Here is a 70,754-nt window from a genome sequence, read left to right on the forward strand (position 1 = left end):
ATAAAATACATCTGTTTTGTTTTCTGCCACTTCTTTCTTACCTGTGTAATTTGTTGAAGGTGTTGGGTAGGAAAGTTTGGCACAATCCACATTAGCGTAAATCTCCTCCATCGTTCTGTCAGCTCTGCTGCACTGGTCATGTAAATTGTGAAAGTAATACTGGTTTCAATCACTTGTTTTTCATCATTAGAGGAACTGAAATGTTTCAGATGTTATTAATATTTTTACCACACCATTGAAACTAGATTTTTTTTGTTCTAAAGCTGTGCTGTGACCTCCAAAAGAAAAACACAAGGAATTTAAACTTTCTTTCTGTTCATAGCTCTCTGAAAAACTTCTTTCATTAAAGAAATCACATAAAAGATCTGAACCTCAGTCAAAGACCTTTCACTTCTCGAAAGTATCCATACTAATAGAATTTGTCGGGATATTTTAGAGGTTACTGACTCAAAATGATTTATAGACATTCATTTTGTATACTGAAATTGTTCAACTGTTGTTTTTGCAACAGTAACTCGAACCTCTCTTTCTCTATAGATATAATGACAAGGCATGAACACATGCACACAATAAAAAAAACGACAGCTCAACATTAAAAGTGCTCCTAGGAAAAGGTCAGGACCACTAGATGGAGCCACTGGAACTTGTAATCCTGTTAACTGTGTGTCCATTGCAAAGAATAGGAAAGGTTTGTTTAATCAGCAGTGTCCTATGTCCCCCTATATCTTGCTTGTGTCACATTAGGTTTTTTGTGCTTTCTTGTTGCTTTAAATATCTCTGCTTAGTTGTGTGTTCTCGTTGTCTGTTCAGATCAGATCAGGCTCTTTTTGTACCCTGTTTTATTTGTATTTGTGTTTTTCTACTTTCTTTTGTGTGTGTGGTGTTTGTGAGGCTGTGTGTGTGCAGACAGGTGTATTTCGTGGCCCTTGTGGACCCTTGACATGATTAGGTGTCCAGCAGGAGTCTTGGAGCAGGGAGCAGCAGCACAGAGGAGCTGATGGAGTCCCGAGCCCAGAGCTGGTTTCTATTGTCCCCAGTAATTGGATTTGGTCTGGGAGGAGAGATGGCAACCAGTGAGAGGCTGCGATCATTAGGTGTGAATGAGACATGTGGTTCGAGGGCTGAACACACAACCCCACGCAAATATGCGTACACACACAGACACACATTGGTATTGTATGTGTGTGATACACGTGTCCGCTAATCCAGATTAGTCAGAAATCGTCTGCCCTCATGTGTTTTAAGATCATTTTGCAAAAGATCTCCACAGCAGTGAAATGTAAAGAACAAATAGGAGAACAGCATTTCTATATTACATTGCTGCCATCTTCCATCATAATATTGCTGTCAGTACACAGAGAAGATGGTTGTTTCATGGTCACCAGATAGGACAGGCCTCACTCTAGAAAATCAGTTTTTGTGGCAGCAAACTCAGATAAATCCCTCCTGTGCTGCGAAGAAGGTATTCACATAAAACATCCTGGTTAGTTTTCAGGCTTAGCTTCACCAGGACAACCAGTCGACATACAGGGATATACACTCACCTGTTGCTCACCCACTGTGACAGCTCTGTTTATGGGTGTCTTTGTCCTCTTATGGGGAAAATGTAATTAGTAAACTAAATTTGAATAAATGTATCTGAGAGGTTCCTCTGTAGTTAATCTCTGCTTCAGCCTAACTACTCAAAGCACTAGTATTATGCATAACCACATCTCTGACTAAACCACCAGATACCCTGTTGCATTATGGTTAATGTGGTTGTTTGAGTTTGACAAGTGAATGGTAAATAGACTGGTACTTCTATAGCGCTTTTCTGCTCTAACAGAGCACTTATTAACCCAGTTACACATACTTTCACAAACATTCACACACACACACACACACACACACACACACACACACACACACACACACACACACACACACACACACACACACACACGGATGCACATCAAGGGCACCTGTGGTTCACTATCTTGCCCAAGGATACTTCAGCATACAGACAGAGTAACCACTAACCGTCCAACAGACAACCCACTCTACCTCCTGAGCAACTAAGAGAAAAAAATTATTGTTACTTTAAAAAAAAAAGTTCTTTTTTTAAAAAACATTTTTAAGCTCCCCATTTGCTTAGTTTAATATAAAAATAATTATTCAGTTGGTTTCTGAAAAAATTGTGGTTGGCTCAAAATATAAGCAAGTAAAAATAAATACAAGCAGACATTCTTCAGTTTGACAACAGGCATCGGTGTCAAAGTGTCCAGCTTCTCATGCAAAAATACACATTTAACGAAGAGCTTATTTTAAAATATTTAAGATAAAGATATTTCAAAGAAAAGGTTGAAAGGCTGAAAGGTTCATTTTTCCTTTAAATACTTCCTATAATTACCTTTCTTTATTTTTTAATATGCCATTTTTATTAGGATGCTGTTGAAGCTGTTTCCAATGCAAAGACAGTGAGTGAGTTTTATTCCAAAACACAGGACACTTTGCACATTTGCTGCTTTGATCTCATTCTACTTTGCTACTTGAATTATTCTTGAGATTGATCTTCCTTTTTTTTGCCGCTAAAACATACAGTTGTTGCTCTTTGTTACAGACCAGCACGTGTGCAGCATATCGCTCAACTCTGCTGAAGTCTTTCAGGTGATCTCACCAACAAACCTCTCACTAAAATGAGACCAGCGCAGTGTGCTGCTTATGGATTATTTGCATAGAAAATTTGTCCTATGTTTGTTGAGAGTGCATGTTCAGCTTACTCTCAACGAGGGAAAAACATTACCTCAAAACACACACGCACACAGTGTTTCCATGGGGACCAAGCAGCCACTCTTCTTTTCAATAGCGCGCGAGTGAGTCGAGGTAGACGTCTATTGTGTTGTGTGTGTTTGGGGGGTCAGGGTGGTGGTTCGAGAGGGGTTAGGGGGAGCAGTATTAAACAACACACTAGACAGATGAAAGCGCTGCACATCCTTAAATCTAATCATAATTTAGTCATCAGCACAAGATGGTATGCTCGAAAGAAAGAAGAAAATAGGCAAGACTGACAGGATGGCGAGAGACCAGAGTCCATAAGTCAAGGGAAGGGAGACGCGAGATTGCTCTCAGATGGAAAATGATGGACAGAGACGGTCTTATTCCTAAAGATGATGCTTAATTGTTGCTTCAGTCCACATATTCAGCAACAAACACTTAGCCTAAAAGAATTTCTGATGCTCAGATACACTGCAGCAAACACAGACGACTTAGGTGTGAATAACAATACATAATCATCCATTTAGGAAATGCAAAATTATTACTATTATCTTATTACTATAATTATATTACTATTATTGGTATTACAAATGGAATTACAGCTGCTCAGTTGAAATATAGCAAAAGCAGAAGTGTGTCATATTCACATCTGAATTATTAGTGTTGACATTTAAAGCAGAAAACGATCTGTCCATGAAGAGGCTTCTACACCAGAACGTCAAACACTTTAATTAAAACTTGAGATGAAGGTTTTTTGTTTGTTTGTTTGTTTTGTTTTTGCAATAATTTCTAGAATAGACTATTCCTAATCCCGATCCCCTTCATAACTTTTTAAAACAACTTATACAGGAAGCATTTTGGAGCAAAAATGAAGAAAAGCAGTCTGACTGGGGTTTTTTCTCAAATGGGAAATTTGAAATCTTGCCTTATGTTCATAATAGTGTTTAACACAACTACAGCTGTATTAAATATTTACATCCTATTTTCATCATTTTACATTTTGCACAGAGCTCAGTATGAGCTCAGAAAGAGTATCTAAGATAAAGTACTTGCATTAGAAGGGCTTTACTAAACCTGCTGACCACTCAAAGAACTTTAGAGTGCAAGTCTCATTTCAGCAATAATTGTTTATTCCATGCACATCAATCACTTTATCGACCTCACATCCACGGTCAGTATAGAATCACCATTTAACCCTGCATGTCTTTGGACTGTGTGAGGAAGCCAGAGTACCCTGAGTGAACCTTCAACCCCCCTGCCCTCCCCCATCTAGAACCAAATAACTTCCTTTTATGAGTTTTTAATAAAAGTGTGTCTACTGACTATTTTGAAGGGGAAGAAAGACTTTAGAAAGATTGTGACTGTTTCTGCGAAATAATTATTTAAGTTCCAGAGTTACCTATAAACATTCATGATGAAATTCAAAACAATTTTGAACACTAGAACCTTTAGTTTATTTATCTGATGGGGCCATAATTTGAAGAATATATTCCTGAAACAAATCAGAAATTCTGCAAAACGTTTTGGTGTAAACTTGTTGAGATGTTGATGTTACACAAGCAGAAACATGGCTGATAAAAGTAAATATTTGGTTGATAGAATCCTTTGGTTACTGATGTAAATTTAAATAAATGTGTTATAGGTTTAACTATTGGTGCTGCCCAAGTGTGACTGGGTTTTGCAATGTATTAGAAACAGCTTTCCATCTAACAGCTGAATATATGATTGAAACATGCTTAAAAAAACCCAACACAATTTCTTTTTAGGATGTATGTTTTTCCCCTTCCCTTCGGATGTTATCATCCAGTGGATGTTATTAGAGGTAATAAAGTCCATTGAGTGGACTGATAACATCCGAAGAGGGTGGTTCCTTCCACATTCTAAACAAACAGAAGTAGGAAAATGGCATAATAAAAACATGATATCAGTTTTTTATGCAGCTAAACTTATTATGCACCAGCATTAGGATACGCTGTATGTAATATTCATTGGTAATAATTTTTTTTTTCAACAGATATCAAAGTAACACTGTGAAGAAAGTAACCAATGAAAATGCAGAAACACACTGAGCTGAGTCAATTGCCCCAGAGCATGCTGGGTTCTTTCCTTATGACAACCAGTATTAAACCAGTCATACGGATACTAAACATAGTTTATTAACTCCACATATTTCATACTGTTCGCCTTTATTTCAAAATAAGAGCCCAAACTTATTCAAGGTAATTTAATTTAGGTTAACAAACAAATCATCAACCAGCAGTGAAAAAACAAAATTAACACATTTTTCACCTGCATAACCCAAAGGTCCCTGAATCCTTGTACAGTTATAATTCTGTCTGTCGCTCTGTAAGCATTTATTTGCACCTCTTACCTATCTTTGTGTTTTACACACCATTAGTCAAAGTATTCATATAGCCAGAGTGTCAGTTATTCCCCCAAACAATATACATGAAACTACATGTCAATGGTTTTGGAAAGGGACAATATTGATTCAATGTGTCTGTAATAAAGCATCTTGTGTTGGCCCCATACATCAATTCAGCCCCTGTGAAACATGGGTTGGAGGAGAATTACTGTGCTTCTCTCTGTTGGACTGACACTTTGGGTGCTGGGTCAGCTTCAAGCACCCCATTAGCTGGAAACCATTCTCCACCTCTTCTTTGTCCTGTTCTCTTTGGTCCTCTCCCCATCTTGGTCAGATTTGTGTGTGTAGACGCATGTCATGAACTTTTCTTTGTAAGACTAAGTAAATGCACTACCTTCTGCTACTAAGTGTGGTATTGATCACAACTATTATGGATTTTTATCCCATTTCATGATAATGAAAATAATGGAAGTGCCCTGTGTGCAACAGAATTGGTTTAATGCAGAACACGTCACTGAGAGATGGAGAATGGCTGCTGGGGAAATCTCAAAAACCTACAAATAGCAACGAAATGAGGAAAAGAGGGTTTTTTGATTTTTTTTTAAAGAAATATTATGAAACTTTTATGTTAGAAAATGCAAAGTAAGAAAAGCAACTCTAGTGTTTTAATGATGATGATGATCGTGATTATTATGGTTTTAGTCTTCAGCATTGTCTTCTTCTTCTGGACGCTCCTTTTAGGGGTCACCATACAGGATCATCAGCCTCCGTCTGACCTTCTTCCAATCATCCTCCTCTGTCACACCAGCACTTTGCATGTCCTTCTTCACTACATCTTCTCTGAGGTCTTCCTCTTTTCCACCATCCCTCCTCTGCACATGGCCAAACCATCTCAGCCTTTCCTCTCAAACTTTGTCTCCAAACTGCTTAATCAGAGCTGTCCCTCTGATGAACTCCTTTCTGATCTTGTGCATCTTGGTCACTCCCAATGAAAAGCTTAACATCTTCAGCTCTGTTACCTCCAGCTCCACTTCCTGTCTTCTTGTCAGTGCCACCATCATCATACATCACAGCAGGTCTCACTACCATCTTGTAAACCTTCAATTTGATGTTATCTTTATATGTTATCTTTCATATGTTATCTTTCACCCCTGCCACTCGTCTCCACCCACTCCATCCTGCCTCCGTTCTCTTCTTCACCTCTCTTGTGCACTGTCCAAATTTTGGAAGGTTGACCTCAGATACTTAAACTCATCTGTGTTCACTGTCACTGCTCCTTGCAGTTTCAGTGTTACACCTGTTCTCTCCAGAGCATACCTCCACCTCTCTGGGCTCTCTTCTTCTCCTTTCCTCTTCCTTTGCCCTCAGCCAACAGTAGCGTAGATTCCACTTGCAACCTGTTAGCCAATGGCACTAACGCATGCCCACATTTTTTTTCCTGTTTATTATCTGCATGCTCTGTTTAGCAAAGATTGTATACCTTTTGCTTTTCCTGACACAATCCTACTCATTTATCCGGGCTTGGGACGAACGGGAGTACACTGCCTTGTGGATTCTTCTTTTTTTTAGCACATCTTTGTAATATATTTCTGTGCTTTTTCTACTTTCTTTGTTCTGTGGATGGTGTTATCTGGTTAAATAAATGTCAAAATAATGGGAAAAAGGAAAAATATGTCCGTGAAGGTTCTCATTCATCCAGGTCATCGTAGTCTAAGGAGCTTGGAAAGAAAAGCGTCTGGACTTCTTTAAGGTGCTTGAAGACTTTTCACCTCTCGTCCGAGAAGTTTCTTCAGTTCTAAGGTCAAATGGTGGAGTGTCCCCCCAAGAGGGACATGGACCCCCTATTGATCCTCTACCCAATCACGCGAGCCAAGGTATGAAAAAGTAAAAAGGAAAGCATTTGGAAATATTGTTCATATTGCGCGGTTTGAAATTGCTGCTCAGAGCCTTTTGTAATTCATAGCACTTATCATTGTTGTTGCTGAAGTTGTACGTGTATATTTTTTCAGGGAAATGTTTTTAAAATATGTATTTGCTTTTTTATTCTACTTACTATGAAGAAGTTTCTGTTTATTGGTTTGTTTGTTTGTTTTTCAGGGGTTAAATAAATGTTGAACAAAAGAGACACTTACCTGGTTTTGCATATAACTTATAACTTAATAGTAAGAGGTTGGATTTAAATTTGTTGCTGATTTCACTATGTAATAAATTCTTCAAATTCTTTCAATACATTTTTTTTTCATATTATATTTTCACTAGTGTTTACATTGTGTATCTGTATGTGTGCATTTGTGGCGCATGCTGTGTACAATAGTCAAACATTACACGGAACCTTTATCCCGCTAACCCGAGTTGCACCCAGAGGAGTGTTTCGTTGACGGACTGTCAGATGACATAATGGTAAACACAGTAAGGTGAGTCAAGAATTATGTGATACAGCTTGTGCACGGCACCAGTTCCACCATCTGAAAACACCAGTAAAGCACTAGCGCCATGCGATGGTGCACATTTGAAAAAGTGAGCCGTTTTATCTCGTTTTTAAATGACATTGATCAAGGATGGAGAGAGGCTAGCGTTAGCTGGCAGCTAACTAGCCCCGGCTCACATCACTTTAGCTGGGGATGAGCACGGGCCTTTTTCAGTCAGCTTTAGGAGTGTTCCATCGACTTTCTGCATACATTTATTTCGAAATAATTTAGATGATGAACTAGACGCGTTAGGGGAGCTGACATGGGCAGCAAATTCATGTAAGTGTCGGAATGGCTAACTGTGGCTTCACCTTTGTCAGTGTTTCCAGCTGAGTGATGCTGACTGTGTGTTTGTGAACTGAAGTGCACAGGGCTGAGGCTGATAGTTTTTCATCTGTACCTGCTATCCCAGTTAAATGTCAGCATAATTATTGTCGAAAGCTGCTTAAAACGAGGAGCTAATATCCTTATAGATGTGATGCATTCAAGCATCTATGAAATGTTTTGCGTTTTTTTTAATTAAAAAGTTAAATATGCTGGTGTGTTCAAGTCCGTTGGTCTAACTTATGGATATGGGAGTTCTATATAAAATTATTTAGAACTCGTATATGAAATCTTGAGAGGAAGGATTGACAACAAATAAAGTTTAACTCAGCAATAAAGCAGTCATTCACACAGTGCTCATGTTTTTTGTGTAACTGGATCCCTAGGTTGGTTCTACAGTTGTGAATGTTTAAATCTGCAGCCTCAATCTAAATAAAAGCTCAGTATAACATTAAACATGTTGAAAAGTATGTTGTGACAAAAGTGAGCCCAGTGGAACCTGATGTGCACCTCATCTCTGGCAGATATGAAAATGTAACCGCTTGCCAGTTTTAAAAAGTACGATTTTCATTTTTGTTTCTGTGCAAACGGCTTTGCACACTCATGGCTGTTTCTGCGTCAGGTTCATGATGTTTTCATCTGGAAACGATCCAACTGTCTTAAAGGAGGTGCCACAGAGAGTGCTTTTTTCACACTCTGCAGTGTAACATATCCCAAACTGCCTCAGCTGGGTTGAGGTCAGGTGATTGTTGATGTGAGGCCATGTGCTGCAGCACTCCATCAGTTTGCATCTCGGTGAGACAACTCTTACAGAGCCTGGAGGTGTGTTTTTAGATTTTTATCCTCCTGTAAAGCAGATGGTGTTCCCCCAACTGAACTCGAACCTGAAGGCATGTTGGGTCGCTGAAGAATTATGTTACTCTGCTAGTTAGAATTCATCATACATCTCTAACAGTGTCACTACCAAAGTCCGTCCACCATTAAAGAAAGGTTGGTTTTTACTTTTTGCTTTCTTGGCATTGTACTGAGCTGATTGTAGGGCTACGTCAGCATGTGTGAGTCAACAGGAGTTCAGTGGGAAGCTCGATGAGTAATCAACCTTGATGACGATGCAGTATTAGCTCACAGCTATATCTGCAAGCAGATGATGTCATGGTAAATATGTTCATAAGAGATGATGCATAGTGTTGCCATTTAAATGGATTACAAGGTGGTCAGTGCTCGCTAGATGTACACAGCAGTGAATTCTTGGTGCAATCCAACTTCAATTATTAAATTCTATCTATCCATTTTTTGTTGTTGTTGTTTTTTTATAGCTTTTTTTCTTTCAAAAACACAACCTAAACAGATTTTCATAGCATTTGCTATGGGTAGTTCTTTATTTACTGTGCTTGGGTTTGCTTGAATCAACTGGGTGTTGTGTTTGTGGCATTTCAAACGTTGCAGAGAGCCCTCTGATGGACAAAATAGGCAAAGCCAACACTTGTAAGATGTAGGAAGGCTGTTTCTCCCATTTCTTTTTAAATTGTTACTTATTTGCAGTTATAAATGCCAACACTGATAAATCAGCAAATAGCTAAGATCGCCCCACCAATAAATCAGTGAGACTCATTTTTTGAGCTTCTCTGATTAGATTTTTGACCACCTTTTTCTTCCAGTGAAATTGTTCACTGAAAGTTGGTTAACTGTGTTCACCTTGCCACCCATAGTCTTAAAATTATGATGATTTCAAATGTGTTGGAGAATTGGTTTAGAGCGCCTACATGTTTTATTACAAATATGAATGTTTGATCCCAGTGTGTTTATCACTGCATCGCAAGGAATATAATATATGGTCATTTTGACATTACCTCACCTAAAGGCAAAATGTCATCAACTTATTAATGTAGTTTTTTAAAGCATTTTCTCTTTCTTGTGAGAAAATGTGTATCTTGTGATAGAAGCACATGGAGGATGGATTTGAAATGGTAACTTTTAAGTCAGATTAGATGGTTAATAATAATTTTTAAAAGAAATCAAGAAAATCCAGGGCTCAGTCATTTCTGTGCGATGTAGTGTTTACCAGCAGCAAATGTTCTAGGACTTTGTGACAGTCAACTGTATAGTCTCGCTTACATGTGCTACATATAATAAATCTTACATAAAAATGCAAAGCTAAGAAAATCCCTGACATTTTCCCTCCCATGATAATGTTCTGGGTTTTTTTTATTTTCAACAAATTATCACCGGCAAATTGCTCCACGAAAATGAGTTTCAATGATGCAATGGCCATTAAATAATTCATAAGTGGACAAAAGTAAAAGAGGCTGAGCTGTGGAGGAGGGGAAAATCAATGAGAGTGAGAGAGCACAAACGAGAAAGAAAGAAGTGTGTATATATCGAGAGAGAGGGAGCGAGAGACAGAGGAGTGGAGACAATCAGAAGAGACAGGCAGTCAAGCAGATGGATGGGAACCCCACCCAGGCCTGTTTCCTCTCTGTCCGCTCAGTCCAGAGATAATCTGCTGAGGAGGAAGTCAAGTATTATTCCAGTACGAGGAATGATGATTGTTTCTGTTTGCTGAGACGGACTCTGAAGTTGGGGTTTTTTTGGTCTAAGTGTGATGAAGATCCTGTAGGTGGGTAGGTGGTTTGATGTTTAAACTTTAACTAGATGCTTTATTACCCTCTTTCATAATTTTAGTCTTGACAGAGACTCTATTTAAATTTCACAAAAGCACCTGGAATGAGCAGCAAGTTTTCTTACTGTCAGCTGTCTTTCCAGTCTTCGTGCTTATTTTGCATGCTTCCTCTTTTACAAGTTCCTCTTTCTTTCTTCCCTTCTGTTACAGTCAAGCCACAAACACCATCCAGCTGATGCCCCAGCCGTCACCCGATTGGCCGGAAGAGTGTAAATCAGCTGATGTATGATTTTGACTCTAGTCACTCAGCAATTGAGACAGAGGAGAAGGACTTCACTGCTTTTTGCTCCCAAATGTGAGTGTATCTGGCTGCATAAGGTAGTTTGCCACCCAGATTGGATTGGAAAGTCCCAGCTCCTGCCAGTCCTGGCATGAAACCGCAGTAGCTCCCCGGAGAATATACTGACTCACCTAGCAGAGCTAGTGGAGCATCATTAAAAAATAGAAGACTGTAGCCCTGGATGAGGGTACTGTCTTCATGCAGAGGGCAGATCGCAGCTTAAGGCAGCAGTTTTTGAAGTTTGTGAACTGCTTGGGTTTTGTTTTGTTACTAGCTTGTCAGCATACCTAAAACACCTGCGTTTGTCCAACTGACAGCTGATTTTTGTTTATTGGCCATGCAGATTCTGCTAACAGGGATTTTAAACCCTTTTTGGATAGCTGTCTAGTTGTAAGATTTCCAGCTCAGGGAAAGCCTGTCCTGGTACAGCCATGGAGGGTCTTGAGCAGCTGGACATGGTGGGTGATATCAGCCCAGCTTTGGAGGCCACAGAGGATTTCATCCACTGCATGGATAGGATACAAGGCCAAGGTACAAGCCAGGCTCAAACAGGGAACCTTCAGCCTGCCAGGCAGTCGAAGCAGCTGCAGGAGGTATCTAATGCAGCGCTGGGCAAGCTGAGCTCCAGTGGCGTGTGGAACCTGCTAGCTGGAGAGCAGCCAGAGGTCGGGCCTCTAGGCCTAGCTTGGGCTGATAACGTCAGTGTTTTGGGGCTAGGAGTGGGTTTGAGGCACGGCAAGAGAAGCCGAGCGCGTTCCACCAATGACTTGGCTGCCCATACCAAGGAGTGCACCAACAACACCACCAACTCCTCATCTAACTCGGCGTTTAAGAAGGGACACAGCCGGTCCAGGTCAGATGTCCACTACCGCCCGTCTGCCTGCACCGACAATGGTCTGCCCACAGTGGACTGCAACACCCTGAAGAACATGATCCTCAACCACCAGCAGGAGGGTGAGTTCATGTTCACACTGTATACTTCTGTGGATAATATGATATATATGCTTATGTGAACAGGTTAGTCCAGCTCCATGGCAGAGCTGAAAAGGTGAGTCACTGATCATAAGTTAATATAGAGTTAATTGACAGAATGGATTTTGAACAGCAATTTAAAAAAATATTTGCTACATATTAAATAATATTACATAAAATAATATTATAACAAGTAAACTTTTTAAAAGTGCCTTTCATGTGCAAATGAAGTTTATTTATAATCTGGTACATATTGATATGTATGATCTGATATCATGATTGTTCAGGGGTTGGTGCTTTCTTTAAGTATGTGGTGGATTAGTGGAAAAGTTACAAGTGAACCCAAACTTTAAACTGTATTTCTACAATTCAGTGTGACGTACTTGTACATGAAAAGTGTTGGAACCAACAGGTATATGCTTTCCTATTAAATCAGCAGTAGTTTTTACATCACCAACCAATGTAAGATTTATGCCACAGCTGACCTAAAATAGCTAAAATATAATATAAAATATAATTAGTGTTATCCATCTATGAATTTTTAAACGTACTGTTTAAAAAAAAAAAAAGCAGAAAAAGTAGTAAAATACATTTTTATTTTTGGATTAAGATGCCAAATTACAGTTATTTACTAGCATTCCTAAACAGAAATTCCACTGTGATGGTTCAATAATATTTAGTTTTAAACAACTTTTTTGACAGATTTCTAAATACATGTTTTCTTGTTTTTATGAAACCTAATAAATTTAATACGCAAAGTCATTTATTTCGCTTCATGTGTTACCAAGGTCACAGATTTTCAAAAGCATTTTTCCTGTGGTGGATATAACTTAACCACGTCTTTAGAAACAAGAATATGTTTTGACAAAGACTTGAGACCGTACTCATCAAGAGTAAACATGGACACAAGTTGGAAGAGCATTAGGAGTTGTGCAGAATAACAAGGACATTCTTTCTGGAAAGACTATAGTTCAGATTTCTAAATGTACATTTTACTGATTTTCAGCAGCGTAAATGAATAGATTCCCTTTTACTGTGTTGAGGAGATCATCTGAAAAGTCATACCATCACTTACATCCAAACCTTAAGAAATTAACTTCATACTGTTGAGTCAAGCTGAGGTAAGTGAGGAGATGTGTAGCTGTAAGTGAAAACGTTACAAACACTCTTGCCTAATACAGTGTTGACCCTTTGCGTGCCTCGCCCTGCTGAGGAGTAGCTTCTAAACCACCTCGTGTCAGAGAGGTTAGCAGAAATAATAAAGTTGTGAGTTGAAACTGTCGCAGGTACCTGAAAACCCAGCTTTCGTTATTTATCTGTGCTCGTGCCACTCGCCATGAAACTCTAGCTGTCAGATTCTCTGACCCAGACGTCTGCCCATAATTGTTACGAGGTAATCAATATTATTCACTGCAGTCAGTGGTTACACCGTTTTTCTCATCTGTATATGTTTTCTAATTTGAGTTAACTGATCCTTTAATCAGATTGAATTTGCCTAATTGGGCGTTTGTGGCATGGAGAGTTGCTTTGACTCATTGAAGATGATGTCATGGCCTCTGGTGACCAACTCATTGAACCTGCCAGAAATATGCACACCTCCTCCTCCTCCTCTGCTCCTATCGACCGTCCATTCACTGAAAAGCTTTCTCAGCCTTTGAGAGGCTTTCGGAGGACAGAAGTCCTGGACTATTTGTGCTGCGGATCGGGGCGTGTGCTGTACTTAGGCTGAAGCATCCTCAGAGAAAGCAATAATGACAGAAGATGATGATAACTTGAAATGACACAGCTGTGCTATGACAGTCCTTACTCAGGCAGAGAGCCCAACACACACACACACACACACACACACACACACACACACACACACACACACACACACACACACACACACACACACACACACACACAGCATTTGTTTGTGTGTTTTGGCTATCTAAAGGACTAAGGAGATCCTAAGGGATCCTGAGGGATAATAGCCTGTAATCCTGTCAGCAAATGGACTCAAATGAGGCAAGAGAAGAGGCAACCCAATTACCCAGCCCCTGATACTGGCAGGATTATTTAGTATTAGCATATGTGTGAAAAGACATCAGGCTATTTAGTTTGGCTCGATGTGTATTGAAAAGAGAGAAGGAGGAAAAGGACGGTAATAAGCACAAGGCACAGTGATTTAGCTCGCCTTGCTATGTGTCTTCATTCACATTAAAAAAGAAAAGTAGCCTGTTGGCTTTTCCATTAGTGACAGCTGTGGATGTTTAGGTGCTAAATGGATATGATTATCGCCTTTTTATGTACACAATATACATGCATATGTAACCACATAGGCTTTGCTATTATTTAAGTTCTATTGTGTTTAACTAGAAAAGCTGCATTGATTAAAAAAAACAAACAATGGCAATAGGTGTATTTTTTTTAATGTTGTATGCTTTTTAAAATAATAAACACATTCATACTAAGTCACCAATATTTAACAGGAAATGCAGCAGTAATAGTAAAAAACCAACCACGCAAAAGAGCTTTAAAAAATGGGTAAGACCTCAAGACCCCGGCCTGCACACCTAACATGTCAGGGGTACTTAAGGTTACTTGGTGTTACGGTGCAGCACGCCTAGGCCGCTGGGAGCTTTCCACTGAGTGTTTCTTCTTCACTCACCTCTTTTCACTAACTCTGTGTTAATACATTGCTCTGCATTTAATCATTAGTTATTATTCATCCCTGGCTTTCTTCCACAGCGTGTCTTTGTCCTGACTTTCTCCCCTCTTCCTATTAAAAGGGAGTTTTTCTTTCCCACTATTGCCAATTGCTTGCTCATATGGGGTCATCTAATTTTTGGTGTTTTCTCTCTAACAGGGTCTTAAACTTAGAATATAATATACATATGTGAGGTGACTGTTGTTGTGATTTGGTGCTAAATAAATAAAACTGAACTTTCCCTGTTTATGGCAGCTTACTATGAGTGCACTTCTATATACACACACACACACACACAGTGGAGCTGACAGGACACAAGCACTGAAACAACAGAGACTGTATTGTCTTAGGAGCCCCTTTTGGTCGTGTTAGTTTCTTTGGAAACGGGTCAAAAACTGTTGAAAAAATGCAAAGAGAATCTATCGGTGTAAAATGCATGAAATACCATCAAGATGCTAAATATTTGCTATCGGATTCCTCCATGCTATGTTGACTCTCCCCCCTAGCAGCCTGTGCAGTGCTTCTGACGTGTGGCATTGTAAAAACAGATCAACATAGAATTGAGTTAAATAGACTGGCTGATTGTTGCTGATACCTGATCCAGCTTTTAGAGTCGACACTGGACTGTTATCCGTTATCTGTTATTATGGATTGGTTCATCTCTAGTGGTAACTCATTGGCACAAACAAATGACTCACACTCAAATGTCTGCACAAAGTCATGGCAGACTTGTGACATGCTAGGTTTACCCTGCAGAGCTTGCAGCAGATCTCATTTTTGTTTGTTTTTTAATTCTTTCTACTTTAAGGACTATTAGAGTACTGAGAAATTATGACAATCCCTACAGATTACAAGATTGGCCATTTGAGCCACAGCCTTTGGTTTCCTACTTGTGTTTACTTTTAGTTGGGCCTTCTGCTGACTGTGTACATTCATGCTTTCTGTGTTTCAGTTCCTGTTATAAATGTCACCATATTAGTTTTGACACACGAGTGAAATTCTGCCCTTTCTCAATCTAGGGAGTTTGAACTTGAACGTCCCAGAAAAGCGTTAAATCCAGGTTAAAGGAAGAGGCTAACGATAGCTGAAGTGCTCTCCAGGCTACTACTGGCTCAATGAGGATAAGCTCTGATGATCTAGAAAATAGGTTAAGGGTATACCTTTGTACATTTGTAGGATAGGTCTTCACTTATAGCCGGAAACTTGGAAACAGCATGTAGTTTTAAGCAGGAGTTTGTACCTCGATGAACATGAAGGCAGTAGTGTTACTTAACAACAGAGTGAAATGTTAATTATGGTTGAAGGCTTGAATGTGTACGCTAGACTATTATTGTGTGTGATGTCAAAACCCACCAGGTAGAGATGAAGGCTAATTGAACAGAGCAGCTTTCCTCACCACAATGCCTAATTCTCATCTCGAGCCTCCCAAGCGTGAAGACTGCCAATCAGCCAGACCTGATTTCATTTGCATATTCATTTGTTCCCTTAGCAAAAAAGGTTTGTTAACATGCAAAGTCAGAGACCTAGAGTGACACTGTCAGCTGCTGTTTTGATAAGATTGATGAGGCACTGGACTTGCCACCCTTAAGTTAACAGGGGCTCTAAGAGAATTAGCTTTTTTCAACTAAAATGCAGTATGCACCAATTAGACTGCTTGTGGTGGGGGTTAGCAATTTGTCAGATTGATTTAGAAAACTTGTCTTTCTAGTAAATACCGAGTTAAAGTGTGTCAGGTCAAAAAGCATGAGTACATCAATGTTTAAATTGAGTTTTCAGCATGTTCCACTTGGAAAATAGTCAGTTTTAACGTGTGTAAGTAACCATTGTTGCAGGAGTCTAATTAATTTTGATGTGAAGCGGGTCCCGACCACATCTTAATGGATAAGGACAAGATTTATTTTAAAAGTACTTTCTATGCAAATTTAACCAAGGTAAATGGACTGGTTTTCATATAGCACTTTTGTATTCCACTTGAGCACTCAAAACACTTTATACAACATGACTTATTCACACAAGCACTTTTTCTACATTTATACTGCAATGAACGCATTGGGAGCAACTTGGAGTTCAGTATCTTGCCCAATCACACTTTGACATGCAGACTGGAGCACTCAGGGATCAAACCACGAACCTTCTGATTAGTGGATAACCTGCTTCAGTTCCTGAGGCACAGCCAGTATGGATTTTGTAATAATATATCAAATAATCACAGGTGCAGTATAAAATCATTGTTTTTTCAGTCCTCAATCTTTTCTGCCTCATTGAAAGTTCACCTCTTTGTCACCAGTTTCGGTATAGCAAGTGGTTCTTTCTGTTCCTCTTTTAGTGGAGGACAAGTGGGTGTAGGTTTTAAAAAAACTAAATATATATGCTTTTTTTCACCTTGATGTTGGCTTCTTTTAATGATGTGAAAGGATTGTTTTCTTTATAGTGTAGATGCCAGATTGCAGCACTTTGCTTAAAGTCTAGTTTAGTTTTAACACTGGGTTATAAACAGTTAGAGAAATGAAATTGGATATAAGGGCAAAGTCTGGACAAGAACATTATTGTCACTACAGCGCTCCATATATCTGCTGTAAGTCCCTACAATTGTGGTCAAGTGCATTTTCCAAGCAGAGGTTGTGGTCACTGAAATCTGCCTTAATCTGAACCCTCCTTAATCAATGAGAAAGTTAACGATAATCACAGGGCAAGACTGAAAGAGAAAAAAGAGAAAAGGAAAACGAGTGTGAAACTAACTTTCTGAGAAACAGACAGTGGATTATCTGAGAGAAAATGTGGGCTCCAGCCTTCAGATTAGGAAAGTGGGGCAGACTGCCCACTGGCCTCTTTAACAATACTGTTTCTTCCTGCCTTCGTTACAAGAAACGTTTCCAGAGGAGCACCCGTGGATAGCTATCTCTGACCAAAATACAAAAGCTTAGGTCTGAGCAGTCAGGCTATGATAAGCGACCTCCTTCAGGAAACTGACCGGCCCTGATTATATGTCCAGTGGTCAATTAGACTTGTAACAAATGTGGCAGGAAAAAGCTGCATAAGCAAGTCAAGGTAGGAGGTAAAGGAGGTAGGTCATTGGCTTGGAATTAGGCTTGGAGTTTTCACGTCTTTTTAAATGCTTTGAAGACTCCGGGGTCTTTTATCAGTATGAGTTCACACTATAGATGCTGTCCATTAAAGGAAAACACCACCAAAATCCACTTTCAGTATCTCTCCCAACCTTTAGTCTTTAAAGTGTGCATGTAGCTGACTTCATAGCAGTTACAGTGGACTCAATCGCCTCCTCTGGCGTTGATCCATATGTTCCCGCCACTCACTTTCTCAACAGCACGCCTCAACACACCATTTCTGTGATCACCTTGTCATGCTGTGTTAGAGATAGCATTGTTGAGCACTGTTTTGATTAATTAGTCCTAAACATGATCAAATGTCAGTGGTAAAAGATTATCAAATGGTATTGAAACACACATTACAGAATTTTATTTGCAAAACTTTATTGTAGTTTAAGTAGCTTATTGCGTGAGATGTTTCCCATGTAAATAATTTTTACTTGACTGGTTTTAACCAGTGTCGAATTGGGTGGTTAAAAAGTAACTAAGGAACATAAATTGAACATAAAAGAAAATATTAGAAACTAAATTACTGATCTTGAAGGAGGGCATGAAAAATGTTAACTTTTTATGTGCATGAAAGGCTAAACTTGAACCATGCAAACAATACTGCTGCCAACACCCACAAAAGGAACTCTTGACAGCCAGATGTTAAGTATAGAGGTTGATGTTTACTTCTTAAAGTCGCATGCCTCAGATGGTGAGGGAACACAGGATTGTTAAAAACACACATTTTTGATCCCCATTTAAAACTTGGATGGTTAATTGCTAATGGAAAGGCCCTTGTTAAAACAACTGCTTGTTCTGAACATATATATTATTCATTTGTTTCATTTCTACCTTTTTCCCCCTGCTCTTCTTCTGTGCCTGTCCAGCTGATAAAAGCAGCAGTAGCAGTGTGGTGAAGCAGGGTGAGATGGAGCAGCGTGAGGGGCCCCGAGGCCGCTGGACACCCTGCCATGTCGAGCTGACGCCTTGCGAGCTCCGCCTGTACACTCTGGACAGCAGTGCCAACCGCCAGCTGGGCACTGCCTACTCACTGTCACACTGCCAGAGCGTCATCTCTCCAGCACCCTGCAGCCAGCCCGGCCAGATCACCCAGCCCGCAGACCAACGCACGATCCAGGCTGTCTTCTTCAACAGCACACGTCTTCAGCTGAGGGCGGCCAGCCAATGGGAAGCCATGGAGTGGAGACGGCTGATTTGGGAGAAGGTGCAGGCAGCCAGACCCATGAGGCAGGAGAATCGTCAGCATAAAAGCGGAGTAGAAAATCATCATGTCGTGAAGTTTCCTGCACCCATGTCACCTTCGTCTTCGCCTTCTCCTTCTGGGCTCGACACCAGGCCTGATGGCGAAAGCGACACCCCGACTTCAGCAGAGGCATCGCTCTCTCTTCCGCCTAATTCTGCTGTCCTGAGCAGACCCACCACCCTGCCTTTGTTCACGCAGTCGTGCCAGGACGCTCTCAGAGTCGGTCTACTGTACCAGCTGACGGATCAGAACAACTGGCGGGCCTTCACTTTTGTCCTCACCAGATCTGTTCTCCAGGCCTTCCCTACAGAAGGCCGTGGGTCTGTGTCCCAACCTGTTCTCCAGTACTCGCTGGCGTCCTGCATTGCTGTTCAGCATGATCATGAGTCAGAGAATGGAGAGCCATGGACAGGGAAAGGGGAATTTTTTCAGGCTGTTTTCCCAACAGAGGTACTCAAACTTCGTGCTGATGGTCACCTCAAGGCCCAGGAGTGGGTGGAGACCTTGCGGGAGGCAGTCAGAACACAGAGGCCTGCACAAGAAGGGACAGAACCAGGAGTAGGACCTCCTGGTCTCCAAGGGGTGCTATTGAGATCAAATCCATCCAGGGACAGGAGGCAAAGGGACGCACAGAGAGCAAAGCGACAGTCGGTCACCACCAGTTTCCTCAGTATTCTCACCTGTCTGGCTGTGGAGAAGGGGCTCACTGCTCAGAGCTTCAGGTGTGCAGGTGAGTGGTTTTTACAAACACAGACAAGTTGAAGAAAATTACCATCCTGAAGGCTGAGTTTTCTGTGTCTTAAAAGTGGCTCTTTATTTTACCTGGTTAAACCACTGTGGCAACTTAGGCTAAACACATAACCTGGTCTGGAGCAGGTTATGTGCAGAGTTTTGGTGTTAAGTCATCTGCAAGTGCCACATTTTGACCATTTTTGTATTGATGGCATGTGTTTTAAGTATGAATTCTTTTCTGGGGAACATATGAGCCAGCTCTTAAGCTGGATCTTCCTAAAACCACTGAATGAAGCGAAAACTGTGCTTTGCATCATCACAGGAAAGTGTATATTAATTTGGTGATTTCACCTGTAATTACGATACAGGAAATAAAAATTTTATGTATCCAGTTTAAAGTTTTAGCGCTCTGATATTCAGCCATGTTGGAAATGCACAGCAGCACTGAGAACACACTCAGAGTTAAAACAATTAACTTAAATTAAAATAGTATGTATAGTCTGCCAGTCTCATTAATCTTAGTTCATAAACATTTTCTTGCAACTATGCGCACACACACACACACACAAACACACGTACGTTCAAATTGCTGGATAAGTTGATTTAGTGACGATGTTCTTCGTAACTGTTAGTTGTGATTTTCTTTATTTTTCACTTGTTTAATTAGGCTTTTTGCACATTTTCCTCTTCAGTCCCAACAACAATCCCTACAATTACAAATAACTTTGCCTAATTGGCTCCCAAGACATTATTGTAGGTATACAGAAATATCTTCCCTTCACCCTTTCACCCCCATTGGCCTGCTTTCAGCCTTGTTCTTATTCACGGTCTGCTTGTTTAGTCTTCTCATCAACAAAGTGTGACTGATTATTGCAGTTCTCAGGAAACTCGACTGGACCCGGCTTTAATGTAAACAGAAGAGGCAAGAAGGGTACACGGTCAGCTGGGGCTCTTGAAGTTGAAAATGCATATGATGACCACTGACCCAATATATGCTCATTAGAGAATAAAATGATATAATACAGTGACGTAATTAATTTTAAATGGCACACTTATTACTGAATAAAATATGAACAGTGGGTCAGGTAGAAAAGGGCTTGTTGTTACGTTATTTGCAGGACGTTCATATGAGAAAGATCCATTAGGATGGCTCGAAAAACTTTTTGGTCATGTTTTTGATTGTTTTGTATTAATATTTTAACACTGTTGTAGATGTATGTTAGCACTATCTTCTAGGTATCTGTATGGATGCCTATAAATGCACCTTATTATGCCAGCTGGTATTAGCTGATGGTTTCAAAACTACAAAATGCGATTTTTTATTTTTTTTTTAAGTGGCTTAAAACTGCATGTTCATCATGTAGGCTGCGAGCTGCAGATGTCCGGCTCGGATTAACTGTTTGCTTGTAGCTATCTGCTGTGAACTTCATATAGCTACATGTTCATCATTCATTCTTATTTTTTCCCAATCTGGTGTTCATAGTAATTTATTTTCTTTAGCTGCACATACTGTAGATGACGTCTTCTGTGATGATTCTAACTCTTCTGTCAGGATCACAGGATGTTTTTCAGTATTTAGCAGGAATGCTTTTTCATTTCCAGGTCTATCGCAGCCTTCTTCTCCTTTATTGTTATTTTTTGTCACTCTTCATACCAATTCATATAAATTGCATTTACTCACCCTAGGTGTAAAACATGGGCTCTCGTTCTCTCTCTCTTTCTTTCTGTCTCTTAGCAGGGCTTTGAATAATCACCGCTCACCTCCCTTTTTATTTGTAACAACTGGCTTATTAATGCAGAGCTGTTTGAAAAGCCAGCTGAAACAGGAACAAGGACAGAGGCCGTCTGGGGGCAACTGATGATAATTGGTAGGCTTAAAGCACCGGAGGAGAGGAAAAATGGATGAATGAATGAATGAATGAGAGGGAATAAAGGCAGCCTGGGGATGCTACAGTGGTCAGCCCTGATCGTAGTTGTTTGTTTGAAGGGTTTTTGGGTAGGACGGGACAGCTGGATACGTCCATTTTTCTATACAGAGCACACCTCTGCTCTCTCGATCCATTCACTTCCCTCCTGTCCTCCCTTTCTTTACTTTTCCGCTCACCAGTTCTTTCACACTCGTAGCCTTTCCCTCTTTTTGTCTCCCTTTTCTCCTGCTGTCACCGCCTCATTTATTTGACTGTATCCCTTCTTGGTCTCCTACAGTGTTAGAAGCCCTGAAGTCTTTTACAACCATTGAATTCAAGGCCTTGTTATAGAGGTCTTATGTCTTCTCACAGGTTTTTAGCTTTCATTTTCAAGATATTCTTTTGTGGAAATTGGTCTTAAAATTTCCCTCTCGCACCATTAAAGTGGGAATCCTGATTTCTATGGACGTAAATGTTTTCAGTCTTCACTACTACTACTTCTTCTTCTTCTTCCTCTTCTTCTTCTTCTTCCTCTTCCTCCTCTTCCTCCTCCTCTTCCCTATACAGTCAATTATCGAAGTAGGTTTTGGGATGTTATACAGGTTTCAGTTTGACATTTTCTCTGTTCATACCATACCACCTTTATTTATAAGGCACTTTAAAATAAACCAGGGTTCACACTAGAGCAGGGCGATATGACCAAAAATATTTATCACGATATACATTTGAAAATTTGCGATAACGGTATAACTGACGATATAATTGACACTAGACAAAATACTTTACAACTCCACAACTTTATTAGTGCAAAAAAGAAAAAACATCAATGTATTTTCACTTAAACAAGCAGCTGTTTTTTATGTGCATTAAAGTTATATAAAAATTTAAAAGTGCAAATGCAAATTCCTTGCTGACAGTTTAACCAAAAGGCATTTTCAGTGGAAATTGGCCGACATATCCTCAGCATAACCATGTATAATATCCACAAAACTTAAAAAGAGGTTATACACACATAATACGGTAATATTATGTCCACGAGGCTCCTGCCTACGATAGCCGTAATGCTCCGACAATCCATCAAGTGGTGCGGCTTCGTAGCTTAGCAAAGTCGTACTAAAACATTTGACACATTTCCGAGCGCCGTGTACCACATAAAATCATTTCGAGGTCAGTAAACACAACCAGAATTCATACATAAGGCACACGGGATTATAAGGGGCACTGTCGATTTTCAGAAAAACCAAAGGATTGATTTTAAGTGTGCCGTATTTTCCAAACAACACGGTAATAATGACGGCCCGCTAGCATGCTCTACCAAAAATAGTACTTTGTTGTGTATCTGAGGGACGAGAGCTAAACCAGTTCCACACCACTGAAGTTGCAGCATTTTTACAAACCAGTTCTGGTTCATCCGTTTAATTCAACGATCCACTTTCGCCCTTCTCATTCTCTGTTGCTGCCATGCTTTTTCCGGCACTGCGCATGCACGTTTTACCCATATTCTATCGCGATATTTCATTTTCTTATCGTTGCCCAACATTATACCGGTATTACCGTGAATGGTGTGATATGGCCCAGCCCTAGTTCACACAGTGCTGTACATATACAAATACCATAAACAGAAAATAAAATCAAACATGTTAAAAATAGAGAATTAGGAAAAAATAGAGTCATTAAGAGATTTAAAAACAAATAAAATAACGTCAAAATTATCCTAAAATGTACAGGTAGCCGGTGGAGTGAAATAAAATGGGGATAATGTGCGCAGACTTTTTTGTGCCAGTTAAAGGACGCGCTGCAGCATTTTGCACAACCTGCAGATGCCTAATGGACACATCACTAACACCACAATAAAGTGCGTTACAGTAATCCAGCCTAGATGTAACAAAGGCATGGATTACCGTGTCAAAAAGCAGCCTTGATAAAATAGGTTTTATTTTGGCGAACTGCCTCAAATGAAAAAGATTTTAACTCCCAGATTAGTAATGTTCAGTTTAACATACTGCGCCAAAGAAACAAGATCCATAGTAGTGTCTCAGAAGTGTCACCAAAAATCCTCACTTCTGTTTTTTGCTCATTAAAATGTAAAAAGTTCAAAGCCACCCAGACCTTTATTTCACCAAGACATCTGAACAGGGAGTCTGCTGGTAAACCATTTATCTTTTTAAGAGGAAAATAAATCTGGGACTCATTGGCATAACAATGGAAAGAAATCCCATGTTTCCTGAAGATGGATCCAAGGGGTAGCAGGTATAGGGAGAAAAGAAGGGGGCCTAAAACTGAACCCTGTGGACGCCACATTCAAGAGAAGCAGCAGAGGATAGAAAGTTTCACAGAGAAGGTTACAAATCAACAAACGTTGGTGTGAGCTGGATAGACATGATTTCCAACACTCTCCATCACCATCAAACTCCAAATAGTGGTATAGCTTTGAGAAGAAAGCTGCTCACTGCTCCAGCAGACATCCAGCGAAGTTGTTCCCCTGGCACATGATCAGACGTCACCAAAGATCTTATACTCTGGGCCTCTTTTGTTTACATTTTAAGTTTGACTTGTTTTATTAGATATGACGCTGTCAAGGGAAAACAAGGAAAGAGATAAGACAATAACAAGGAACACAGTTCATCAGCTGGTGGTTTCAAGTTGAAGGTATGTAGTGTGGGTCCTCATTATCAAGCTTCTTCCTGGCAGCGTCACTCTTTAACTCAAAACAGTATTTGTCCATTCATTCGTCCATCCATCTTCTGTCAAACATCCTGTTAGCAAGTTCTTCCCTTTCACTGTGGCTAAGCACTTGCTCATAGTATCTTCAGATGATACTTGTATATATGGATTAAAAGCAGACAACAATTGGATGCATGCATTTGCACTTTAGGTCCAAATAGAAAATTAATTTATTAATGAATCCAGCCATCCGCTGTGCAAATGTGCATCAAACCTCCATCTTTTCAAAAGACATTGACCTTCACATTTTTAGCTGAAAGTAGGTTTGGAGAATCGTTTAGCGTGCGACTACAAGACGGTAATAAGTACCTCATGTTCGGTATGCTACCTCAGCTTTCACCATTTTCCCTTTGAACTTGTTTCAAGTCTTCTCTTTGCATATGCAGGCTGCTTCCTTACAAACATATCGAGTGAATCGTTGTTTAAAATGTAAAATATATTCAGCTAATTACATATGGGAACTGCTGCATTTTAGATTCCTTTTGAAGGAAATGGTTAGTGTTCGTTTGAAGGCTGTGACTCTCCGTCACCCCATAACCCCTCGCCGCACACGCATGAGCGTGCAGACGCACACACACATTGTGCAGAGTGTGCTCTCAGGTTAGATGACCCCTGTTTTTGCGCTGGAGCACATTCTCAGGCCCCCACAGACCATGTGAATCTGTGGGACAGGGGGGCTTTGGGTGAAGTGGGAATCAGTAGATATGAGAGAAGTGAGGAAGTAGGAGGTGGGTTCACATCAAAAGACAAACAGTTTCTCTCTCTTGCGCTCTCTCTCTCTCTCTCTCTCTCTCTCTCTCTCTCATACACGCACACACACACACGCCATCTTACTCATAGTACTCTCCATTTGTCCACATTTTCATTGGAGTGTTTGGTTGGTGTGAATGGGACACATCAAAGCTCAGGCTTCTCTCGTCTTTTGAGTTTTAATTCACACATGTACATAAACACACACACGCACACACACACACACACACACACACACACACACACACACACGGGTGTCCTGTCAGAGGTGTGGTTGTTTGAACCACTGGCGGGCAGATGAAAGCATGAGCCCCCTTTTTTCCCTGATGTCATCGCTCTCCCTCTCTCTCCCTCTCTCTCGCTCTCTCTCTCTCTGTATCTCTGTGTCTCTTCCTCTCTCTCTCTCTCTCACTGCTGGCAGGTCAAAGTGACCCTCTCTCACTACAGAGAGCCGCAGTACAATCGGTAGACCTTTGAGCTATGTTTGAATTCCCATTCATCTTTCCCTCTGTCTCTCATTCTCTGCATCCCAAAAAGACGCATAAAAGATCAGAGACGCGAATAAAACACGGTTGTTGCTCTGCTGATAATGAAGGAAGTAGTTAGCAGCTGAAACTATTAATAGTTACTCTGGACATTTTTTTAAAAGTAGCCTTTGAGATGATTACGGTATTTCTGCTATTATGGAAAAGAAATAGGCTAAACAACTGAGAAATGTAACGTCTAGCATAATATGCTTAATAATATTAGTAGTAGTAGCAGCAATGTTTTTCTCAGTCACTGTTTTCCCTTTGCTAGCTTGCCTGACAAGATGCTTGTGTAAGCTAACATCATATTACTTTGGGATGCATTTATTTCTTTTGTCAGTGTCAGGAACCACGAACATCTGTAATACAGTCATGTGAAGTTTTCATAGATTCTGTGCAGTCCTGTGAAAAACTATGTTCTTTCTGAAGAACCACGCTTAGCAGCAATAACTTTAAGTAATAGTTTTTTGTATGATTTTATCAGTTTCTCACATTATTGTGGAGGGACTTTTGAATTGCTTTTAGATTTGCTAATGCGCATGGGATCATTGGCCTTTTTCATGACCCAGTTTGGGCCAGGCTGTAGCTGTCAGGCAGATGACCTCACATCTGTCCAATGAGGTTTTTGTGATGCTATGCTTTGTTTGGTTTTTACCAAATATTGCGCTGTGCATTATGGTCAAACTTCTCCACTTTGGTCTCATCTTTCCAAAGGGCATTGTTCCAGAAGTGGTTTGTTCAGATGTAACTTTGCAAGCCTAAGCGGTGCTGCCATGCTCTTTTTTTTAGAGAGAAGAGGCTTCCTCCTGGCAACTCTTCCAAACAAGCCATACTTGTTTGGTCTTTTGGTCTTATTATGCTGTCATGAACTTTAACATACTAACTGAGGCCTGTAGAGTCTGAGATGTATCTGTTGGGTTTTTTTCCAGTTTCTGTGAGCATTGCACGGTCTGAACATGGGGTGAATTTGCCTCTACTCCTGGGAAAATTGTGGGTTAACACACACCTGTATGCCTGAATGCCAAATCAGCAAACTAATAAAACCTCTGCTTTTATTAGAGGTGCGCACAATTTCTACTTCCATGGGAATTAAGTGGGTAAGTAAATGTAAATCATCAGCAACAGCCTTTTTTTCACAGGACTGCATAGAGTCCTGTGAAAACTTTCTTTTTCGCATGATTGTAATTTTTTCTTGTACCTTCAAATAATAAAATATTGAATATTTGCCAAAGTCATTTTTTTTGTTTATTTTTAATAGACCTATAAGATAAATTCAGTATAAATGGGTGGTTGTGATGTTAAATGCGTCTGAAACAACAGTATTTGTTGAACTTATAAAAGTTAGAGGATGCAACTCTGTTTCTGTGGGTATAGGTTGTGCGGGGTGGGTCGGAGGGGGCCACTAATTGGCTACACCCCTGCTATGAGCCCAGACTGTTGTCTCGCAATTGCCTATTCTGTTCAACAGCACCTATAAATGGATTAAATTTGTAATAATACAAGAGAGGAAAGATGCAAATCCTCATGCTAGAGAGGCTAATTAAAACCTCAAATCAATATGAATTTTATTTTTTACTAAGTAATCAGTTATTCCACCAGAGATTTTGTTTTTTAATACTTCAGTTAGAATAAGCATAATTAGTGTCTTTTCATCTGCCACCTGCTAGCTACACCACCTGGTTCTCAAACTGTGAGCCGGACCCGCCTGGTGGGCATAGAGCCACTGCCAGAGGAAAAATATAGAGTGAAACTAAGCTGGATGAACGCTATTAATGTAGAGAAAGTAAACAAGTTTGCAGATGGAGTCGTGCGGACCTTTATTTCACTAAATGCTTTTTTCCATTAAGGATTGATAAAATGGTTTGGGTGTGGTGGGGTTGAACTTTTTCTTGTGTCCTACAGGCAACAAAAGTTGCAGGTTTTTAACACATACACTCGCTGCAGGTATTTTAACAAATTTCTGTTTCTAAGTAAAATAGAAATTGGATGGTTGTAAAGTCTTTCAAACTCTTATCGCTCTGGTCTACATGAAACTCTTCCAAATAACCATCCTAGGTGGACAGTTTGTTTGGGATCACCCTTCTTTCTTCTTCATAATAACCAAAAAGTATAAATGTACTTTGTAGTTTGGGTGGAAATTAGCTGAGATTTTTATCTAATGAGCAACTGCAAGATTTTGCAGCTTTGTAATGTACAAACACTTCAAACACACACAAACAGCAGCTATAAAAAGAAACTGCAGAAGCTGCAGTTGTGCCGCTGGGTGGTATTGGTTCGGCCTGGATTTAGATGCTTCACAGTGATGAAAATATGCATCCTTGTTAAAGATATTGACCACAATCATGCTCCAATCTGCCCACTGAAACTGCTGACAAAAGTGCCTCATGAGAGAATGAGTTGACTGTCAAGGATGAAATAGTACTGCTATTTCCTGTGTATTGAAATTGTAATTTATATAATTACTTTTATAAAGTCCTTACATATTTATGTATAGTCACTAGTGTGTTATTACAGTTTATTTACATGATATATACTTCTAAACCCACAGTGTCTATACTTTACATTCGCTAAGTGTCCACTTTGTATTGGCTTGGATAAGAATTGCAGGTATATCTATATATAAATACTTGCTTAGACTTGATTTACTTTTTATGACAGTAAATATTCTTAAAAACACAACTTCCTAAAAGTCCAACCTTAGTTTGAGTAAGTAATGTGACGTAAAGCATACATATTTCGCATTGCAAAAAGAACAAAGAAGTGCCACCTGTCCTTACTTTGATCTCTCTGCTCTTTGGTAAGAATTCCTGCAGTGTGTATGTTTTGCAGTTGTCTTACTGCAGTATCGAGGTTTGGAAGAGGCACAGATCAGCATCAGATTTATACGGATGGTGTTATTTGATATTTGTCATCTTGTGTAGTCCACCTTGCCTTTGCTGTTTGTTTTATTGAGCAAAGGACACTACAGAGTGCCCCCGCTGCTGCAGAGGTCCTTTCGCCACCGTGTGACCAGTCAGCGTGGGTGTGTTCTCTTCTTTTACTCATGATATAGAATTTGAGGTTAGGTTAAAGGTTGTTATTCGGTTTGCAAATGTTTTCAGGCTACATACATATCTGTCTTTGTTCCTCTGGTCCCAACAGCAGCACACCAAATTTGAGACCACAGTTGGCCAGAAAGCTGATCTGGTGGTCAGCCGTTTCCTCGAAGTGACATAGTGTTTCTCTGATTGTTAACCATCCCCTCAGCCTGCTGGCTGCCAACCAGCGGATTGTGGTTTTTTGGAAAGAGCATTGACCAAAACAGCAGCATGAGCTCATTGCTGTAATAAGCCTAACTAGAAGTGAGTTACACATATGTATTCAATTGTTGGCCCTTTAGTGAGATAAGACTTTATTGTTGTCTTTTGTCGAGGATTGTATCCTTGCACAGTGGTTTTGATTAAAGAAAAACAAATGCACATTGTTTAAACTTTATAAATTCTTAAAAATGGATTCTGATAATGTTTAAATTAGAGACACAGCGGACAGGAAGTAAGACAGGCAAATCACATCTGACGGTGCTTTGACTCACGTTGAGGTCATACATGTGACAGATGGAAAATCACTTTGTAAGGTTTACTCACATTTTTAATTAAAGGCAAAAGGATTGACATCCAGGGACTGCACTGGCCACTCGCTTATAGGCTCACTTATAGGAAGCTTTTCTTCCGTAGTTCAGATCTTTGTGAGCTTTGGTCCATCGTCCTGTTGCATCCACAGGATACAGCGTGTCACAGAAAACTGGAGAGTTGTTCACGATTCCCTTTTATCCGTTACTAATCTCTTTGATTCACAGTGACATAGTTTAGCATTTCATCACATTCACCAAGAAAGCATAAAAAAATGAAGAATTTGAAAATGTTAGAACTTTCCACCTACCGTCAGGGCCCATTTATCTTCTTATCTGTCATATATACACTTACATATTACATATGGCAAGAATTTTAAATACTGAGGTCGACATATGTGTAATTAATCCCACTGAATAACCCAGGCCTCAGACTTGCTCTAAACACTGGGTTTCAGACGGTTTTGTTTTTTTATTTTTGGCTCTGTGTGATGTCAGAGAGAGTGGATATCCTCTTCTCTGACTTGCTCTTTAAATAACAGCCAATCAGAAGAAAGCTGGCTTAAAGGTAGGGAGAAGAAAGCTTAAGCAATAAATGAACTGAATAGTAAAATATATTTTAAAGAAAGATTATTTTGATCTCAGAATCAAAGCTTCTAGTGGAGTACTAGCTGGGCCTGGTTTTCCATTCTTTTTGTGAGTGAAGCTCCCAAATTAATATGTTTTTTATTTTGGTTAGATAAAGAAGGAACTCCGCTCTGAATGCTGATTAGACCATTGTCCGCCTTTTTTCAGATTATTGTCTGTGATAGTTGTCTTTATTGTCTGCCATCATCTGCGCTTGTTTGATCTTACTCTTCTTCTCTTTCATGCAGTCCCTTCTTTCCTCTCATCTCTCAATAGCTTTTTACTTATTATGTCTTTGTTTTCCTGTTTTCCTCTCATTCAGCCTGCGCTTCTTGCGTTAAAGCAGAGCTGACAAACACGCTGACACATGTCCCTCTTCCACTGTTTTTCCTTTTCTTTTTTCCATAGCTTCCTAAGCCTGTTTTTTCCTAGATAACAATCTTCAGGATCTTTTCTTCTGTGCCTCTCCTCATTTGCTGTTTTCCTCCAGGCTCTGTGTCCGCTAAGATGGTGCGATAAGAGACACCTGTTGAACTGCTTCAGCGCTCAACTGTTTGGGTGCGCGTGATCAGAGAGCAGGGCCGGGTGTTTGGGTGAAGAATGAACTTTAAAGAGCCTGCAAGACAAAGCAGAGTGTGGAAGCTATCAGGCTGAATAGAGCAGAGAATCTGTTGGTCTTTTAGGTCTGCAGAGCTCTTTGTAAATGGAGTCTGCTGTGTTGTGGCTACTGGGAGAACCAGGATTCTGTTATCTAGGGATTACCTCAAATCAGTGAGGTGAAGATTTTGGATAGAAGATGCACTAAATGGGAACTATCAGGATCATCTTTCTGAAGAATGCATATGTGGTTTCAGGAGTTTCTGTGTTGCAGTGGAGATCAGCACAGGCTCCCTCAGCCAAAAACAAGAGGGATATTGTTGCTGTAGTGCATACTACATTAGGCTCTGTGGATACGCTTAAAGATATTTCACTACAACGTAAATATAGTTTAAACTACCAAATGTATTAAACGTTTCAAGATGAAATTCTTCTATTAAAAGCAGTAAAGGGCGCAGGGTGCTTGGACCAAACTAGTGTGTATGAAGTTTTTACAAAGCTGAGCACGCACAAACATACAGAGAGGAAGTTTTCATCATCATTCCACACACATTTGTGAACACCATCAGTGGCTTTATACTTGTTTTGAAAAGTCACTGGAAAGCATGAAAAAAAGCACCCATTATACCCACTGTGGCATAAATATGGAGATTGCACACTTTTTTTTCAGGCAGTCTCTCTGGAAGCTGCTCGCAGTGTTTATTCAAAATGTGACAAACGGTTGTGTAATGAGTGAAAGAGTGAAAGTCTGGCTTAAGAGCTTGTTTATTTGCGTACCTCCAAACACAGGCACTGCATGAACTTTGCATGAACAACTATTTCAGTTTTGCTAGCCCCACCCTACAATGTCTGTCCACACACACAGCTACACACACACACCCACTTTGTTATGCTCTAGTCACACTAAGGAAAACGGTGGTTGTGAACCACAGCACGACCCAAGTTATAATGACGGTGTGCAATCAGCTTCTGATCTGGATGCCTTTTGAACGATGGGTTTGAAGCTGAGGGCCAGGTCTGCGATCACTCGCAGGCAGCTGTTGTCTTCAGAGTGGCTTTGGTTTGTCAAGATAACACAACCTAACATCAAAATGTCAGAATAAAAACATAAAAAAGGAACGACAAGTTCATGAACTGTGTCTAAGGTCCACTTCACTGTGACATCATATTATTTATTATTTTGCAAGCAAAACATTTGGCCATTATGTAACCATAATTCAGGGATGGATAAGAGATTGTGACCATATTTCACATTTGGTTAAACCTAGTGACACTGATCTTTGGTCCTCACCCATTAATTGCTTTCAAGGTATTCACTACATATACTATGAGTGAACAGGCATGGATATAAGCCTGCCTGGTTGTCAGAGGTATAAAACCTGCAAGGTGATAATTTAAGTTTGATTATCTGTGTTTCCTGATCCAATGGATTACCTTATCGGGGTCAGAGCATCTTGTCAAATAGAGGCTATCTTGTTTATTATCTACAGGTTTACTTGGCTGGATTAGCATGGCATTTAGTGTGGGGCAATAAACCGATACATATTAACACCAACCAATTTGCATTACAGCCTTTGTGCTCTCTCTCAGGGCTCGTCTTTGTCTGCTTCAGTGCACTTTTAACACCAAGTGTGTGCAATACTAATTAGCCCATGATAACAAATACAGCTACAGTTATGGATCTCTTTAGTGAAGCTGCAATTTGATGATATGTGAGTCAGAGACAATAAAAAACCACTTTTGAATTAAAATGTTTTGGGACTGAAAAGCAAATTGTGTGACTTTGAGTTGTCCTGATAGCATTCAGACACACTAAAGTACCAAATCTGAAGGCACACACATACTCATCAATGACTTCCTCCTCAGGTTGTCAGCGTCCCATTGGTCTGTCCAGAGGAAAGGCGAAGGTTTGTTACTACAGTGGCTGGTACTACTGCCAAAGCTGCCATCAGGACAACTCTTTCCTCATCCCAGCACGCCTGCTGCACAACTGGGACACCAGCAAGCACAAGGTATGAAAGCATACACACAGAAATATGAAAGAAAAAACAAATTTTTAATGCAGAATCATTAGAGGAGGGTCTTTGGGGCTTAAAAAGCCTTGTCATGTTTTAGCTTATAGTATACTGTAAGAGTACTGTTAAAGATCTGCAGGTTTCCAGTAAGTACTGGAGAAAAATTGATCCTATCACATCTGTACGCTAAATATTAAGCTACTGCCAGAAAGCGTGGTCTTAGATTTGTGTTCAATATGGGATTCTTTTTCAACTAGCCAATCATACTTCTTTTACTGACTCCAGCCCCCCACATTATTAGCAGTGAATAGAAAAAGCAGAAAATGGCTACTGTAGCTCTGGGCGGGGGGTAAATAAAATTAGCCACCCAGGTTTTATCTTGTTCTATCATGTCAAGCATTAAAGTCTGAGCTCAGGATTATCCCTCATATTTCAGTGGTCTTTGATGCAGTCATTTTAATGTAAACTTTTCCAGGTGTCCAAACAGGCCAAGGAGTTCCTGGAGTTTGTGTATGAAGAACCACTGCTGGACATCCAGCAGCTTAACCCCTGTCTGTACGAACACTGTGAGCCTCTGAGCACAGTCCTGCGTCTCCGTCAGCAGCTCCAGTCACTGCGGGCCTACCTGTTCAGCTGCCGAGCAACCGTTGCTGAGGACCTCAGACGAAGGTATGAACACTGTGGGACTGAGATGCATTTCTATAGCCCAGCAGTTATTTACTTTATGTGAGCAGTAATGAGGAGGTACGCAAATATTTTACAAATTGAAATGTCTCGTGCTGATTGACCTGAAGAAGTTTGCAAGAAAATTTAATTCATGTAATGTCTCTTAAATGCAAGTACTGTATAAGCCGATACCCCGACCCAGTCTTAACTCTTCACCCCTTGAAAGCCGACTAAGAGAAAGCCTTGAAGCCTTTTTCTGAACTGAGTGGTTTCTGTCATTTTTAAGGCCAGCTTATAGAAAAAAATGACTGGCTGTGAATCAGAAGTTAGTGAGGGTGGTCTCTCCCCGGAAAAGCCTGGAAACTACTCTAATGTAATATATCCTGAGTTGTCAAAACTCATCATTATGAGAACTGGGGAGGTGGTCAAATGTCATGTTTATGGAGGAAAGAGCTAAGTTGTTTGAACTAACCGAGAAGCTTATCAAGTTATATGGCTAAATGTAAAGGAAGGAGGAAAAAAAATAAGATAAAACACGAAAAAAAAAAGCTACAACTGACAGATTTTTTTAGGTACAAAGATGTTGTTGGTACAAAGCAGAGCAATAAATTTTGCTAAACTGATCCTATAAGGAAGCTCTGCTCAGATGAATATGCAGAGATTATTTAAAAATAAATGTTCCACATCAGAAACCTTAATAATGCTTTATGACTGTCTGTTATTTTCTCCTTGCGTGACGTGCACGTGCTCATATGTGTGTGTCTGAGTCCATATGTATATATTACCATAACTTTTATCTGCATGCATTCCTTTGTGTGTGTATAGACTGTTTATACATTAAAGACATGTGTCTGTATGTGTATATGTCGATGTGTGTGATGGTCAGGGGGGATGACTGTTTATGTGAGTGGGATCACACACTGAAAGCCTTGTCTGTGCAGTGATGGATGCTCCTTGCTCCGGTCTGGTTCACTAACAGAGCATTCCTAATGGAGAAGCAGCACATAGATTTGTCATATTTTAATGTTGGCAACAAGTAAGATGAAAGTCTATAAAAATATTTACATGTGGAGATGAAATGCATGATTCATCAGTTGGTTAGTGGGCAGAAAAATACCAAAATATGCATTCTGATCACTGATTAAGTGAGCTATAAATAGTTTTGCATTTAAAATCAAGAAGAAATTGTAATATCACTTATATTTTAATAGGGCAATTTAAATAGTGATCAACCCAAGTCTGCGTTTTCTTATAGTTTCCTAGCTGATTATTTACAACAGAAACTAGATTTGATGGATGCTACAGTCACCATAATGCAATGTAAGCCTAACATTCATATAAATCTGTTTCTAACATTTTAAAATAGGAAATCAGATCACAAACTCAACTTTAAAAAAAAAAAAAAAGCATTTCAGTCATGCCGTAGTAGTCAAGCCGAGCAGCATCGTGGCGCTCTGTGTTTACTTCTGTCCCATTAGCTTGTGCCGGCCAGTGCCCCGTCACTTCCAAACACTGCAGGATTGATGAGGGCCATGGCGCTAAAACCTTTCCGTAGTCATTAGTTTACTTCAGGGGATCTGAAGAGATATGCCTGTTGCATGCAGCTAGACAGCTACGGAAACACAATCACACAAGGAACCACACGGGGCCCTCAAAGCTGTGTTTGTGGCCCTGTGCAGTGGTTCTCGGACACTATGAGAGGTTTGCACAGGAATCTTTGGCCCACTTAATTTCCTCTTTATAGCGTTGCCTTGAGTTTATTGAGGTGTAGGTCCATTTGTTTATGCACAATCCTCTTAAGAGCCCAACACGGCATTTAACTCAGGTAAAGATCTAACTAAGGACTTTGACTGGACCACTGGGACTCTTCAATTTTTTATTTTTTTTTTTAATTTCTGAGATTCTGTTGAAGATTTGCGTCTGTGCTTTGGATTATTGTCTTGTTGTAGGACCCAGTTTGGCCAAGCTTTAACTGTCAGACAGATGGCCTCACATTTGACTCTAGACTACGTTGGTATACAGAGGCATTCATGGTGGACTCCGTGACTGCAAGGTGTCCAGGTCCTGTGGCTTCAAAACAAGCCCAAATCATCACCCCTTCACCACAGTATTTGACAGTTGGTATGAGTTGTTTGTGCTCATATGCTGTGTTTGATTTTCACTAAATGTGGCACTGTGCATTATGAGCAAACATCTCCACTTTGCTTTCATCTCTTCAGATGTAAGTTTGCGATCCAAAGCAAAGCTTTTACAGAGCAGCTCTCTTCTGGCAACCCTCCCAAACAGTCTTTTTAGTCTTTTTTTTTAATTGTTGGTCATGTCTGCCCCTCCCTAAAGCTTGTTCTGCCAGAAGTTTCTTCCTATTAAAAGGGGTTTTGTTCCTTACCACTGTCGCCATGTACTTGCTCATGGGGGGAATCTGATTGTTGGGTTTTGCTGTATTGTTATAAGGTCTGTGGTTTACTAACATAAAGTGACTTGAGACTGCTGTTATGATTTGGCACAGTATATTAATAAAATTGAATAGAATTAATTTTATTAATTCTGAGATGTAGCTTGCTTTTGTGTTTTCACTGAGCATTGCCTGATCTTACCCTGGGGTGAATTTGTTAGGACGTCCACTCCTGAGAAGATTGTGGGATTGAACACACTTGAATGCTCCAGACCGGCAAACTGCCAAAACTACTTTTATAGAGATCATCACACTTTCTGATGATCAGTTAATGAAATGCATTTGATTAGCACCACTTGGCTGCTACGTATTCTTTTGATTCCTTTGCAAGCAGCAAGGGTGTGCTTAGTTTTTCCACAGGACTGCACGTGGACAGGACAGTGTGTTCTTTTTCCAATGTCTGTACATGATTAGGAAAACTAATGGTATTGCTTGCTCTTAAAATATGTTAATCATTGAAATAAACTCAAAATGGCGGAACACGTATAGATTTTTAACAGATTTGATGCTCCAGTCACTATTTCATGATTCCTTGTGCTGGCACTTATCAGTGAAGAGTGATGTAAAGTTAAATAAGTTGTGGTGAAGAGGAAGAAACTCACAGGGGTAAAATGCAGACCACAGGTGAAAGCTTATGCTTATCTTTGGTTACACAGATAATTTTCCTTCATTGTATCAAGTAACATAGAATCTCTGTATCCTAATGCCTGGCATTATCGTATCAACATATCAATAGTACGCTTGTCTGAGAAGTGCTTTAATTCCCGCCTGTACATACAACATTGTGATGTCCTTCCTGACTTCAGTGGGGATGTCACGGAGTTACGTGCAGGTTGCTGTTCTTGCGTTAGTAACTCAGGAGGCTGTGTGATGGAAATTGCACCAAAAATGTAAAGCTTCACGTAAGTTGTATCAGCACTTCCCTGACACTTTGTCAACATAAAAAGACATCCAGAGGTTTAAAAGATAAGCTTGTTTTTGCCTCGAGATGCTGCTTTGTTTGCTCCATGTTGCAATTTGTTGGTTTGTCCACTACTTACACATAGGAACATACTCGTTTGCACAACTTCTTCCTACATCTGTACACAGACCTACTCAGGTCAGACCCACCTTCAGTACACAATAATAATCACTGAGGGATAACAGAATTTAATAAAAGGTGTGTCAGTCGGAGTGGAAATAGCCCAGAGGATAATGAAATAAAATATAGAATTAAATCCTATCAGGTCTTGCACAAATACTGTCAGTTGTTGGCATGTGTGTACATATGTGTACATGAATTTGTGTGTGCTCTTGCTAATCTAAAACATATTAGTTCTCAAGTGTTTTTATCAAGATCGGCACACACTTTGAGGGTGTGTTCATCCGCACATGGACGACACAATCAGAGTGTGTGTGTGTGTGTGGCTGTGTGTGTGTGTGTGTGTGAGAGAGAGAGAGAGAGAGTTTCTATGAATGCTGATGTGGTAACCATTGGTAACGTTCCAAACAGAGCAGTTTATCAGTGGTACCTATCACCATGAGGCGTCTACTTCACCCATGCACACAACCTTGTGTTTTAATGACACTCAGCACAGCTTTAGACAGGATTTAAGGTGGTGCCATCCTTCTTAGAGGTCTGAGAGGAGACCTCATAGCACACTCGTGTGTTTTTCCTGATTTGTGAGGACATTTGTTGGCATAATCCCTCTGTAGCCCCTCACAGTAACCTTGAACATTGCAGCTAAATGTCTTATGTTCTCACTAAACACAACCTAATTCTAATCTTAACCCATAAAGATTTCACATTTCCTCATCCAGCAATTTTAAACTAAAACAAACCAAAAGAAATTGTTGGACCAAACACACACACACACACCTCACCACACCTCTGCCGTCTGTTTCGTCAAACACTACTGAAGGAAATGAGAAAGCTTTTGCCTCTAGATTAATATTATTACTTTGTTTAGCAATCACTGGACTGAATGGCTGGTGGTTAAACATTAAATGTGCTCATAATGGGCCCACAGATCTTGATCATTCTGTTCTTATTTATACACTTAGATGACTGAGTGTATTGCAGTAAAACTCCCTCGCATGGTTTTATTAGAAGCCAGTTTAAGATTTAACTTGAATTCAGTTTGTGTGCAGTAATGCTAGTAATTGTTGCCATGACATAAACAATAGTTGGTTAATGTCATGGCAGTGGCTTTTTTATGATGCTGCAGGATTCTAAGTGTCTCCAGTGCAATGCATACTGCGTGTTGTATTTATGCATCTTATAATTCATCAAAAGGACTAATATTAAATACTTTGAAGGGTCAGCAGTATAATCGCCGGTACCCCGTCTCAGTTTTGTATATTGTAGCATGTAAGTATCATAAATCTCTCATGCACGGTGTAAACAACAATAGGCTCTACCTTGCTATGGGATGATTTCTGTGAGATTCATCACGAAGAAAACATTTTTTAAATCCAGATTTTCTCTTTTTTTCGTAGTCAAAAGAGAAGAGTTGGAGTATCAGCATCACTGACTGTCTAAACCTGATAAACTGTTTGTATAGAAAGTGACGGACAAATCGTTTTTTTGTTGTTGTTCTTTCAACAGGATTTTCCCCCGGGAATACCTCCTACAGCATATCCACCTGTACTCCCTGGCTGACCTGCAGCAGGTACATGCACACACCCAGAGCTACATGCACACAGAATAGGATGCATATACCATCGAGCATTAAGGGTCTGGGTGAAACTTGTTTTGATACTTTAATCATTTGAAAGTCGCCTTCTGTATGTACTTGTGGGAATGCAGCCATACACACTTTGGTAAGCCCATCATGTCTTTTAAACTGTGACTCTGTGTGACAGCATTGCTCTTAGAGTTGGATCAGTCCTGTTTCTGTGTCAAGTATCTCTAATAATAATCAAAAAAAGCTACCACTCATGTGCCATCTGTGGAAATGCACGCAGCTCTCTTGCTCGACGATAGATTCTGCTGCTGCAGATATATGATAAACTCAGAATGTGTTCTTGAAGCTGAAAGCTACAAAATCTTTTCAGCACCCTTTAATATTTGTTAAAACTCTGGATTTTGTTCAATAGTGGTATATTTGACTAAACCACAATGTTTGTAATAGACTTAAAATTGAGTAGAAGAAAGCATACAGTCCATCAACAGGTCACCTAAAATGTCAGCGCTGAACTGAGCTGCTTGCCACGTCTTTAAATTATGTATTTTGGTGTTTGAATACAAATTGAAGGTTTAATGTAGAATAAGGCATAAAGCATAGATTATAGGCTTGAATAAATTTATTTTAAACAAGTAAAGCAGCATTTAGTTTGTCAGTGTCTGTTAGAGAAACAGATTATGATGCTAAAAATGACATTTTCAGTCTGTGTCAATCGTAATATGATGACCAGTGTTTGAAAAAACACACTTTTTTTATGCTTCATTCATTGTTTCATTAGTCATTGGACGGTATGTTCCTTTATTATCAAGAGCACACAAACATTTGCAAAGAGCTAGAAGTTTATTTAACAGTTTTAGGTGCTGAAATTTTAATGTCATAGCAGATAGAAGCTGTGAAAATGAGCTCATTCAGCGATCAAGTCTGCACATGTTCACCGCTCATACGACTCTGCTCAGAGATGGGTTTCATTCATTACCAAAGTCATACACTCTTCATTATATTTTAGCCAGTCCTAAATTCCCAACGCAGGAGCTATTTACTAGAGCAGCAAATATGTATTAATCCACTACTAAAAATAGACCTCAGCAAGAGTCGATGAACTGCAGCTGAGAGCAGCAAACAGGGACGGGACGTGACAAACACATTGGTTTTTTCCTCTTTTCGTCCAATTTGCCAAAAGGTTGTGTTGCGTTTAAGTAAACACAACCTTTCCTTTGTTTCTTTGGCGAGTGTCCGTGTCATAACAGTGATAAGAAAGGGTGATATCCTCCAGCAGCCTCATTTGGAGACTTTAAGTGTCCAGATTAAGAAAACAATGGTCTGGCATCTTATCCTCATGACTCTGTGTTATTACTCTGCAGTAACAAAGAGACTTTGGCATTTTAGTGAATCACCAGATTTTCTCATTAAATTGCATACGCTTATATCTGTGAATGAGTTTAAAAGTCGTCATGTCTTTTTGAAATTATCAATGAGGAGATTTTAAAGAGATTTGCATAGATTCTTTTTTTTCTTTATTGCTGGCCTTTTTTAGCACCGAGTCGCCGGACTGAGTTGGGTGGGGGCGGGGTCAGAGGAAAGCGACCACAAATGACTGAAAAGTTCTTTTGTTTGTCATTATGTTCATTATGTTGTACCCTGCCCCATTTTTTTCTTTCATCCTGCTCTTACTCAGAGCTTGGCCACAGACTCTCACGGTGAAAGAGATTGGAGCCCCCCCTCTGCCTCCACCTCCATCTCCACCACCTCCTCCTCCACTCCCACACTCTGTGTCTCTCTGCTTCACTAATTGGTCACATTCAGAATCAACAGGCAGAAAAACAAAGCGTGACATCCCTCCATTCTTCTAAACATCGCCTTGGCCTCACACACGCTCAGCACACATGTGTTGAGTGTGTGTGTGTGTGTCTGTGTGTCTTTTTCCTGCTTAAACTCTGATTTTCTGTCATAAACTCTAAACTGGGGATTTTGAATTAATTTCAACAATGTGTGTCTTTGGTAGAGAGTGCACTGCTCCCTCTCCCCCTCTCTCACCCTTCCTCCCACAGATTCTTGAGCACTCTGCCTCTTAATTGGTTTTCCATATTAACAAGCTTGTTTCTTTTGATTCGCCTCCTGAATAAAATGACACTCTTAATCAACGTGGCTTTTTTTGTTCCACCCCAGAGGTCAGTGAAGGCTCAACTCCCCTGGCTAAAGCCCGGAACACACCAGTCTTTTTTTTTAACCTCCCAACAAATAGCCTCCACCCATATCCCCTATTAGAGACCCATTGGTTTTGTAGAACCCATATGTGTTTGTCTAAGGATGCTCTGCACCATCCCTCTGCTTGCTTTAAGGATGGTTTCTAGGAAAGAAAAATGCTTGTGTGTACGCAGACAGCAGGCTTCCCACAGTGACACCCTGGCATTCCCTGTATGCCAGGCATGCCTCTCCACTCACACTTGTCCAGGCACACAGAGGCCTCTTAAGGAAGTGCTATATGTTCTCCGAAAGATTTCTCCTCATGCCTTTAATTGTAAGGGGAGCTTTAACCTCAAATATTCAAGCAATCCACATAATAAGAGCTATTTTTGTTAAGAGATTGCACAATGCTAATAGTGGTCGCTATACAGTTTCTTAGGCTATATGTGATGATTTATGATGTCTATGGAGGTTTTTGAGTGGCAATGGTATGGGGCAGGTTGATAAAATGTATGTAATTAAAACACAGCTGCTATCTAGCTATTCCTTGTGAGATTAAAATGTCAATCAAAGCCTATTTCATAGAGACCTGCAGTTGTATTAATCCCTTGTCATGATGGTAAATCTGGCTTTTGTTGTCCCAAACACTCCTAATAAAGTCTCCTGTTTCAGCGCATCTGGTTAAAGTTGATTTTTATTTTGAATTTTTTTTTTTAAGTATCTGTTAAATTTAATGGATCTGTGTCAAAATATTAAGTGTTATGTCTTTATATTATTGTCTATACCAGAGGTAGGCAACTCCAGGCCTCAAGGGCCGGTGTCCTGCAGGTTTTAGATGTTTCCTTGATCCAACACAGCTGATTTAAATGGCTAAATGACCTCTTCAACATGTCTCTAAGATCTCCAGAGGCTTGGTAATGAACTAATCATTTGATTCAGGTGTGTTGACCCAGGATGATATTTAAAACCTGCAGGATACCTTGAGGCCTGGAGTTGCCTACCCCCCTGATCTATATTCTTGTCTCTGTTGCAATTTCCCTTTAACAATCATCACTTATGGTGTGCATACGTTTGAAGATGCAGTATGTAAAACTGTTGGTTTAAAGCTTAAGTGGTTTTGATTGATTGCCATGATGTTTGTTACTATTGCTGGAGGAATTTCTGAATTTCTGTTTCAGTTCTATGAATTTGTAGCTGGATTCTTAATCTAAGTAATTCATATGAATCACAAACAGATTGAGTGTACTTGGCAACTTGAGACATTCAGTCACAAACTGGTTGCAGACTCATTCCGTCTTATTGTCGCCTTGATGCACCAAAGTTGCTTTCAAGACAGCAGATGATTGTGAGGGATCACAGATCTTGTTTTTGTCTTCGAAGCTAACATGTCAAAGGCAGCAAGATCAGTCTAGTGCCTCTCATGACGTCAAGGGCTCGAGGCTTTGTCCCCGCAGCAAGCCAAGGTGTGTTTCCTACGAGCAAATCAAGTAGTTTGGTTAATTTTTAATCCTTTAAGAGGCTAAATCATCTTTTTTCTACTATCGCTGTGTGCCTTAGTAGAAAATAAATGGAATGATGTCACTAAAGAGTAAAGTATTCTATTGTGCCATTAAGGTTGGATTTTTAAACTAAAAAGAAATAAAAGCATCAGAGAAACACGTTTCTTACATCTGCTCAGCCAGAAGATTACTTGGAAGTCTGGGGATTTTAGGGGAATCTCCTGAGAAGACTCTACCATCCATACACTGACATCCAACATACGTCAGGTTTGCTGTGTGTGTGACACAGAGAGAGGAGAGAGGATGTTATCCAAACAGATCTCACCCTGGTCTTTCCAGCCATGTAATCCCAGCTGGCTTTCTAGTGTCTCAATGGAGCTGCGGTAGTGTGTGTGTGTGTGTGTGTGTGTGTGTGCGTGTGTGTGTGCGTGTGTGTGTGTATGTGTGTGTGGGAGAGGGCGAGTGAGAGAGGAGGGCAGGCGAACGGCTGTTTAACAGCAGTTTTAGGGGATTAGGAGGTTTTGGAGCACAAAGACTCTGCATGGAGCAGAGAAAGAGGTTCAACTGGAGGGGGAGGAGTTTAAGAGGATGGATGGAGGGAGAGGAGGTGAAAAGTGTGTGTGTTTTCTGGGAGGGTTTTTTGGAGGGAATGAGGGTTAAATAGGTGAATACTTCTACAGCATTGCTCTGTATGCTGAAATGAATTCTGATAGTGCTTCATGTTTTTTTGTTAACTATAATCACGAGGACCTTTTTTTCTATGTTTGGGGGGTGTTGCACATTCACTGGTGTAGACGTTCATAGTGACTGGCTTACTGGGGGATGGACTAGCAGCTTGTGAGCTGCCATTCAGTCTCATTGTTCTAGTTGGCAGTTCAGGCTATTAATGTCACTTACCTTAAGTATGAATTATGCTCAAATTCCAATTTTTAGACAGCACTTATAACTGAATGGTTCCAGGTTTATTTATTGAAACTAAACTCAGGAACTAGTTTCTTTTGTAAGGAGCGGAAAAGGGAGACTAGAGAATTTTGTTTTAAAGATAACTGAATGTTCTGTATTTTATATTCTTTTTAATAATCCCAATAATTTCCCAGTTTGTTTTGTTTGCTGTGCAGTTTGTTTTTTGTATATTGAGACAGAAGTTGGTCGGTCCCTAAGCGACCATTAAAGACAGCTCTACTGGTTCACCCACACACTCTGGACAGTCATCAATATTTGGCTTCATTGTTGTTCTGCCCAAGTAGGAAGTTCTAGTCTAAATGATTACCCCACAGTGACCTTGCTGGTCTCAGGGCTTTCGGTATAACTAATAGAAGTGTCACTGTATATTTCTGGGAAGGCGGTAACAGCAGGGACCTAAATGTGATAAAATCACTGAGAAACCAGTTTGCTGTAATTCATTTGAAACAGTAATCGTTTTAAATGAAGAAACTATGTGCAAGAAATAGAAATGGATTTCCTTGTTTTCTTTACGTTGCCTTTATATTCTTCTTCTTGCATATTTATTTCTCACTCTCCATCCATCCATCTTTCTGTGCCTTCCTCCTTTCCCATCATCCCCCAAGAGAACCAGCCAGCCACCAGAGCTGTGCTGCCAGTCGTTTGATTCTGCCCAGTGCAATTATAGTGGGCCTTAATTACTGAGCTTGTCAGCCTCCATCAGGAGAGCCATTTGTCATGTGGACTGGGCTGGACCGGACTGAGCAGGCCTACTTAGGTTTGGTGTGGGGGGAGAGGGACACACAAATCTGTGTGCCACTCTCGGTACCTGTCCGCCTGTCTGTCTGTCCGTCTAGAAACATTCTTTTTTTTTTTTCTTTTTTTTGACTGTTGTTACGTTCTCTCTAACATTAACTTAGGCTGCGTTTTGGTTCCACCGTTTTGGTACTCTTAACATTTTTAAAAAATCATTTCGATATCGTCATAATGTAAAGTGTAGTTAAATTAGTTATTCATTTTCCTAATGTTTACATTTTTTTTTTTAACTTAGATGTAATATTCTTTGACTCCTCTCGTGCTGCTTAGCTTAAATTCTTTCATTCCCTTTTCCACATCTAAAGTTCTCCCCGTTGAGTCTACTGTTCACAAGAAATTATATCACCAGTCTCGTACTTGTTTTTCTAAAATGGCTTCAAAAAGCCGAGCACCTGCATATAACCCACATTTTGTTCTCTTTCCCATGGACTGTATTTAAATGATGGACAAAGCCACAGTGAACTCACCCACAGGTTTTGTAAGCTACAATTTTCAAGCCTCACAATTAGCATTTCTGTGTTTTTTAAAACCAGATGTGAACATATTTGGATGGTGGAGCTGGGTGGTTATCAGCTGGTGGAAACAAAATGGAGACTTCTGGCACTACTTCAGCTACTTCTGGTGTGCGCGGAGACGAATAACGGTCTAAATAGGCTGAAGCTCCACAAAGAACAGTTTATTATTTGATCAACATGATTTTTGGTGGGGTTTTTGTTTTGTCTTGTTTTTTTAAGTACCATGTGGGTCAAGTAAACCTGTTTTTCATACCAGAAGTGTTGCTGGAGCTTCAAACTCTTTAGAGCTTGGTAATCATATATTGTTCTTTAATACAGTCAAACATTCAACAAGAGAAAAAGGCATACATAAGTCTTAATACTATAGAAATGGTTTATTTGTATAAAAATTCACCCCCTCCAGAGTTATCACGATGGTGGAAGATATGGAATTAAATTGTTTGTGTAAGGTTGTAAAGGTGTTTATTTCTGCTCTAAAGTTTTGAAGTTATCTTCAACTGGTCATAACTTGAAGTGGCCAGGAAAGTTTTTGGTGGCATTTTTCAGGCCTGGAGGTTACCACTCGACCTTTTTTAAGATGGTAAAATTACTAGAATGAATCCTGTTGTTAGTTAAATATTGGTCCAAGGCATCAGGCTCGATTTCATCCAAAGACTAATCATTTTGTATTTTCTTTATGTTTGTAAAGATACCCTATAGGTTTTTAAATCCATTCAACTTAATGAAAAGTGTAGCAGTATTTCCTTTGGTCCTGTGACTCAGTGTAGATGGAATCACTGTACCTCAGTGTGCTAGGTTTCCTCTGTGTAAGTGTGGTTTCTTCCTCCTCTCTACGTCTCTCGTCCTCATCGTCTAACAAACAGCATGAAGGAGGTTATAATTGGCAGGTCCAGAGCTCTGCCAGGTGGAACCACTTGTATCTGAATACAGGCTCTCGCCCTCTCTCAAGATCTCTCTTGTATATTGAATCTGCTACTCTTTCTCTTACTTTCTACTCTGTTTTTTTCGATTAAATTTCTCCCTCTGTCTTACATATCCTGGGTTATTAAGCTTATAGCACTGTCTGCACTGTTAACAAGGTACAACAAAGCTTGAAGCCATGTTGAGTTGTTATATCTGTTAAGAGTCTGTACACCCTTTCTGTGCAGTCTCTCATCGTCTATTCACGACTCTACAACTCCAGCCCCCCACTGCTAAGCCCCCCATCCCTCAGTTCTTTAAGGAACTTGCCAAGCGTTGCCATCAAAAGTTGTTCACCTCATACACTGTCTGCCTTACTTCCTTTAGTTTCCTGTCTTGTTTTTCTGCCTTTCCACCAAGCATTCAACTTTGTTTTGGTCCTTTTTGAATGTGGTGTCGCATTAGTTTCCTCATTTGTCATTTCCCTCCATTCCCCCATATTAGTTTCAGACATGTCTTTGCCCCAGATCAACTGCACTTTCCAAAACTCAGCTGAATTTGCTAAACAATCTTGGGGGAAGCCAACACATCCTTCCCCCAAGATGATCTTGAAATATTTGAAGGGACCATTTTAAGAAAGTACTGCTAGGTAGAGGCTTTCCTTGGAGAAGGCGAGTTAGGTCTCATAACCAAATGTTGCCATACAAAAACCAGCCAAGTCGTGACTATTAAAATCAACAAGAGCCACCCTGAAGTTTTGCAAGAGGCAAAACTGGAAATATTCATCCTGGAGCATCTGTGTTGCTTGGATCCAGATACCTGCAACATTAAGTCGAACAGCTTTTTCCTTGATGGGGAGCGTGGGACTACATGGAGGACCAGAATAACCGGGGTCCCCCCATAAGTGAATTAAGGCCAATTTTACACGAACTAGCAAATGCTCTGTTCCATTCTCTATAAACACTAGAGGTGTTTGTGTGGGGAAAATCCCAGTAGATCAACAGTTTCTGAAATATTCTGACCAGCCTGTCTGGCATGTACAAAGCCAGAATAACAAGCAGGTGAACAATAAAGTGGCTATGAGTGTGCATGAAAAATATTTGAAATACGTCTACGATTCTTTTAGGTAGTGCAAAAAAACAAAAAAGACAACAATATTTCTTGCTTGTCTTAAGGTGGTGCTGAGTGTCGGCTGACTTTGCACCATAATTTAATAGGTGATCACATACAGGTGGTCTTCTGCTGTTTCTGTCACCAGCAGACTTTTCTCAGCCTCAACCTCCAACTTTAAGACTTTAATATGAGACATTTACTGGGCAGGACTGATAACATTTGCTGCCGAGGCCTTACATTAACATTACCATTTTATTATTAGTCGCAGCTGCTAGCCACTAACTTAATGATTAGTCTAGTCTGATAAAATGGGGAGTATAAGAAAGTTTGACCTTTGACCTGGGGTGGAGCAATCCTTTCAGCACAGGGAAGTTTTAGACCCTTCTTTTGTGGTACTCAAACACCCCAAAATTTTCTGACATTGTCATCTAATTTACCAGCTCATCTAGTACTAGCTTAATTTGAACCTTCTGAGCCATTGGTCCTCTGGCTTATTGCTATTTGCCAGCCAAGGCTCTTGTGTACTTTATTATTTTAGTCTGTTAAAGATTTCTGTTCCTATTCCTGTCAAAGTGGGCTTCATTATTTGTTTCCAGCACAGCTACCTTTCCAGGTGACTTCAAGTCAAAAGGCACAGCACAAAGAGTGAGAGAGTACAACAGAGAGCGAGCGAGGAGAATGAAGTCAACAAAGAGAGAAAAAGCAAATTAAAACAGGAGAGAGTGGATATGTAGTTATAAAGCCAAAGTAGCTTCTGTTTTGCCCACACATTGATGATGATTTCACATCACTAAACAGGGTTATCAAATGTGGATAGAAACCTATAAGAATCTTCTCATTCTAATTGGATTCTATTGTTGTGTTATTTTTCTCATTGAATACAATGTGTTTGTGTGTGATTGTCAGAGAAAATAAGGCGTGAGGAGGATGTAGAAAGGGAGAGAGAGCAGCATACTTTCTGTCTCTATTGTCTCTACTGCATGTGATTAGGAGACTGAAACAGTGTCTGGTCAACATAGCTGATCCTTTGCCTCTGGTTTAATAACTAAAGAGTTCACTAGTATAAAACTGGTGTATTATACTGAAATCTGTGATTATTCATCTGTACACATGACATTATGATGGGGGCCTGAGCCCCCTAAAGGTTAGATCATAGAAACGCCCCTGCCTTTCAGCAACCAAATCTGCATGAGCTACAGTGCTAGCTCCTGGCAGATTAGCAGAGAAGTACAGCTGTTTTTCATCTGCATAGCAAGGATATGAAATGTCTTTGTCAGTCAGACATGTATAGGTACATATATTGGCAACCTTCAAACATTCCAGTAAGGAGGATGATGCTTCTCTGTTGGTGCTTCTGTAGACTGACTCAATAAAACTGCTATAATAATAATAATAAAAGCCTTATCGATGTGATGTTTTATTTGATTACATTGTCCCTCTGTTCAGCACTTTGGCTGACACTTGATGTCTCTTAAATGTGCTATACAAATAAAGCTGACTTGATTGTCAAAGTATTATAGTTTCAGCTGCTTATTATAAAATTGCTTTCTGAATTAGTTATATTAAGTTAAACGTTATCAAACACATTCATTAGGAATTTTGTTTAAACATTAAATGTATATATTGAGCTATGATGCATGCTTTAGTACTTTTAATTTAGTTTTTACCTTGGTGCGTGTGACTAATTCTTTATTGGCCACCCTAAAGATTTTCCAACTTGTAAGAAAAAATGTAAAAAGGAAAATATATAAACAGACAAAGGAGGAGTTAGTGGGCTTACAAAAAGATAATGAAAGAAATCAGAAGAAGAAACATAGCAACTGTCACACTTACTGTCACATTTCATGTGTTTCTTCTCGTCTCCTGCTACTCATCTTTTTTATCCCTCACACCCGTCCATGCTTTCTTATCATTCTCTAGGTGATTGATGGAAAACTGGCTCCTTTCCTGTCCAAGGTGATCAAGTTTGCCAGCTCACATGTTTTCAGCTGCAGCTTGTGTCGAGAGAAAGGCTTCATCTGTGAACTCTGCCAAAACGGGCAGGTCATCTATCCCTTCCAGGAGAACGCCACCCGGAGGTACACATCCTTCGATAAGCTTTCTACAAGTTAAACATGACTGGTTTTACATTTTATTTCATATTATGAGCAAAAAGGTCAGATGGAAGATCAGCGCACATAACTGATAGTTTCCAGATAAATGTATTTAAATTTTTATTTTCTCAGTGGAGTCAGGAGACTTTATTGACTCAGTAATTGTTTTGAATCCAGAAATTGATTAAAAACAGTTTGCATGGGAGAAAGCCGGGTGAGCTGACACTTTGCTATCTGGAAATGAGGTGCTAACGTGTACGTGACTTTTTGAGCACCAAGACTGAGTCTGCTGTTTGTTACTAACACTGGTTGGCATGAGAGCTCTTTGTGTGTGTGTGTGTGTGTGTGTGTGTGTGTGTGTGTGTGTGTGTGTGTGTGTGTGTCTTGGGTGCAGGGATTTTCACGACAGTGTCCAGAACCTCGTCCCCATCACTGAAATTCAGAGTGACAGATATCACAGAGATAAGAGCTGATCAGGACCAATAGTTGAAAGACTGTGAGCTGTGGACGTACACACACCCTACTTGTTGAGCTGTGTTTTATGACTTGAGAAGTGTTAACTGATAACAGTCATATCTGCTGTCCTTACTGGAACAGAGCTGTAAAGATTTACTGAACTGTTGACTTAGTTACACATACTCAGAAGATGCAGGAAATGAGCAATAACTGGGCGTTAATAGCCTATCCTACTTCATGGACAGTTCCAATCTATTGCTATCAGATTACGATGTAATTTTTGTGGTTTTAACAGTTAATCCTATTACGAAATATCGCAATATGAATTTCACTTAACAGTTTGGAAATAATATATATTATAAGTTTATATTTATCAATTTATTTGGAGCTTAAAGTCATTGGGTAAACATCTAAAATGCCAAATGAAACAGGAAAGAGCTCGTTGGCCTGCAAAATGTGATGTTTCCATAATTACACTTTGGTTAACCAGACGCTCATATTTCTTGGCTCACCAGATCAGTGTAATCAGCAGGTAACTTGGGACCCATTGTCGAATCTATATACCCTTCTCAGTATCACTTGTTAATCACTAGTAGCAAAAGTGTTAGACTTCTTTGGAAGTTTGGTTGTTTCCTTTCCAGCCAAAATTTAGGTGGGAGTCCTGATGCCACTTTCACTGGTGTAACAAACACCTGCAGCTGGTTAGCTTAATTTTCCGGAAAAACTGGAAAGGGTTAAAAAGATCATTTTTAATTACAAAAATTCTGTTATAGATTTGGACACTTAGTAAACTTGGTTAAAGTTTCAAATTCAGACAGCCTTAAACACTCAATTTGAAACTTTTTTCAACTCTTAGTTCTGTATGATGTCATTGAGCACAAAAGCCACACCCACCTGCAGTTCAAACCTTCTGTTTTCAAGGGTTACCATGCACCATAAAGACCTAATCTCATAATCTCACCGCACAGTCACCATCCACTCCTTCCTCACATAATTCGCCACTCAGTCCTGCAGGGCCAAATGACGCCTCATGCATGGCAGTTGGTATGGAGTATGACTCTGACTCTCTGATAGTGTCCTTGTACAGCTGGTGAAACTTGACCGACGTGTGTCTTTGTGTTTGCAGGTGTGACAGCTGCGGCGCTGTTTTCCACGCCGAGTGTCGACAGAAAGCACAGCCGTGTCCTCGCTGCGTTCGCCGGGAACTCCACCACAAGAGGCCATCGTCCTTCTGGTCACCTGATGACGACAGCCCAGGCTGTTTCCACGTGCCCTACCAAGACACCTGAGACAAATACCTGCAGGAGCCATAACAAACAGGGCACCGCCGCCCAGCCATCACCCTGGACAACAAAGGCCTGTTTCTCTGATTTGTGTGTGTCTGCAGGATGGATCTTGTGGCAGCAGTGACCAGGGAGTGGACTTGGAGCATTTGTTGCAGCGTCAGGTTTGTGTTTTTGTGTGTGGACCTGCCAACGCACATGCCTGAGCCGAGCACCCTTTGGTTTGCTGTAAAGAGCAGGAAGAAAACCAACTGAAGAACTGCTGAGTCAGGCTCTACAGATCAAACTACTTGCATTTTGTAGTCCAGCACAAACAGATTATCCTCTGATTATCCTTATCCCATCTCCTCCTCACTCCTCATTCCTACCTTTTACATTTTTCCAACTCCAGGAGTTAGACCTGCATAATCAAAGCTGATCAACTGGAGGAATTCAAGCTTAAAAATAATGTTGTGGATTGTAGCCACCTGCTCTCAAAGTCCAGCTTAAGTTTAACAATAAAATGAGTAGTCAGTAGGCAGAAAACTAGTATACAATCTTGGCAATGGATGTGTAAAAAAAAAAACATTAAATTTGCTGCTCTCTTTTGGGTGAAATAAGCAAATTTTTCAATTCCCCCTCCTCTGAGACCATGCAATGTTTTTGTCTTTGTTTACAGACTAAAATAGAGAATAACTGAAAATGGATCTGTGTGTGATGGAAATGCGTCAACTCATGTTAAAGTGATAGAGCACTCAAAACTTCAAACCCTTTTTTCACCATTTTTCCTTTCAGAGAGAAAGAGCTGTTGTCAGCTTGTATCCATGTCAGTGATATTTATGTCAGCAGTCAAATATTAAAGGGTAAGGTATCAGTTTATTAATTTTTATAATGGTAGTCAAAAGTGAAACACATTTTATAAGCTGTATTTTTTTTCCATGTTCTTATTGACCACTGATAAGAAGAAAAAAACATTTTAACAGAAGCTATTTGGTATAAAAATCCACAGTCCTCAGTCTGCAATCAAGAAGACTGAACCTGAGATCACTTTCAGAACATGCTAGAGTGAATGAAGTATACAAACTGTGTCCTTTGTAATAGGATTTAGAAAAGTGTGTTTTAACGACGAGTACAGGACAGGAAGGCGGGATTAAAATAAGCTGTTTTTACACGAAAATAGTGCCAGGAGGAAAACTTCTCAAAACAGTCCTGCAGCACAATCAGCTGTTTTACCCACCTAAGAGCAGATTTCCTATAATATTGCTAAAATCACATCTTCTCTGAATGCACAGGTGCGCTGACGCAGAGTGGCTCATAAAAATCATAAGACCAGATTTCACAATAGTGCCACAAATTGTTGTCGAGATGCTCAAAGTCCCTGAACAGAGTTACTGTAAGTGACAGGTTATATTTTCAGCGGGACTCAAATGTTCTCAGCTTGTCTCGTAATGACTGTATTAATTTGCTAAATCAGCTAATATTTTTATTATTTATAATATTTTTACTGTAGTTTACTGTCTGGAAAAAGCCCATTGTCCTGCAACATTGTGCGATAACTCTGACAGCATTTGGAGCACGTGGATAAACCCAGGAAAGTGGATTCTGCTGCAGGGCTGTTTTAATGAGCAGTGTTTTAGTTAGTTTTTTTTAAACTGTGGCAATGTGTCGGCAATGACATTTACTGTCTCTGACTAAATCCAAACTGACCACAGCTGCTGCTGTTCTGAAAAAACAAAAAAAATAATGTGTATGAAAGTATAAAAATCCTTCCTCTCTCCTACTTATAAGTTATTTAACGTGTGGATTTTCACTCACTCATTTGATCGGTGTTTCTTTAGTGCAGACTCTGTCAGTGTGTTTGGGCACGTTTTCTTCCCTCCATCACTCTGACTGTAAAATAACAAAAGGGGCAATAATATAAACTGTAACTTAATCGTTCATTGTTGCCTTTTTCCCCTCCTGTGTCATTCTACTTCCTGTTGTGCTTTATTCATGCAGAATCTATCAAGCATGATAGCAGCTTTAGCGTTTTAGTATCTTCTATGCAACCTAGATGGCCTTTATAATCCACAGCTCTGATGTGTAAAGGTCTGGGAACATGTTCTTTACAGCGCTGAACGAGCTGTGTTTACATCAAGTTTTAAGAATATAATAATGAAAGGAAATTAATCAAATTAATTTTCTGTCTTCTTTGCTGGTTTAAGAGTAAATAATTAAATCCTGCTATTTTTTTCTGGTTTGGTGTAGAGTGAAATGTTAGATACAGTAAGCTTTTATTTTTTCTACATAAAATATGAAACTGCTCCAATCAGTGAAAGATAGTAAAGTCTGCCTGTAGTGATCGATGAAAGCTGCACTCTCTTTGTTTTTAGGCACTGTTATAAAATCAGATTTCAAATATATTGCAAACCAGGAAATATTGGATTTCTCAACATCTTAAGATTCAAGGACTGCAGCTTTAAAGTTCAATATGCCAAAATGTGTAATATGTTTTGTTTTCTGTCTTTTGTTTTTCTTCCTAACAAGCTGAAATCTCAGTGCAGATTTTTTTCCCCATCTGTCCTTTCTTAACCTCCTCTTCATCAGCTTGTTTGAGCCATAAAATTACATCAATGTTGAAATGTGACAAACTTCAGCTCTGGCTTGATTCAGGAATATGTGTTTTTGTGAGATCAGTGACAGTTCTACGTGTTTGTGAAGCACTCAGGATGCTGCGCATTGAAACTAAATAGGTGTTTGAGCTGAAATGAAATCATTTTTATTTATTTTACTTATTTATTTTTGTTTGTTTTAATGGTCATAACTGAAGTCATGTCGGGTGATATTAAAAACAGTGTTTAAGTTGTCGATTGATCGTGCCTGCTGCATAAAAAACTTTTGTTTTGTTTTGTTTATTAATGAGTTTTTTTTTATTATTATTATTATTATACTTTTTGACTGTGAACTCATGCTGTTTTTGTACTTTGGAGCCCAGCAGAGGTCAAAGATCATTTAACTGTTTATCACACAGATCAGAGTTTTGCACGGGGAATAAATCACGTGTAATCAAGTCCAAATCCAGCCCACCACACAAAGTTAGCTCATCTGTTTCCAGTTGCATAACGAGCATAATCAAACCTCATCCTGGCCCCAACAAACAGCTTCAACTCAGAGAGTCTATTCAAAATATGTCGATTTAGGGATTATATTCCTGTTACAGATTGCCAGATTGTAGAGTTTGTTTGTTTGTTTGTTTGTTTGTTTGTTTTCAGACTATGGCTATTTTTACAAGTCTACATATCACCCACAAAATCTGATTTCATGCCACTAAAACATTACACACTGCAAAAGGGAACAAGATTGAAAGCCTTTTTTTCTTTTAAATTCCACAAACCATCAACTGAATAAGCACACAAAGCACCAATGATGCATAAATTATAGAAGTGAAAAGCGTTATAGGTTTTCTGTGTGTAGAAACAGGCAGCTTACACAAAGTTATACACACAAAGTACATACTCGATATTATGATTTTTGCACAATATACAAAAAAAATGTGGGGCGTTATCCCCAAAATATTAATTTCACAAGCAAAAGTGCAGCAGAAGAAAAAGGACTCAAAGAAGAAAATGACTGAAGAAATGAGGCTACATCTAACTAACCAGTATTTGTGTGTCTGTGTCAGCCACAATTTCATACAAGTGTAATCGATTGAGCTGTGTATGGGTAAAGTGGGTTGAAAAATTAGAACCTGTGTGAAGCAAGAGACATGCATTTACTTTTGGCCGACTTACTAAGTGAATTGGCTACAATTGTTTCAAAGACAATAATAAATATATTAGTAAAAGTTGAATTCAAACAATTACCTGTAAAAACTGGATACTAATTACTGTAGTACTTTATATTACCATTGGTAACAATGTAGTAATAGTGGGGCAGTAAGAAACAAAAGCTAATAATAGCACAATTACAAGTTATTACCACCTAATTACAAAGTAATTATCTTGTATCAACGCTGATATTTATGATGTTACCGGTACTGTAATGCTATCATTAGCCTATATCTGTGAATCTGAGTGAAATATGGGTGGAATATGCATGTGTGTAGTTACTTGTTTAGACCTGATTATCAAACATTTATATGCTATGCACACTATGAACTAAGATTGCGAACATGGTAAACATTATGCATGCTAAACATTAGTTGTTGTCATCTTAAATAACTCAGAGCACAAGTATAGCCTCCGGGTGATGCTCGCTTCTCTATTTGTACAAGTGAAGTCATCTGAATAAATATATAAAACACAGCAAGAGGTGTGTAAACATCCTGAAGACATAAGCCAATATGCAAATTGACGCAAATGCAGACGAGGTCTTAAAAGACATGTTTGCATAAACAGAGTAACACTAGAATCTGTCCAAAAGTCATGCCTGTCCTCATCTGCCCCAAACAAAATGATAATAGTGACATTAATATCAATTAAGAGCCAGATGTTTTTCTGTTTGTTGTTTCTGACATAACGCAGAATTAATTCTAGTATTGTAATATGATAATAGTATTCTAAAATATAAAACATCAACCAATATTACCTTATTATGAGGTTACTACCAGTTTCTGCAAGTCAGTGTATAAAAATTTGAATGCAGATATTCCTGTTTTGTTGCTAGCAGGTTATTATTATTTTTTATCAACATATTACTATGATTAGCTTTTGGTTTTGCTTCATAGGCATATGGCCTGTTATTACCCATCTGCTTAAATGTCAGTGTAATATTACTCAGCTCTTTATAGTCGTTGATACAAGATAATTATGTGTTTTTTATCTCCTCATTTCCAACTTGTTACCTCACTATTACCATATTTTTACCAATCTATAATAGAAAGTACTACCATAACTATTTTTTAAAAGGTAAAAGGGGCATTTAGTTCTGTTGCTCCAGTCTAATGATGCATTTTTAAAGAGTAGAAACCTACTAATTTATGGAAAGAAAACCCATATAAGACAAATACCTGCTGGGCCCTACAATTTGCCGCTATGTAGCTAAAGTTACTTGATTGTGTACTTTGAGAAATGTATTAAATTACTTGCTAATTTTATGCTGTTGTTTCACTGCAACCTGGAAGTGCAGGTTTATGTTTATTTGATTTTTAAATAATACTGCAATATTGCAACCTCTGCAAATCTCTTATGTCTTTTGTCCCAGCTGCTTTTTTATTTCTTTACATGACTGCAGTGTTATCCTAGTAACCTCCAGCTCAAGCCTAAGTTGAAATTGTAAGGAAGTTTTATGACCGTGCTAGCACAAAGTTGTTTTGTTTTTTGTGTGTTTTGTTTTGTTTTTATGGTACTTGACTTGAAATGTTGCTTATGTTTCGGGCACATGTTGATCATTGCAGTATGGTCTTAGAGAATAATATATTGTACAGTATTTAAGCACAGTAGCTGGACTGAAAATCTTTTGCACTTTTAAGTTTTTTTTATTATCCTTGTTTATCCTTGTTTTCACATCCAAATTCTGATGCAAATACGGGGAGTTGAACTTTTTTTTCTGTCTTATTTAATCAGCCCTTCCTGCTGTTGGATTTTGTTCAGATTTGTCTGCTAGCCACTGATGCCAATAAAGACAAACTTCTCAACACTGAAAGTGTTTTGAGTGCATGTTGAGAAATTGTTTGGGTTTCACTGCATTAAGGAATGCTAACATTTTGTGTACAGTACAGTGTAAAAACGTAAGAGTGTACTAAGATACATCCAAGAATAAGAGGTGTATTTTCTAATTGTAAAACTGGATAATTATGAGTCTGAGCTGAGGGTGGAAGAAGTACTCTAAGCTTAAATTGAACTTATTGGTATTACCATGTAGTAGAAATACTCTTGCTACAGATATGTAGTTCAAAATTTTGCATTAAAATATAGTCATGATACAAAAAGTAAAAATTGTGGAGAACTTTGGGGTTCTTCGGAGAACTAGAGTTACAGAGAGTGATTCAAAAAAGAGGAAATAATCAGTGATCAGCAGTTCTCTGGGTGAAAAATGCCTTGTGGATACCTGAGGTCAGAGGGGTAACAGCCCTGCTGATAGGAAGTAACTCCTGCAACCTCTCATTACAACCAAGGTGTGCAGAAGAGCATTTCTAAACCTTCAAGACCACATCAGCAGTGTTGGGGAGTAACGGAATACATGTACCGCCGTTACGTATTTAGAATACAAAATATGAGTAACTGTATTCCGTTACAGTTACCGTTTAAAAAGGTGGTATTCAGAATACAGTTACTTTGTTGAAATAAATGGATTACACGGCGGTATTTTCCTGTTTCATATTGTCGCGGGTCAGGACTGTTTGGGTTTGTTTGACAGCTACGTTCTCTTGTTCCAGGCGGCAGCGTTACGGTTGCCATGGTTACAGGGTGACGCTCTCTCTCTCTGCGTGTTTCCTGGGTGAGAGAGCGCTTTTTTGTTGTTGTTGTTGTTGTGCTAAGCTAAAAGGCAGAATGCTACAGGCATGGCCCTAAAGAATGTAGCCTCATGGGCAGTGTAGTCCGTGCTGCAGGGAGAATGGACTGCCATACCCGTTATGTGTCTGTGAGCGAGGGAGGGAGAGAAAGGAAAAGTCCGAGCTGTCACGGAGCAAAAACGGGAGCTGGAAGCATGTAAATATAATAATAACCACTGCAGCCAAGAAGTGTGCCTGACGAGCCCATTTGTAAGTAAGCTATTAAGACTCAACTGTACACTGTGTTCGTGTTTTCCTCCGGAAAAAATAAGTTCCGTTGGAGCAGCCTTTCAACGCCTCTCTCTGTCTCTCGCTAGCAAAGTTGACCCAGACAACAAAGTAAAGCTATTTTTCGGCTACCAGCCCAACACGGAACCCACCGTATTAGCCAGATGTCCCTTTACTACGGTTCGGAGCCGCGGACCTTCAGTAACAGTAATAAATCACAGCAATAGTACATTCACGTAGTTGTAAACAGCATGATAATATATTAAGCAATCCAAAGTATTCAGAATACGTTACTCTCATTGAGTAACGTAACGGAATACGTTACAGAATACATTTTGGGGCATGTATTCGGTATTCTGTAATGGAATACATTTTAAAAGTAACTTTCCCAACACGGCACATCAGGTACCATTCCTGTCAGCTAAGAATGGGAAACTGAGGTTGCAAAACTGGAAATCAGAACACTGGAAAAAACTGTTGTCTGACGAGTCTTGATTTCTGTCGCAGCATTCAGACGGTAGAGTCAGAATTTGGCATAAACAGCATGATCGCGTGGATCAATCCTGCTTTGTATCAACAGTTCAGACCGATGCTGCTGACGCTGTTGGTGTAGGGGATATTTTATTGGGGCACTTTGGCCACCTCATTATCAACTGAGAACAATTTAAATGTCACAGCCTACATGATGTTGCTCATGTCCATCTCTTTATGACCACATTGTACCCTCATATGATAACATGCCACATCAGAAAGCTCAGATCATATAAACTGGATTCTTGAACACGACAATGAGTTCACTGCACTCAAATGGCCTCCGCACTCTCCAGATTTCAATCCAATAAGAGAACCTTTGGGATGGTCTGGAACAGAAGATTCGCATCATGAATGTGCAGCTGACAAATCTGCAGCAGCTGTGTGATGCTGTCATGTCAACATATCTGTCCTGTCAGATGCATGCGTACTGCAACTGATTCAACTGAAAGATCTGTGTATATGCAGCACTAGACTTGATTTTTTACTTGGTAATTTATTAATCAGTCATCTCATTGCAAGAAGGCAAAGTTTTGATTTACTGACATCCGTGATGGGATAGAGATTGGAAACCAGTACTTTGTGGAAAAGAGATCTTGTGGGGCAGAACATTTAAACTGGAAACACTGAGCTGACTTATTGTACTCCATACAAGGTAGAAAACAATGCAACCTAAAAATGGGATTATTTAATTTGTTGAACTTTAACTTAAACCAGATGTTAGATGCCTGTATTCTTACACTGCGCGCTGCATTGGCACTTGAGTTTAGTACCACATTTGAGTACTTCGTCCAAAGTCTCAGGAGATAAAACTCCTTTTACAGAGCAATAGTTTAATAAGAGCACAAGATTCACCGATTGTGACACATGGATCATCTCCATGTGCCGAAAAGCGCTGTGTGACGTGAACAAAGGTTTCGCTGAATGGGCCTTGCGCTGAGAAGCTGATTCCAAGGTCAAAAATGAATTTCCAAATGAATTCACAGTTTGCTGAGGTGAAAAACGATAACGTGTCAGTTTGCAGCCGATGATCAGATTATGAGCTCAGCCTCAAGCTGAGCTGAGAGAAAACAAGATCCATGTGAATAAAGGTGCATGTAAACCTGCTAGAGTGAACATGGATATTGTGTGAGAGAGCGGGGAGCTCAGAGGCTGACTCATTTGCCTCTGATGTATGTCGAGCAGCGGGCAAATTGAAGCTGAGTGTCGACCGTGCTTAATTGTCATCGCCAATTAGTGCATTGTAGGACGCCCACAATGGATCAACTGTAGCGAGTAGAACGAAGTCCTTTGTGCTTCTCCAGTGGCCTGCGAGCCAGTCAAGACTCATTTAGTGGACTGAACAACGACGGAGCAGAAATGCCAACGAAAATGAAAACAAAAGACAGTTTAAGGAGGAAAAGAGGACGAGGAAAGAAAAAGAGAGGAGGAGGAGGAGGGGGAATGTGGACAACGGTCACAGAGGAGGGAAGGACCGGGCCTCTGCTCTCCCAACATGAGTGGAGAGTGCATGGCTTTGACACGCACACATACACAGTACCCCCACCTCGACATTTATCGAGCCGCTACACAAAAGCTGGCAGGGCCCCAGTGTTCCCAGTGACCTGGTTGTTCAGACGCTCGTTTGGCCACATCGACGCTTTCAGCAGGCCTCAGCCCTGCTGATTGTCAGTGTGCTTTTACCAAGGTTAAAGGGTAGATCCACTGTTTTCTACTTAAATCCTTAATGAGATGTTTTTTTGTTGGTTTTTTTTTAATTGAGCGCAATTAAGCACAAAACAACCTTCTAAACAGAGATTCACAGAAGCCTTCAACAAACCAGTGACAAGCCAGGCGGAAGAGGTTTCATGAGCTGCCAAACTGTTGGGGAATTGGTTTTGAAAGACAATTCCAGCTGATTGCAACTTATTCTATCCGGTCTGTTATGTGGATTATTCGCTAGCTTTGCAATTTCCAACTAATTCTAAAGATTTGGGGAAACAAGGAGTTGGATAAAATAGCTTGAAAATTGTGTATATGAGGTATGAAGTGCAAGCTCCTTGCAGATTTTACAGAACAATAGACTTTCTTTCTTTAAAGATAATAAACCAAATGTAAACCAAATTAACGGTCGACATATTAAAGATTATGTCAAAAATGCATCTGCGTCTTGTGTAACAGAGACATAACAGAAGTTAGCTTGCTAACTAGCTCGCCATGAATCTGGTGATTGTGTTATTTTGTTCTTGCTGCTGTTCATACAAAAACATTGGACTGATTGTTGGTTATATTCATGGACAGACAGACAGGCAATTAATCATTAAATGCACAATGGCTACAGTCCTTGGCAAGTGACATTTGTAGACAAGAATTAGCAAAAAAACGGGCTAGCTATCATAGGTTTTTAGCTTAAAGGCCTTTACACGCCAACTGTGTTGCGAAAAAATGTCACAAAATTCCATATTTTTCTGATGGAAACTTGTCATATAGCATATATATATATATATATATATATGTATATATATATATATATATATATATATATATATATATATATATATAAAGCATTGCATTTATGCAACAAAAAACGATAGTTTTCAGAAAAATCACATTGAGAAAAATAAAGTTGACATCAAGCAACGATCAGCTGATCCTGTTGTTGCTAAACAAAAGAAAATGAAGAAAGTGAGAACGTGTGTAAAGGCTTTAACACATTTTATACTTCCTTGAACACTTCACCTCGCATCCACTAACCCACCCACTGTCATTACACATTTCCTGGGACCTGAGGCTCGGTCCCTGCACCAAGTATAGATCATACAGTTGGGAAATCATCATTTGATCCCCTGCTGAAGTTTGTACACTTAGAAAGAAATGAACACCCTGTTTTTATGCTTGTTTCATTTTAATGGAGAGCGACAGAACATCAACCAAACATCCATAAAGAACTCATTACATAAAAAATATAAATTGATTTACACGTTACTGAGTGAAAGCATTTGATTCCCAAGCAAAACATGACTTAGTAGTTGATGGTGCCATTAATGATAGTGTTACCGGTGGTGTTCTTGGTGACTGTGGTACCACCACCTTTCTCATGATCATCCTCACCCCATGCGCCCAGATCTCGCATTGATGGTCATTTTACATTTCTTCCATATCCGATTAATCCCACTGACAGTTGTCACTTTCTCATCGAGCTTCTTGCTGATGGTCTCGTAGCTCATTCCAGCCTTGTACAGGTCTACGATTTGTCCCCGACATCCTTTGACAGCTCTCTGATCTTGCCAATGGTGGTGGAGAGATTCTTCAGTGGAAGAAGTTGACTCTGTGGACAGGTGTGTTTTATACACAAAAGAATTTTGATCTGGAGTATCTGCAATTGATCAACTGACTGACTGATTGTAATCTGTGTGCCACATGTGCACATAGCCAATCAAATACTTATTATTAGAGGATTGTTAGAGAATTTCTTTATAAGGGAGCAAACTTTAAGTAGATGATCAAAGAATCGTTTCCCTCACTTTAACTGTTCATCATACAGAACTGCCCATACAGCTCAGCTATTGGATAAGTTTTTGGAAAACACAGGTTACTTTGAAAACTGTGTGCTTAAGGAATACAAAGCCAAGCTAAGCAACAGATGAAGTACTGCTTTGGATCCATGGCATCGAACAGCCACCTTAGAGATCCTTATTGCAGTCACTTAAATAGACATTAATTTTGTCTTGTGGACAGATTTTCTTCAGCAGGCTGTGGGAAGCACACCTCAATCACAGATATATCCTCTCTGCTGGTTATTTTCCCAAATCTCAACAGCTGAGGTATAAGTTCAAAGTTACTCATAGAGCTACAATAGCTTCATGACTGCTAAATACACCAGGCCAAACTGAACCAAAACGATGTCTTAAGGCAAGATACTGTAATGTGTAATTCATTATGTCACTGAGAGTCCTCGCAGGTGAAACAACTAGAGATGTGCGTTGCGTGTGTGTTGTGGTTACCTGAACATCTAGTGATGCAGGTCACGTCTCCGTGTGTTCTCCCTTAAATCTTAGGCAAGCACAACTGGCACAAGTAATCACATGCATATGTTTGTGTGTCTGTGTGTGTGCTTTGGTATACATGACAGATTGATGGCTTCCCAGCTTTACATATGAACTCCTCATTGTTTGCTTTAATCTATCAGTGTGAGCCGAGGAGGGGTAAATCAGAAAGACTCGTCTCAGCTGATATGCTGAGCACACACACACACACACAAACACACATAAAAACACACACAAACACACCTTTGGAAACCTTTGTCCCCCAGCCAGAGCTGTGACCTTTGTACAGTGTGGCTACAGAGAGAGAGCAGCGTTAGGAGATCTGCTATCGAGCACAACCGATTTTTTTTTACCACTTTATTTAGATATCAGTGCGTTCACTGCGAGCATTTCTCAGACCTTAGCTGGCAACCTACACTCCCTTACACACCCACACGCATGTTGCTCTGAGAACCAATGAAACCTATCCATAACTCCAGGTTTCAAAAAAACTGTCCAGTACTCCACGATGAAGTCGGATCCCAGTTTAGATTCACTATTTTGCTTAATCACGCGCACAGAGTGTTCCCCTTTTAAAGTAGAACTTACATTGTTGCTATCAGCTTCAGTAAAACTGCTCTGCTTTGTTTTAACTTTCAAATATGAGGAACAGATTTTACTTTGCGGCACCGATTACACAAACATTCTGGCAATAGGTTCACTAAAAAATTATTATTATTTTTTATGTTACTATTGTGACCTTGAGGTGATAATGTGGATACACTGCATCATGTGTGAAACTGATGGCAATTAAAAAAAGGATATTTAATTTAATAAAGCAAATATAGATTAAATTGTTATTTATATTAAAAGACTGAAAAAGATCCAAACATCAGTTTCTCTGTAACAACTCTGTAACAATATAACAACTTTAAAAAAAAAAAAAAAACTTTAATAATGTTTATTTTTTCTTCCTTCCAAACAGTGTCCTTTATACTTGCACCATTTACATCATTCTTCATGTGTCTGCTCTGATCAGTGCATTGTGGATGCAAGGTTCATGCAAATCTCCGTCAACATGATTTCTGAGATCTAATCAAGGCCCAGTGCTGCCATGTGAGGAGACCTGAACATCAGTCGGCGTTGGAGTTTAAACAGGTCAGTGATTCAATTTGGTCTATTTGACAAGAAAAGGCTTCTAATTTCATTAACTCCAAATGAAGCAGACATTGTTTAACTCACACGGGAGAGGACACCTCCACTCTCCTAACCTTCTTTAGCTTTGTATGGAGGCAATTAAAGCATCCATCCCTAGATACACCTTGAAAACTGTCTCATATATTGATTTTTGTTCTTTGATTAATGGAAAGAAATGAAGAAATACTGAAACACACTGCTACACTAAACACTGTTGCCGGGTATTGTAAGCTGTGCAGACTGAAAAGTCCTTTTAGGGTAAATTTCACCTTGGTATGGCGGCAGGGAGGAAGGTAAATATGGATCCATTGTAACATGGTAAAACAAATAAATAATAATAATGATCAGTAAATTCTTGTTGTTCTTGTTTCGGTGCATCATTTACAGTTAATGGCATGTTCAGCATAAGTAGACCAAGCAAGGAGTGAACAACAGGCCGTAAACAAAAGACCTGTTATTACACCTGAACAACAAAAAATAATTATATGTAACAAAGGACAAGACAAAAAATTAAAATAAAAAAAATGGCATGCTCAACTCCAAAGAATAACAGTTAAATGTGTAAACAGTTTAATGGATGCTAAACCATCAAAAAGCCAAACTATTAATGAGAATTTCAGCACATATCATTTATTTAATATAACCTGGTGTCTGTTTTGTTTTTCGTATTGCCATATGATATTAAATACATTATATGTGTAACTGTGAGTTCTGATAAATGGAAACAGAATGACTAAACAGAAGTGACTGACAGCAACAATAAATATAAAGTTTACTTGCTGGAAGAAAAAAGATATCAAGAATTACAGTTTTGTCAGGAAAAAACAAGCAATGAATGACAACAAAGTCAGCAAAACGGAGGCGCATTCAATAATAATAATAATATAGTATAATAAAGCATGAACCTCGTGGATTATAATGCACGTGTCTACTTCACTGAAAATGAATGGAGAAGTCCGTTTAGTGTGTGTGTGTGTGGTCCTGTGGTGGAGGTGTGAGTGGGTGGAGAGACCTTATCCATCATCTGATACCTTCAAGCTCTCCCGGTAAACTCCAGCCCCTAATGCAGGAAGTCATAAATATGACTCACTGATGCGTTCACGTGCTGCTCGATACTGGGGACAATCCCAAACATGCGCTCTAACCGCACAGGGGCTTTGTTGAGCTGCGCTTCAAAAGGAAACACAAATAAAGGAGTTCACATTTTACTAATAAATAAATACGTAAATAAAGTCAACGTGTGCGTTTTCTTTATATAAAGAAAGTTTTCATTTGTAAAAGAAAAACTGAGTGCGTTTAGGGTTTTACTGGAGACCAAACAAAGCACTGAAATACAGGTTTTTGCCTCATTGTAAAAACCTGGCCAAGAAGTACGTTTTTAAACTGCATAATAATAGACAGGCGACAAAAAACCCTTAAAAATAGTCCATTCAGTATCGAGAATCAGTGTGTAGCAGCTACTTCACAAAAATTGTAACCTTATCTTATTTTTCTTCTTTCATTTTGTATTTGTTTTTATTAAATTGAGTACTGTATACACATAAAAAGGTATAAAAATTGAAAACACATTTCTTTTATAAAAAAAAAAAATGGGACACCGTACTGACTTTGCTTGGCAGAAATACCCGATTTTGTTTCATTTCAAGTAAGAAGAAACTCTAAAGGTGTGTTCACGGAGGAATTGTGACATTTCCGACAGCCTCGAATGCAGCAGACCCTCGGAGCGGTGAGGAGGTGCTGCAGTTTCAAACGGACTTTATTCCGTCCTCGGGCTCAGTGCGCGAGGCTGACACGCGCTGCTGCACTAATAAGTTTTTACCCTGAAGAACACTTGCGGATTATTCTCGTGTTTTATTTCGTTTTCCCTCCTAGAGAAGTGCAACAGGTGCAGCAGAGGGGACACTTTTAAAAGTTTGAAAATAATGCTGCTGACGGAATAAACCAGCCCGAGAGGACACGACAAGTGGATTTTACGCACCGAGCTTCGTGCGCTGGACGCTGGAGACAGCCACACGTTTGTCGTACACCGGAGAGCCGCTCTTTGCTCTGTGTTTGTTCACGTTGTCACGGACATTTTCTACCACATGATGCCACTTTTTCTGGCGTCTGTGAATTATCGGGAGGAAACGGTGTAAAAAAACAAAACAACGACAACAACAACAAAATGTTAGAGGGTCGTTAAATTTAGTGGAACGTGACAGCCGGAGATGAACTTTCTCCGTAATGATTGCAGGAGCTCTGGTGAATGATTGACAGCTGCTCGCAGGATCAACTGGATTTACCGTCAAGACTTCAGCTTATGCTTTAACCATTAAGAGGCTGAAAGGAGCCTGTTTATGTCCTGATTTATCCACCAGAAGAAGAAAGTTTTCAGTCAGGTGTCTGAGATGACCATGCAGTAAAAGGACTCTTGTATTAGATTTCTTCGTTAAATGACTCCAAATGAATCGTTGTGAATTTTAATATTTATTTATGGCATCTGCAGTGAGACACATGCCGTGGCCCCTCATAATGCTGCTGCTGCTGCTGCTCCTCCACTCCCCTGGCTTCACATTAGGTGCTTCTAAGGATCTGGTGTGTGAGCCCATAACTGTGCCCATGTGTCGGGGCATTGGTTACAACCTGACCCACATGCCCAATCAGTTTAACCACGACACCCAGGAAGAGGTGGGCCTGGAGGTCCACCAGTTCTGGCCCCTGGTCCGGATCCGCTGCTCTCCAGACTTACTCTTCTTCCTGTGCAGCATGTACACACCGATTTGCCTGCCAGACTACCGCAAGCCGCTCCCACCCTGCCGCTCGGTGTGTGAACGAGCCAAACGGGGCTGCTCGCCTCTCATGAGTCAGTATGGCTTTGAGTGGCCCGAGAGGATGAGCTGTGAGCAGCTGCCACAGCTAGGGGACGAGACCCTGTGCATGGACCAGAACAGCAGCGAGACCACCACCCTGGCTCCCCCGTTCCCCAAGCCCACCCCTAAGGGCAGGACTAGACCACCGAGCCCCCCGCAGTGCGACAGGGAGTGCCGCTGCAGAGAGCCGCTGATCCCCATCATGAGGGAGTCTCACAGCCTGTATGGCCGGGTCCAGACTGGCCCGCAGCTCAACTGCGCCCAGCCCTGCCACCTGCCTTTCTTCTCGCCAGATGAGCACGCCTTTACTAGCTTCTGGGTGGGACTGTGGTCGGTGCTGTGCTTCATCTCCACCTTGACAACCGTTGCCACCTTTCTCATTGACATGGAACGCTTCAAGTACCCAGAGAGGCCCATCATCTTCCTGGCTGCCTGCTACCTCTTTGTCTCCTTGGGTTACATCATCCGTCTGGTGGCAGGTCACGAGCGAGTGGCGTGTGGCTCCAGCGGTGACCACCTGCACATCCTCTACGACACCAACGGCCCCGCTCTCTGCACGCTCGTCTTCTTGCTGGTGTACTTCTTCGGCATGGCCAGCTCCATCTGGTGGGTGGTGCTGTCCTTCACCTGGTTTCTGGCCGCAGGGATGAAGTGGGGCAGCGAGGCCATCGCGGGATACTCACAGTATTTCCACCTCGCCGCTTGGCTCATCCCCAGCGTCAAGACCATCGTGGTGCTGGCTCTCAGCTCTGTGGATGGGGACCCTGTGGCTGGAATCTGCTATGTGGGGAACCAGAGTCTGGAGAATCTGAGGGGATTTGTGCTCGCACCTCTTGTGGTTTACCTCTTCACCGGATCGCTTTTCTTACTCGCCGGCTTCGTTTCTCTGTTCCGCATCAGGAGCATCATTAAGCAAGGTGGCACCAAGACGGACAAACTGGAGCGGCTGATGATTCGCATCGGGCTCTTTACGGTGCTGTACACTGTCCCCGCCACTATTGTGGTGGCCTGCCTGGTTTATGAGCAGCACTACCGGCCCGGCTGGGAGCGAGCTTTGGCCTGCCTCTGCCCGTCCGAACGCCAGCGCTTGGGACTAGGCCCGGACTACGCCGTCTTCATGCTCAAATATTTCATGTGCTTAGTGGTGGGCATCACCTCAGGAGTCTGGATTTGGTCAGGAAAAACTTTAGAGTCCTGGAGGAGGTTTGTGGCTCGATGCTGTCCCTGTTGGCCACAGAAAGCCACCGCTCCACCCTCCATGTACAGCGAGGCCAGTACTGCTTTAACTGGACATACTGGAACTGGGCTGACACCAGGGATCTACCATAAAGCTGTTCCGCCTCATATATGAGCTTTTAAGAGGACTCGTGTACAGCCACATCTCCCAGTATCCAAACACAGTCTGGGATTGTGGACATATATCAGAACTGTGAGCTAGAACTGCTTTCCTTGGATGTAGAGCTCAAACCTTTGACTGAACTTGACCATCACTGAGGAACTAACCTTTGAGTTAAATGGATCCATAATGGAGGCCCACATGCTTCTCCTCATCCTGAGCACTGACAGAGAGAGAAAAAAAACACATATTTATTTATGTATATATTGTACAAATATTTGGTGTTTAAAAAAACAAAAGATAACGTGCCATATATTTAGTTTCTAACCAGCTGATGCCACTGCCACAATCATAAGTGTAAGATGCCAGAAAAACAAATCAGATTTGAGCTGTATAAACTCGTGTATAAATGTGCTGTAGTATGTCAGTGTCTGAATGCATTGTTTGGTATGGTTACAAACTGAAAGTGGACTGGGAAAAGGTCCTTATTATGTTGCTTTTTCCCAAAACTAGAGATGAAATTCTTTGAAAGACTTTTTCTCATTTTAACTGTCTCATTAAATCACTAAAGTTTCTGTGGGGGGGAATCTAGTTTTGTTCATGTGTTGTGAACTAATGCACAATGTTTATGTTAAAGATACAGGATGAAACTTCAGCCCCATCTGCTGGTTCAAAGGGGACCTGCTCACCCCCCACCCCACCCCCAACAGATGAACATTAGACCACAGACCCATCTGAATTTTGTACTTAGCTGTTGAAAAACATTAATAGTATAAATGACCAATTAATGATTATTCTATGGTGGCGAATCTGCTGTTGACTCCCTGACTTCAGCTCAGTGACCTCTAGAGGTCCTTGGACCTCACTTTGAGAACCACAAAGTGATTTTTATAGCAGTATTTTGCCAGAACAAACAGATGTTAGGGTTAGACTAGGTACAGTAAAGGTCACCTTAGACTCTGGAAAACTGAACTAGCCACGTTTAACAAATAACCAAGACATAGTTTAATCCATAGTTTAAATTTATAGAAAATTTGCAAGCAAGTAAAAAATAACCATTTAAATTTCCCCAGGTTGTTATTTATCTTGTTCTGTTTGGGATTTGGACTGCTGGATGAAGAAAACAAGCACTTTGAAAAATCTTCTTTTTGAACAATGTCACAATTTAAAAGCTCTTTTGCTTAATAGTTAATTAACTGAGGAACTTAGAATGTACCTGTATTTTGAGTTTTTGTCATGTAAGTAAGAACCAAACCCTCCTATGTCGTTTGCATGGATCCGTGGTCTAATGTAAGTTATCTGTTTGACAACTTGACAAAAACTGACTTTCAGAAGTCAGACTCACTGCACGGTGTACAGTTTACCCAGAAAAGTGTGCGTGTGTGGAGGGTGGGGATGGGAGAGAGAAACAGAGAGTGCTAAAGACAAAAAAATGAATGACGGTGGACGAGTACAACATGAAATCCGTCTCAGTGCAGAGTGCTACAGCGCTAATGCAGAACCGACTGAACCTGTGACGTTCTGTAATATTTCCATTCATTGTTGATGGTCCTTTGTGCTGTTTAGATTACCGTGTGTCCCACATGCTAGATAGCTCTAATTTATTAGTCTGATGTGTGTGAAGGAAATGATTGTACGAGTGATGATGAATGCCAAAAAAAAGAAATGCTCCTAAAACTGATGTGTAGATTAAAGAGTACATGTTGGGTTTTTTTCAGTTTTTACATTGACAGACCTCCTCAAAGGACGTTGATAAAATACTGTAGATTTTGATTCATGTTGTGGAATAAAAAGTGTTGGATCTTGAATGTTGTGCACTGCTTTTTGACTGTTTATGAAGCCCTAAAACATTAACTGACTGCTGAAGAGTGCGCACAAGAGCACAAAGTTCAAGTAGGAAGAAATTAGTTGTTCAGTAACTTGATTTGGAAGTTCTTGCATTCACTAATAATGGCAGTATAGTGGATGTGTAACCATTTGCTGCCCTGTTTATGACAAATTTGTGGAAATACACAACTATTCTACGAAGTCTCACCTACTTCTTGCAAGAGGGTTTCCATGAATAGATTGCTGATCTCTTGGAATGTGTTGTCACATTGTAGCACCACCCTACATCGTTAAACGTCACAACAAGACACCTATTCATTCTTCAATCATTCCTTCAGCCAGACATATATGTAAATATCAAGTGTATGCGAGTAATTGTTACTGATAGTAAGCTGAAAATGCAGCATTTGACCTAAGGGACATTAGAATTTAACAGAAAAATAATAAAGTCCAATGTGTTGGAAGTAAACCATGTGTGGTTTGATGTGGCTTAGATACAGTGCTACAACAGTATTAACGTATAATCAGGTACATTTTGGGGGGTGAAAATAACTTTAGAAACGATACAGTTGACGGGAATGTCTGTCTTTAAATACTCCAGGAAGCTATCAGCTGATCAAAAGCAAGATACTGTACTAATGCAGTATAAATTTTATCTGTTCACTTTCAATATGCACACAGTCCTCTTACACACACTGAAAGCATTTAGGCATGTAGACATGGTCAAGACCACCTACTGAAGTTCAAACTGAGCATCACAATGGGGGAGAAAGTTTCTAAATTACTTTGAATGATTTGATTCTGAGGTCAGAGAGGGACATCCTGACAGTTTAAAGCAACAGTAACTTCCATAACTGCTCATTACAACCAAGGTGTGCAGAAGAGCAGCTTTCAACCTTGTAGGAGATGGGCTACAGTGGCAGAAGACCACACCAGGTATCACTGCTGTCAGCTAAGAACAGGAAACTGAGGTTATGATTTATATGGATTACCAAAATTGGACAATTGCAAAATTAGGATAGTAGGGTCAGAACATAAACATGAAAGCATGGATCAGTCCTGCCTTGTATAAGAGGTTCAGGTTGCTGGTGGTGTAATAGTGTGAGAAATTTATTTTCTTGGCACACTTTGGATCCTTTACTGCCAACTGAGCATTGTTTAAATGCTGCAGCCTATCTGAGTATTGCTGATGAGCAAATCCATCTCCATTTGACCACAGGGTATCCCACACCAGATCACAAAACTCAAATCTCAGAACTGGTTTGTTGAACATCACATCACGGTAATCAAATGGCCTCCACAGTCACTGGATGTCAGTCCAACAGAGCACCTTTGGGATGCGGTGGTACAGGAGATTCACATCATGGATGTTCAGCTGACAAATCTGCAGCAACCCTGTGATGCTGTCATGTCAACATGGACCAAAATTTCTGAAGAATGTTTCCAGCACCTTGTTGAATCTTTGCTATGTAGAATTCAGACAGTTCTAAAGACAAAGGGGGTCCAACCTGGTAGTAAGTGTACTTTAGTGTCAAGTGAGTGTATATTGTTATGCCACTGAAAGCAACAAAGGATAGATTCAAAAGATGTATTTAACTAACTTTTGTCTATACTGGCAGTACAGTTAACAGAAATTTGCAGAAAACAAGTGCTTTCATATAAGCTTTAGACATTTATGCAATCAGAATGATTTATCTAACTCAACTAAGAAAGACTTGTTTCAATTTCACCACTGACAAAAAGAACCTCATATACATCTGTCTAAAATTTGAACTGCTTCCTTAAAAAAAAGAAAGAAAAAAAAAGTAGATAACAAACCGCTTAAACTGGTTTACAATTCAACCATGTAGCCACACCTGTTTCTCAGTGTACTCCTAGTGCGAAGTATCAGCTCTACTTTGGACTGCTTGCGTTCTGTGTAACGGTTAAAATCAAATCAAAATGTATTTATATAGCACATATTAAAAACAACAAAGTTGACCATAGTGCTTCACAGTCAGTAAAAGCATGAAACAATTAAAACAAAACAATAAGAAAACAGGGCAGGAAACGATAGGTGACAGCAGAACAAGCCAGATAACAGCCAACTAGTTAGAATCAAAAACCAAAGTACAAAGATATGTTTTAAGACATGATTTAAAAGACTGGATAGACTCAGTGGTACGAATATGAACAGGGAGGTTATTCCAGAGTCTAGTTGCTACCGTTGCAAAGGCCCGGCCACACCTAGGTTGTGCTAGGAGCATCTGATTGGAAGATCTTAGTGCTCTATTGGGATTGTACAAATGGAGGAGTTCGGAAAGATAGCTGGGCGCCAAATTATTTATAATTTTAAAAGTGAACAAAATAATTTTTTAAATCTATAC

At 40.0% G+C, this 70,754-nt stretch overlaps 3 protein-coding genes across 4 annotated transcripts in view; 2 read left to right on the plus strand and 1 right to left on the minus strand.

The window, feature by feature from the left end:
* Nucleotides 1-111, minus strand: part of LOC134644492 (C-type lectin domain family 10 member A-like) — a 7,310-nt gene extending 7,199 nt beyond the window's left edge. Inside the window, exon 1 of the mRNA XM_063497578.1 lies at nt 42-111. Coding sequence (XP_063353648.1) covers nt 42-111 — 70 coding nt within the window. The remainder of the gene's footprint in view (nt 1-41) is intronic.
* A 7,380-nt stretch (nt 112-7,491) lies between these two features.
* On the plus strand, nt 7,492-55,548 carry plekhm3 (pleckstrin homology domain containing, family M, member 3). 2 transcript variants are annotated; one of them, XM_063498907.1, is made up of 8 exons: nt 7,492-7,533; nt 10,742-11,825; nt 18,518-19,624; nt 32,232-32,377; nt 32,856-33,049; nt 38,086-38,149; nt 48,054-48,211; nt 49,809-55,548. In XM_063498907.1, the coding sequence occupies exons 2-8, from the start codon at nt 11,303-11,305 to the stop codon at nt 49,969-49,971; spliced, it is 2,355 nt and encodes a 784-aa protein (XP_063354977.1). In that variant the 5' UTR covers nt 7,492-7,533; nt 10,742-11,302; the 3' UTR covers nt 49,972-55,548. The 2 variants fall into 2 exon arrangements, with proteins under 2 accessions (XP_063354977.1, XP_063354978.1); XM_063498908.1 differs by lacking the exons at nt 48,054-48,211; nt 49,809-55,548 and adding an exon at nt 39,840-40,203.
* An 8,595-nt stretch (nt 55,549-64,143) lies between these two features.
* fzd5 (frizzled class receptor 5) lies at nt 64,144-68,369 on the plus strand. The gene has a single exon (XM_063498347.1). The coding sequence runs from the start codon at nt 64,849-64,851 to the stop codon at nt 66,574-66,576; it is 1,728 nt and encodes a 575-aa protein (XP_063354417.1). The 5' UTR covers nt 64,144-64,848; the 3' UTR covers nt 66,577-68,369.
* Nucleotides 68,370-70,754: the final 2,385 nt, after the last annotated feature.

The sequence above is a fragment of the Pelmatolapia mariae genome, linkage group LG16_19 (genome assembly GCF_036321145.2).
Source record: "Pelmatolapia mariae isolate MD_Pm_ZW linkage group LG16_19, Pm_UMD_F_2, whole genome shotgun sequence".
Classification (NCBI taxonomy): Eukaryota; Metazoa; Chordata; class Actinopteri; order Cichliformes; family Cichlidae; genus Pelmatolapia; species Pelmatolapia mariae.

Excerpts from the sequence above, each read along its gene's own strand:
- fzd5 (XM_063498347.1), top strand. The coding sequence starts at position 64,849 with ATGGCATCTGCAGTGAGACACATGCCGTGGCCCCTCATAATGCTGCTG.
- plekhm3 (XM_063498907.1), top strand. The coding sequence starts at position 11,303 with ATGGAGGGTCTTGAGCAGCTGGACATGGTGGGTGATATCAGCCCAGCT. Across the intron at positions 32,378-32,855 it reads GGGACACCAGCAAGCACAAG|GTGTCCAAACAGGCCAAGGA; the intron begins GTATGAAAGCAT and ends AAACTTTTCCAG. Across the intron at positions 48,212-49,808 it reads CAGGAGAACGCCACCCGGAG|GTGTGACAGCTGCGGCGCTG; the intron begins GTACACATCCTT and ends TTGTGTTTGCAG.